This window comes from Orbicella faveolata, unplaced genomic scaffold (assembly GCF_042242905.1).
Source record: "Orbicella faveolata isolate gen_17 unplaced genomic scaffold, um_ofav_v1 contig_2, whole genome shotgun sequence".
NCBI classification, from domain to species: domain Eukaryota; kingdom Metazoa; phylum Cnidaria; class Anthozoa; order Scleractinia; family Merulinidae; genus Orbicella; species Orbicella faveolata.
The window spans coordinates 1,354,574-1,426,662 of NW_028301547.1; the positions used below are offsets into that span (position 1 = coordinate 1,354,574).

Below are 72,089 nucleotides of genomic sequence, written 5' to 3' on the forward strand. Positions count from 1 at the left end.
TTCCCGAGAGAATTTGGAATGTTCCTTTCGTCATTCGAAAGTAGTGTTTGAACTCGTAAGGCAAATATCTGGGAACGGTCTGCTCAAAATAACCCGTTATACTGGTTAAATTACTACGCATGAAACAGCTCACACAATATCATTGATATCACCGTCGAAATCGTCATCTAGCTCTTATACGAGCAACAGTGATCCAACATCCTCCATTTTAAATGAGCGCGAAACTCGTTTTGCGAGTGGAACAGAACGAGACCGTCCGGACCCGTCGCGATCCATTCGACACCAAGAAATTTTCGAACCTCAACCCCGGAAATTTCGGTTGAATGGATCGCTCCCTGGATCTCTCTCCTCACTCTCTTATGACGTAACTAAGTTATGGAGTGAAACCATCAGTTGGTGGGCCGAACCATTCTTGTTCGTGGTTTAATTAGCTCGCGAAAGGGACTAGAATGGTCCAATAAGTCGGGAGCGAGTTACAACAGGAAAAGTTCCTTGCAAGACTTACCGGGTGAGCAAGTTAGGGAACTGGGTAACATTCTGCGAAATTAATGCTGGTGTCATGAAAACTAGAAAATAGGAATGAAAAAATAATCATTTAAGAGTTTATTTAAGAGTTTATTCTACACTTTCTGTCCTGTTCGTTTCGTTAAGTTGCAAGAACTTTGCGAAAAGTTTGGTTGAAGTTAAAACCGAGACATGGAAATTCTCAATTATATATATTTTTTCAAACTGAGATAATAAGATCTTTCAGGTTTCCTTTCATTTCCACGAACGCTTTTCGACTGACTCGTAATTATCCAAAATATATTCAGCTTGTAATTAAATGAGAACATCTTGCATGCTTTGACGCAAACGTCATTGCAATTCAGCTCACTTCAATTCCGCTTAGATAATGAGGTTGTGTTTCCATTCCTCTCCACAAATTCATATTTTTTGAACAGTTGTCAGCCTATAAAACTGTTTTCCACATTCAATTAATGCGTAGGCGAAAACAAAGATATGAGTGTCCAGTTTCAGGCATAAATTATATGGGAAGACGATAATCGAGGCTTGTTGTGTCTCCAACGGTTTTTGTAACAAACAGATCTTCCGGTCTCCGAATTTGGTAAGTTACTCTCACTTGTTTGTTTGTTTCTTCCCCGGGTTTCATGCGAAAAAGTCAGGTGTGTAGACAGTTTGACGAAGTTCATTAAGTACTCCTGAATAACTGTTATGCAAAACCGAAGTCGGACATAGTTAATATTCGGAGAACCACAAAGCAAAGGACAGAAAGTAAAACATTTCTATCGAAGGTTTACTTGAAAGGAAGGTTTATGAAGGATTTTCGCCACAATGGCTCTCTTTTAGATGTTTTTTAGGCCTAGTTTTATTCTTGCATGCGGCATCGTGAATTTATGCGTTATGTCTTATGGTATGAAATTTATTTAAATCCACGCAGGTGGTTAAAAGTGTCGCGATCATTGCTTCTACGGAGCTCTTGCAGATGATAGTCGCTAAGAAACCGTTATTGACGGAATAGACTGCAAGAACTATTTTGTGGTTTACTGTGTTCTAGCTCGCAGAAATAAAAAAGTTCATTTCATTCCATGACTGGTTTCTGAAAGACTAGGTGAGATTTTACTATGTGAAAGAGTCAATTTGAACTGAATTGGCGACGTGTTTAAACAGGCTTTAATTGTGGGATAAACTAAACGCTCACTCACTCACAGCACACAGTCTTTGCGCGAAAGTCCTTCTTTTGACCACCAACAAACGTCGAGAGGTTAATACGAAGGGATTGAATTTTTTTTTTTTTTTTTTTTTTTGAGAACCGCTAGATTATGAGTTAAGGCAGAGTTTTCAAGCAAGAGAGTTGGTGATTAATGAACTATTTCGCGGTCTTTGAAATTAAGACAGCTCCTCACCAGAAATAAACGGTATGGAAGTGACAGTAGTTCTCAGCAGACTACAGTGATTAAAGTATTGGGCGATCTGAATATATACTAGCCTGACAGAATGTGGCTAAATATAGCCGTAAAACTGACAATCTTATCTTCCAGTTTTCTAATGCACTCCATCTTTAAAATGTCGGTCCTGTTTCACTTCTTCAAAAAAGTGTTATTTTCATTGTTTCGTCTCGAATTTGTAACGGGATGTTTCTCAATTGCTGGCTAATGTCAAACGGCTTTCTGTGCGGAAAAAATAATTAACATGCGGTACTCTTTAAGTCATATGTCAGTCCAGAGTGAGACTAAATTTTCTTTAATCTCGCCAAGCAGAAAATTCAAGAAGGATTTGATCTGCTTCCTGCAGTTACAGACTTAAAGCAAACAGAGTTGTCAACGAAATTTGCATTTCTTGAACAAATTTCCAAGAAACTGTGTTGAAAATCAACTTAAAAACACCTGCAAGTTTACAAAGTCTTCAACTGTGCTCATCAATGTTTTCACAAATATCCCAAGCGTCGTTATTTATCTTTTCTAGGAAATGACTTTTCATTGACAATTTCCATATCTCGCTCAAAGAGCGAAATTTTCACTGATTATTTTTCAGGGGCCGCTCCCATGTAGATGAGATTTCCCTTTATAACACAGAGTGGTAAGTACTGATATCCAGTTTCTAAATCAGTAAAAAATATGATAATTCGGCTTAACTTTTGGCAATTTTTTTGGATTTCGAGGTGAGATCCTTATCATACCTCGAATGATACCATACTCAAGTTAGCCACATGTTGCTGACGTTTCAGGCCGTATTGTCTGGCGGTCGATCTGTGTCTTCTTTGGAACATTTTCAATTGCAGTACCAAATATGATTTTTTTCCATTGAATGGGAATCTTTGACTAAAAATTAGAATTCTATTCAGCTTGAGGAGAAACGTTTATACCGTGATCAGAGTAACGAGCTCTGGTTTTAGTTTAAAGAGATTTCATTTGTAAATGAACCGTAGTCAAGATTGTTTTGCTAAAGGTCTTGATAGTACATTTCAAAACGAGCGTTAGGTATCAAACAAACTACAGTCAGATATATCGGGATGATTGAACTAAGTAATTTGCCAAACACGATGTGGGGTTTGTGCCAAATTCATTCTCGTTGTCACTTTTTAGCGGGGCACATTGGCGTATCCAAGAATCTACAAGCATTTCTGTATGGTTTGCGATCAATGAAAGAGGACTAAGAATTAAACCGTTCACCAATATGTTTAGACTCTAGCGCAAATAGCTGCAAATCAAATCTGAAAAGAATAGTTTCGTCAGATGAAGACGGCGTCATCTACGAAGATAAACCTTACTGTACATGAAAGTTTGATGAAAGTTTGATGAAAGTTTGATGAAAGTTCTCGCAACACAACGGGTCATTATAACTCGAAAAGCAAATTCCACCCATCTTTCAAAGAATTTGCGATGATTTTTATGATGTAAACTGCAGTGTTTAACAAGATTTCCAGCCCTGAGAAAAGCCGCAAGTGAACACGTGTAAAATTGCGATAATATCACTGCGATGGTATCGATGACGCGAGTATGTTTGATGTGATGTTTGACCCTTTCACTCCCTTTCAGTGTCCTTTAATTTGTTGGCGCATGAACGAATCTTCTTCGGACATCGTACGTCTTCGGTAATCTTCGGAAACCTTCGGAAAGTACAACAACACACCCTTTATTACCAAACCAGAAAAACTCTTAGTTACAAAAAAGATGGTTGAAACAGGAAATGAGGCAAATTCGCCCAGAATAACTTAAAACGGAGCTAATCGAGCTTAGTGAAATTAAATTATTAAAGAAATTGGTTGGCAGTATTAAAGACTTAAAAGAGGGAGGGGGGCAGTAAGGAGACAAAATGAGGGGAAAAAAAAAAAAACTATGAATAAGTGAACAGAATAAAGCAGTAAATGGTGTCACGATGTCATCGAAACGTTGCTCCGTCTTATCGCTAATTTTATTGTTATTAATTTATGAATCACTAAATACCTAGAAATAAAGTAATAAATCTGATCAGCCAAAAATAGAAACATAACAATGAAGCAACGCTGATTAAACGTAGAAAGCTTAAAGCGACAACTACAGGCTACATGATAGAGTCAAACTGAAAGCCAAGAATTGCAACCGTAGACAGCTGTTTCAGCCTGGTTGGGTCTCGTCAGCACGGTGTAGCTGCAGCTAGAAGTAAAGCAACCGACTTGCTGATAGATCGTCTACTAAATACACATGGTAATGATCTCAGATGAAACTCAAATCCAAATGTTTGCGGATTGGCCGATGTCACATGCTCAACGCGTGACAACGGACAATAAGCAAAATCCAGAATATATAATATAACATGTAATTTTAGACAGTACTCCAAAACCTCTTGAATCTTTTTACTCAATTCGTGTAGATGTGCTTTCTAGTTCAGATTACTATCAAAAAATAAGTCCCAAATATTTAATATGAGTATCAGTTTGGTTTTAGATCAAGACATTCATCTACCCGATCTCTTCTTCTTTTGACTAATAAAGTTCAAAGATCGATATTATACGGTCATGGAAGAAAGCGTTTCCCACGGTCTTAATCTTTCGCTCTAAGCACGTCCGACTACTTAACCAGAAATCTGTTCGCATAAAATGCGAGTAGAGAAGGTAAGATGGTTCATTTGGAATCTCGTCCGTGAGGAAATTTGTATAGTGGTAGAGACGAACAGCAAACAACAAGCACTTTTGTCCGAATAGAGTCCACTTGTGTGATTAAGTCTGGTCTCTTTTCTTCGATTAGCAGCCACTCATAGATCAGGCAGTACACTCTATTCGAGCAAAAAAGTTTAATTAGCTGACATTGTTCTTGACAATTTTCTTGACATTTTGCTTGACTCCTTAACACCTAAGCTAGTATATATCTGAACTGAATGACATTTGAAATCTGTATTTCATAATGGCGACAGGATGACGTCGAAACGTCATCATGTTATAGCGTTAATATTTCTTTTAAACTGTATCTTCTTCTTCTTCTTCTTCTTCTTCTTCTTCTTCAATTATTATGCCTCATGGGATGTAAATATTACTTGACTAGATTTTACACTTATGAACAAACTGTTTGTGTTTTTTGTAATTCCATTGTCTTTAAGTCGCATTTCAGCCCGTTCATGACGAGGTTTAACTCGCCCTTAAAAGGTGCATACCATTCACTGAAATCATTGGTTTCGGTTAACTGAGTGTTTGGCAGGCCAACAGACAACAAATGAAACACATTAAATGAGCAAACTAGTTTTTGCTGTTAATAAACATTTCGACTAATTATTCTAGAAATAAAATTCCCTAAAATTCCACTCTTTTGCCGTCGCCTGTAGTTTAGCTGTTAAGAGTGTGGATTCCATGTAAACTTTTACGTATTGTTTTCTTGTATCAGCATGTTACACAGGTATTCTACTGAAAGTTATTGACCAACGATGAGATTCACATACGAAGTATTGACCTACTTCCCCTCAGGATCCACTAAATGAACAAACGAATAAACGAATTTAATATCGCTATAATATTATTTTGATTAAACAATAATTTCTTTAGGTCATAGAGATTTTTTAACAACTTTTCAAAGATAGATGAAATAATCTGGACCGTCCGTTTAACCAATTTTATTATCCAACTGCAGCGTACACCGTCCAAATATCGCGCAAAACGAGTACAGATATACAGCGATATTATACAGTTATTTGTACAGTAGAAATTAAACCTGTGAAGGTGAATTAATCAACATGACACGAACGTGGGACAAAGGAAAATTCTGAGTCCCCGACAGGAATCGAACCCATGACCTCCCGAACACCGGGCGGGCGCTCTATCCACTGAGCTACGAGTTCTCGTAGCTCAGTGGATAGAGCGCCCGCCCGGTGTTCGGGAGGTCATGGGTTCGATTCCTGTCGGGGACTCAGAATTTTCCTTTGTCCCACGTTCGTGTCATGTTGATTAATTCACCTTCACATTTAATTACCGAGCTTAAAATTCACCATCTTTATTAAGTTATCAGAAATTAAAGCTGTTTGCGGGACAGGTAGACACGTGCATGCAAAACTGTCACACTCTCCCTCTTTCACTGATAAATTTATTGACTACAGTTGTTGGATAATAAATCACTTATTAGATGTTTTGGCGTGTAGTATCACTGTATATATTTACTCGTTGTTTGTATTTTGACTCGCCCTACACGCTCGTAAAAATACGGCACAACTCGAAAAAATATACAACGATACTACACACCAAAACATCTAATAGATGGTTTTCACGTGACGTCATCAAATTCCAAAATCCAAAACAAAAGAGCCACGAAAGTTTTTATCCTCATCAGGCATAAGGGAATCTAAATCTATATCTGTTTGCAACCTCTGAGCTGAAAAGCGTTCTTGGTTTGAAAACCAGCGTAGTTTAAAGTTATGGCGGTGCGTGACATACCGCTCCAATCGCATTTGTGGAAAAATATACACTTATGTAACGATGTTTAGCCTTTTAAGGATTCAAAGTGTTAGGAAAAGTGCTTGTGTAAATGTTTGTTGGTTCAGTTCATACAATCAGTCGCCTAGATGGCCAAAGTAAGTTCCAGATGTTCGGCCGCCATGTTGGTGGAGCACAGAGCTCCACCAACATGGCGGCTCCATACTGGGCTCTGTAAATTTGCGCAAAACATTTCGACGAATATCTGAAGTTTGGGAAAACGCAGAGGCCTCAAACTTGGAGAAGTGTCTTCTTTATCTATTTTCTATAACACTACAATTTCTTGACTTTATCCCCTGAATAGTTCTTGATTGATTTTTTTGTTTCGTGACAGTGAAAACCATCTATAAGATATATATTTATATTGCGCAATTCATCGGACCCCCTCACGGTGAAAAGGTAAATCGAAATTCCGGCACTGATTTCAAAGCTATTGACATTATACAATAGCTTTGAAATCAGTGCCGGAATTTCGATTTACCTTTTCACCGTGAGGGGTCCGATCAATTGTCCCTACAACGCTTGCAGGACTTACAGTATATGCGAGGTACTGAATCAACACTGGATTTTTACTGATACGGGCTGGAATAAATATCTTTGTTTGCTTAAAACGGGTAGTTATTTTTCGGCTTCGATACATAAAACTAGTGAGACAATCTCAGATAGTGCAGAGCGCAATTGATAGCTCTGGTACAGTAGTCCCATAAGTACTCACCCCTGCTCGGTTCACTTCCGGTTTGTGTCTACCTTGGCAGTCTGCTACGGCTTTTCCCCTTTGCAGTGTGTATGTTTCAAGGTTGTATTTTCATTCAAGGTCCAAACATTACGCACAAATTAATTACTACTGGTGCTTTAAGTTGATTTTCGTTCATTTTAAATTCAACAATACGCTGAAGCAGCAAACGTGACAATTTAGCTCTTCACGCCAACTTTGTAACTTGATACTCTTGTTTTCCTCGCAAAGCCATGTAATATGAAACCCCTGTTTTCTCCAAAACATACGGAAGATGTGCTTGTTTTTTGGAGATAAATGACAGAAAGTTAAATATCTGATGTAGTGATGAAGAAACGGAACAGAGACGATGTTTTACTAAAAATGCAAATTTTTACCGATGAACAAGAACTAATTTAATTATCAGATAGTCACGAAATACCACTTTCTTTTTCTGTTGCCACCTTTGTTGTTAACAATAAAACAATTCAAAATTAACACACAACGATATTGATGGCTGAGAAGCGTTTCAACGAAAAGTATTGAAGATAAACAGCGCTACTTGGCCGATATGAATGAGTCTCCTCAAAGACTGATTAAATTAATTTGCGCTTTCATTAGGTGCCACGGCGTCTGCAGCAATATTTGAGCATTTTCCTGGTTTCTTTTGTTACAAATTTACAATTTGCGGAGTATTAAAGCCTTTAACTTGAGAACTTTTTGGTCTCTCTTACAGACACAATTAAGGCAAGAAATAAACAAGTCGCTAAGGAGAAGCAATATATTTGAACCCTGACAAGCACACTATTGTAGATTGAAAACAGCAGATGATATTTGTTGAACCGACCTGTTTGTAATTCTAAAAGCTACGCAGCCACAGTAACGTTTCACTTTTGCAATAAAAAGGGACAATTGGCGCTACCTGAAAAATAACTGCCGTCCTTGGTCACATGACACGATATATAAAATACTGCGTGTAAAGATAGTGTATAACACTATCAATGCTAGAACGCATGCGTCTTACATGTTGAGCTCTACCATAAGGAAAACCACTCAACATTTGTGCGTGATTCCGTATCCAATGTATCCTTCACCTAATATAGAAGCCACGAACCCTAACTAATCTACACATGCGTTTAGGGCAAATTAGTTTTGTTCTAAGGAGAATGGTACCACAAGGAGAGCAAGGGGTTACCTGAAACAAATATATAGCTTTGCGATGTTCAAAGTTAAGCGACGGCGATGGAATATGTTTTACGTAGAGTACACATGTACCTTTCCCACCCTACTCCCACTACTTCCTTGCCTCTAGACTAATTAATTAATTGAAATTAATTAATTAAACAAACATTAAAGTTTACACCTTAGCGCCATAGGGCCATAGTGCCATAGTGCCATAGCGCCATAGCGCCATAGCGCCATAGCGCCTTAGTTCCTTAGCGGCAGGCAACCCCCATAACCATCCCAATAGTGCACTCTGCACTAACTAGTGAGACAATCTCAGATAGTGCAGAGCGCAATTGATAGCTCTGGTACAGTAGTCCCATAAGTACTCACCCCTACTCGGTTCACTTCCGGTTTGTGTCTACCTTGGTAGTCTGCTACGGCTTTTCCCCTTTGCAGTGTGTATGTTTCAAGGTTGTATTTTCATTCAAGGTCCAAACATTACGCACAAATTAATTACTACTGGTGCTTTAAGTTGATTTTCGTTCATTTTAAATTCAACAATACGCTGAAGCAGCAAACGTGACAATTTAGCTCTTCACGCCAACTTTGTAACTTGATACTTTTGTTTTCCTCGCAAAGCCATGTAATATGAAACCCCTGTTTTCTCCAAAACATACGGAAGATGTCCTTGTTTTTTGGAGATAAATGAAAGAAAGTTAAATATCTAATGTAGTGATGAAGAAACGGAACAGAGACGATGTTTTACTAAAAATGCAAATCTTTACCGATGAACAAGAACTAATTTAATTATCAGATAGTCACGAAATACCACTTTCTTTTTCTGTTGCCACCTTTGTTGTTAACAATAAAACAATTCAAAATTAACACACAACGATATTGATGGCTGAGAAGCTTTTCAACGAAAAGTATTGAAGATAAACAGCGCTACTTGGCCGATATGAATGAGTCTCCTCAAAGACTGATTAAATTAATTTGCGCTTTCATTAGGTGCCACGGCGTCTGCAGCAATATTTGAGCATTTTCCTGGTCTCTTTTGTTACAAATTCACAATTTGCGGAGTATTAACGCCACTAACTTGAGAACTTTTTGGTCTCTCTTACAGACACAATTAAGGCAAGAAATAAACAAGTCGCTAAGGAGAAGCAATATATTTGAACTCTGACAAGCACACTATTGTAGATTGAAAACAGCAGATGATATTTGTTGAACCGACCTGTTTGTAACTCTAAAAGCTACGCAGCCACAGTAACGTTTCACTTTTGCAATAAAAAGGGACAACTGGCGCTACCTGAAAAAATAACTGCCGTCTTTGGTCACATGACACGATATATAAAATACTGCGTGTAAAGATAGTGTATAACACTAACAATGCTAGAACGCATGCGTCTTACATGTTGAGCTCTACCATAAGGAAAACCACTCAACATTTGTGCGTGATTCCGTATGCAATGTATCCTTCACCTAATATAGAAGCCACGAACCCTAACTAATCTACGCATGCGTTTAGGGCAAATTAGTTTTGTTCTAAGGAGAATGGTACCACAAGGAGAGCAAGGGGTTACCTGAAACAAATATATAGCTTTTCGATGTTCAAAGTTAAGCGATGGCGATGGAATGTGTTTTACGTAGAGTACATATGTACCTTTCCCACCCTACTCCCATTACTTCCTTGCCTCTAGACTAATTAATTAATTGAAATTAATTAATTAAACAAACATTAAAGTTTACACCTTAGCGCCATAGGGCCATAGTGCCATAGCGCCTTAGTTCCTTAGCGGCAGGCAACCCCCATAACCATCCCAATAGTGCACTCTGCACTAAAAAGAGACAAGGTACAAAATAATTTTGGTCTATGATATTTGACTGATTCCATTGTTGCAAGCTTATATCATAAAAGAAAAAAGCATAACTACTCAATATAATGACATAACCACCCAATATAATAAAAAAAAGTATCATAAGACAGTTCTGGCGTTCCATACCCGTACCACTAGAACGAGCTTCATATGTGATAACAATAATGCATGGTCTCACATTATCCGTCAGTATTATCATCTCGAAAAGCTTTCAGAAAAATACTATGGTCGAGGAATTTAAGAAGGCTCGACAATTGAGTAATCCCAATTGATATCACTAAAAACTTTTATTTTTTAGAGAATTCCCTACCGTCTTCTTTAGGAGCATGATATCTTCGTTTCCTTCTGCGATTATCGTTTCGCCTCCCTCTTGCTTCTTCAGAGTTGTCACGATAAGACAGCGAAACATTCTTTCCTGCTGCTACAACTTTGGCTGCCTGCACTCTGTCTTCCCGATATATGTTCTCCAGCAAGGGTGCGAGACTGTTTCCTTTTTCTGGAATTGATTGCTTATTAATACTTTCTACCGGGTTGTTTGTGTTTGGTCCTTTCTCCCAGGTTTCCTCAGAGAGTAAGGTGTAGGCTTTTGTGAACATTCCTAGACACAGTAGTAATGACGTAAACGAAAATGCACAAATCGTTTTTAAAATTTCCTAATAATCCGAATTAATTTCATTACATTTTTAGTCGTGTGGTAAATTCATTGTACTCGCGACCACTGAACATCGGCGAGATTTTGGTTCCTTATTATACAGACAAAATTAGCTCGCCGCTGAACATCGGCGAGATTTTGGTTCCTTATTATACAGACAGAATTACCTCGCCGCTGAACATCGGCGAGATTTTGGTTCCTTTAATATACAGACAGAACTACCTCGCCGCTGAACATCGGCGAAATTTTGGTTCCTTTATTATACAGACAGAACTACCTCGCCGCTGAACATCGGCGAGATTTTGGTTCCTTTATTATACAGACAGAACTACCTCGCCGCTGAACATCGGCGAGATTTTGGTTCCTTTATTATACAGACAGAACTACCTCGCCGCTGAACATCGGCGAGATTTTGGTTCCCCTATTATACAGACAGAATTACCTCGCCGCTGAACATCGGCGAGATTTTGGTTCCTTTATTATACAGACAGAACTACCTCGCCGCTGAACATCGGCGAGATTTTGGTTCCCCTATTATACAGACAGAATTACCTCGCCGCTGAACATCGGCGAGATTTTGGTTCCTTTATTATACAGACAGAACTACCTCGCCGCTGATCATCGGCGAGATTTTGGTTCCTTTATTATACAGACAGAACTACCTCGCCGCTGATCATCGGCGAGATTTTGGTTCCTTTAATATACAGACAGAACTACCTCGCCGCTGATCATCGGCGAGATTTTGGTTCCTTTATTATACAGACAGAATTACCTCGCCGCTGATCATCGGCGAGATTTTGGTTCCTTTAATATACAGACAGAACTACCTCGCCGCTGAACATCGGCGAGATTTTGGTTCCTTTATTATACAGACAGAACTACCTCGCCGCTGAACATCGGCGAGATTTTGGTTCCTTTATTATACAGACAGAACTACCTCGCCGCTGAACATCGGCGAGATTTTGGTTCCTTTATTATACAGACAGAACTACGTCGCCGCTGAACATCGGCGAGATTTTGGTTCCTTTATTATACAGACAGAACTACCTCGCCGCTGAACATCGGCGAGATTTTGGTTCCTTTATTATACAGACAGAGCTACCTCGCCGCTGAACATCGGCGAGATTTTGGTTCCTTATTATACAGACAGAATTAGCTCGCCGCTGAACATCGGCGAGATTTTGGTTCCTTATTATACAGACAGAATTACCTCGCCGCTGAACATCGGCGAGATTTTGGTTCCTTTATTATACAGACAGAACTACCTCGCCGCTGAACATCGGCGAGATTTTGGTTCCTTTATTATACAGACAGAACTACCTCGCCGCTGAACATCGGCGAGATTTTGGTTCCTTTATTATACAGACAGAATTACCTCGCCGCTGAACATCGGCGAGATTTTGGTTCCTTTATTATACAGACAGAACTACCTCGCCGCTGAACATCGGCGAGATTTTGGTTCCCCTATTATACAGACAGAATTACCTCGCCGCTGAACATCGGCGAGATTTTGGTTCCTTTATTATACAGACAGAACTACCTCGCCGCTGAACATCGGCGAGATTTTGGTTCCTTTATTATACAGACAGAATTACCTCGCCGCTGAACATCGGCGAGATTTTGGTTCCTTTATTATACAGACAGAACTACCTCGCCGCTGAACATTGGCGAGATTTTGGTTCCTTTATTATACAGACAGAACTACCTCGCCGCTGAACATCGGCGAGATTTTGGTTCCTTTATTATACAGACAGAATTACCTCGCCGCTGATCATCGGCGAGATTTTGGTTCCTTACTATACAGACAGAATTACCTCGCCGCTGATCATCGGCGAGATTTTGGTTCCTTTATTATACAGACAGAATTAGCTCGCCGCTGAACATCGGCGAGATTTTGGTTCCTTTAATATACAGACAGAACTACCTCGCCGCTGAACATCGGCGAGATTTTGCTTCCTTTATTATACAGACAGAATTACCTCGCCGCTGAACATCGGCGAGATTTTGGTTCCTTTATTATACAGACAGAACTACCTCGCCGCTGAACATTGGCGAGATTTTGGTTCCTTTATTATACAGACAGAACTACCTCGCCGCTGATCATCGGCGAGATTTTGGTTCCTTTATTATACAGACAGAATTACCTCGCCGCTGATCATCGGCGAGATTTTGGTTCCTTACTATACAGACAGAATTACCTCGCCGCTGAACATCGGCGAGATTTTGGTTCCTTTATTATACAGACAGAATTACCTCGCCGCTGAACATCGGCGAGATTTTGGTTCCTTTAATATACAGACAGAACTACCTCGCCGCTGAACATCGGCGAGATTTTGGTTCCTTTATTATACAGACAGAATTACCTCGCCGCTGAACATCGGCGAGATTTTGGTTCCTTTATTATACAGACAGAACTACCTCGCCGCTGAACATTGGCGAGATTTTGGTTCCTTTAATATACAGACAGAACTACCTCGCCGCTGATCATCGGCGAGATTTTGGTTCCTTTATTATACAGACAGAACTACCTCGCCGCTGATCATCGGCGAGATTTTGGTTCCTTACTATACAGACAGAATTACCTCGCCGCTGATCATCGGCGAGATTTTGGTTCCTTACTATACAGACAGAATTACCTCGCCGCTGATCATCGGCGAGATTTTGGTTCCTTATTATACAGACAGAATTACCTCGCCGCTGATCATCGGCGAGATTTTGGTCCCTTTATTATACAGACAGAATTACCTCGCCGCTGATCATCGGCGAGATTTTCGTTCGGTATATAAGAGAAATTAAATTATCACATATTCCAACATTTACATAAAATAGTTTCAATATATATATTTAAACATTCACATAATATGTGAATATATGTAAACCCTGAGCAATCGGTTTTCATCCTTTTACGCATGGGTTCCGATGTCATACAAATGACCTCTTGCCAGAGTGAAAGCATTCCGCGGCGTCCGTTTAAAAAAAAATGAATGATTGTCATTAGACGAATGTATAATTTTCCGGGGTAATGCCACTCGTAGACAACTGGGAAACCGTACCTCAGCGCCACCCATTGCATCAGCGTACGCAGCTTTGTTCAGCGTCCATCTAAAGGTACTCACTATATCTACTTGCTGTAAATAAAATGTACGAAGTAAATTACTTTTCAGAAAAGCCTCGAAGGTAAACAAAAGTCAAAGATCAACTCGCAGCAATTTGTTTTGTTTGGTAATGTGATGGAATTTGCTAGGCCTTAGTTTTAAACACGTAAATGCTCATAACCTAAATGTTTTGCCAATGAGTTGTCAGCTTTTAAATTGTTTCCCGGAAAATAATTTGTTTTCCTTGTTGCATGTGAATTCACAAAATTTCAGCGTTTGTTAGTTGGACATTCTATACTTGTCGCTTACTTGGGGAGCACTTTTTGAGGTAAGCCGTGATATATTTTCCTCCAAGTTTTAATGTTACAGAGCGATATAGATCGTCGACTTGAGGTTACCGTATACCTTTAGGGGTGTCTCGCGTCCAAACAATTTAGCTCGCTGTAGATACCCAAACCCCTATATAAAAATTAACACCTATAGAGCTGGCTATCAAACTAGATCAAGAATTTTGAAATAATATCAGTTGTCGAATTTTTTAAGGCGTCTAAACGCGACTGTCCGAATCATAAGTCAACAGGAGTTGTTTGTTTGCCAGAATATTTGGAAAATAACTTCATGAAGTTAAACATACAACAGAAAATTGTCCGCGAATTTTTTTATTGGAAAGATTTTTTTCCTCCGAGAGCGATTTTTGTTCGATCGCTCCACATTTTTTTAATGAAGGCAAAACCTACATTTTGACACCGGATATAACTGATATGTACATATATTTTCATCGCTCCGAGTTAAGAACGTGATTTTTTTTTTCCTGCTACTCATACGTATTGACCGAACCTCTGAAGCAATCGTAAGTGGTCACTCTCTTCAGACTTCGACCGTGACTTGTAGCTCAAATAAGCGATATTATCTGGCTGAATCCGGCCTCTTAATTTTCTTCGGCTTCTTCTAATTAATGCAGTAGATCTCGCCTTTTAAGACGTTATTCGCTTTCTTTCTTTTCGCTTTTTCTCTTGATGTAATATATTGAAATACTAGTCAGTGAAAATGGAGGATAAACAAGTTTATATCATATTCAGTGAGTTTTGCACGAGTTTCAATTTTTCGCACACATTACGTACATACTGAAGCGATTTAGAAATATATGCTTCTGCGACTGCAAAACATTAATTTTCTAGGAGATGTTCAACTTCGCTGCTTAGAAGAAAACAGAAGGAAAAGGCTATTAAAAACCTGGCATCTGCGCAAGGAAAACTTGGTATAATCAATCGGTCTTTATAATAAGAGAAATCGAGAGAATTAGTAAGTAACAGTTTGGTTGATCAAACTCTTTAAGTTGAGGGTTAGTGTGTATTTAGATGCGCTATTTATTAACTGTTTTGAAGCTAATTATGCAAAAGACCACGTTAACAAAGCAACGTGTATTTTTGGCCGACCAGCCAATTATACTTTATAAATGGTTAATCTAAATGATGAATTAAAGCTATAATTACTTTTCGACAAAAATGAACAATTAAGACACGGGTTTAGTACTTTTAGGGGTTTATTTCTTTAAAATATAAAATAAAAAAAGCAAGTTTAGCTCAGATCTCCAAAGCCATGACAACCGTCTGTTTAGATGTGCCTAAAGCAAAACTAGTCATAGTAATAATCATAACAAATAATTATCTAGAATGAACTATGAATGCTATTTATAATTGTGAAATTAATGACTTTGGAAGGTCGTTTATGACGTTCATATCAAACGAAAATAATTAATTTTGTTTTTCGGAACGATCGATATTTTAGCCTTTAGATCGAGCACAAAAAGTCCAGGTTCAAGTGGAGCCGCGCGTATGCAAAGATAAAGCAATTCGACCGGTGATTTTATTCTAAAATGGGTTTCTACACAACTTTCGAAAGACATTAACGCGTCAGAAATTTTTCTCAACCACAGGCCTGACCACAAAAGAGTTTAAATCACTAATACGAAGGGCCCGGAAAATTCTCCTGGTTTGTTCGAGTCTAATCGCTTTTATCTGTCTTACCATGGTGACCCCAACTGTTCCCTTGGCTACAAATGGTATCGGATAATTTCGATTTGCTTTGCGAGCGCGTGACGGTGGAGAGAGGCTGCCTGCATGTTTCCATTTATATTTAATATAATCATTAATAGCAACCCAGGCAATCTTCTTCCACGAAGGTGCCTTGCATCTCAATCTCTTAACACCAATTAAGAAATCAAAAACATGTACCGTGTTTCTATCGAGTTTTAGTATAAATCTACTATTTTGAATGCCGTTCTCTGATTGGCTACGCTACTCACTATCTATTCTGTTGTAGATAGCTCAACAGTGTGGGGCTGTTACCAAAATGACGACCGCTTCTTTGCGTTTTCGAAGTGTCTGTGAAGAGAATTTGGATAAAGTTTTGAACGAGTAGTAGATTTATACTAAAACAATTAAATTATTCGCTCTAGATTTCTATTCGTGATAGTTGACTCTGGCTGCGCCCTCGTAAACTATCACGCGATACAAATCTCGCACTTATTATCTTATTGTTAATTAGAAACACAATTTTCAACCAATCAGCGTGCGTATTTTATTTGAATCAAGCGATCTTTATTTATAGAAAGTAATACCTAATATTTACATAACTAAAACACTTGTGGCCGTCTTAAGGTGGCTTAAAACAGTTTCCAGCACTTAGATTTTGATGGGTCGTTATAACCACTCTTTATCACTTGATGCTACAATCATGGTATCAAAAAACTGCCCAATCATTGGTGAACACGTTATCATTTTTGCGACGCAGTAGGTTACCATAGCAACAGTATAACCTGCTAAAAGCAATCTTAATTACAGCTTTAGGGGCTTATAATTAATAAAGGGTGCGATGAAATCAGTTTTATGTCATCAAATTTTAATAAGCAGGACAATATGCAACTTTTGACAAAGTTTACGTAGGGTTAAATTTTAAAAACTTCTAAGTGGCTCTAAACCCTATGGTTCCAGCCGGTTATTATGCTGAAGTCAATGGTAAATCTCTTCTTGAGACTGTTACGAAAGCAAACAAGATTATGTGCGTATAAACTGTGAGTGATTCAGTAAAACCTCTCTTCTTTTTCACTTTTTCTCTGTACACAGTCCTTCAAACAGCTTAAAAAGATCACTTTGGAAAAAAAACACGATCCAACCATTCCTGCAGTAATTGTAAGAGAGCTCGAGTGTAAACTCATTAATGATGTTGCCGTCTTCCAAGCAACAAGCTATGGTATACTTCTTCGCGACATTCACTCTGCTTGTCATATCAAGAGGTAAGTCTGCAGCTCATGCAGCATATTACTGATAGCGTGTAGTGAACATTTACAATAAATACATGGAAAGTAACTGGATTATTTTCAAGTAAGTTACGAGCTATGCACAATAGTTAGTCATTGTCCCAGAGACGGGCTTCAAACGACGAGAAATGCATGCAATGGAACATAAAACTATTTTATTTGGAACTTGATGTTAATGCACCACAAAAATACCAGAAAAGAGTACACTACTGATACAATGTGTATGCACAACACGAGACCACTAATAAAGCTTCTGGGATATTTTATGACATTACGCTTTACAACCTAGATAGTGTAGAACACACAGAACGCGAACACATTTTAAAAACACCGTCATCTTCTCTTTGTAGAATCAATGGCAACATCTGTAACTACGTCAATTATGCTGTCTCCATCGATAGCTGCTAGTTTAACAGCTACTCAGTCCCAATCTACATTTCCTAGTATACCAGCTACTCTGTCTTCATCGACATCCGCTAGTATACCAACTAATCAGTCTCCATCGAAATCTGCTAGTACACCAACTAATCAGTCCCCATCGACATCTGCTAGTGTACATGCTACTCAGTCTCCATCGACATCTTCCAGTTTATCAGACGCTCAGTTCCTGTCACCATCTGCCAATATACAAGCCACTCATTCTCCATCAACATCCGCTAGTCTACCAGCTACTCAGTCTCCAAAGACACCCGCTAGTGTAGCACCTACTGAGTCAACATCAGGATCTCCTAGTGTACCAGCAACTCAGTCTCCATCGACGTCTTCCAGTGTACGAGATAATCAGTCCCTATCACCATCTGCTATTATACAAGCCACTCAGTCTTCATCAGCATCACTTAGCGTACAAGCTACTCACTCTCCATCAAAATCCACTAGCGTAGAGGCCACTCAGTCTCCATTGACATCAGCTAGTGTTCAGGCTACTCAGTCACTATCACCATCTACTACATTACTAGCTACTCAGTCTGCATCGACATCTGCCGGTATACCAGCTACTCAGTCTCAAAAAGCATCTGCTAGTGTACCAACGGCTCAGTCCCCATCGACATCTACCAGTGTACAAGCTACTCAGTCCTCTTCGACGACATCTGCTAGTATACCAGCTACTGAGTCACCATCATCATCTGCTAGTGTACATGCTACCCAGTCTCCATTGACATCCGCTAGTGTATCAGCAACTCCGTCTACATCCACATCACCTAGGGTCCCAGCTATCCAATCTCCATCGACATCTTCCAGTGTACCAGACACTCCGTCCCTATCATCATCTGCCAGCATACCAACTACTCAGTCTTCATTAGCATCACTTAGCACACAAGCTACTCATTCTCCATCAACATCCGCTGGTGTACCATCTACTCAGTTTCCAACGACATCTTCTAGTGTACCAGCTACTGAGTCACTATCAGTATCTGCTAGTTTAAAAGCTACTCAGTCTCCATTGACAGCCGCTAGTGTATCAGAAACTCAGTCTACATCGACATCAGCTAGTTTACCAGCTACTCAGTCACCATCGACATCTGAAAGTGTACCGGCTACTCAGTTTCCAACGACATCTTCTAGTGTATCACCTACTGAGTCGCTATCATCATCTGCTAGAGTTTCAGAAACTCAGTCTACATCGACATTCGCTAGTGTATCAGCAACTCAGTCTACATCGACATCAGCTATTGTCCCAGGAAGTCAGCCCCCATCCACATCTGACAGTGTACCAGGTACTCCGTCTCCAATGACATCTGCTAGTGTATCACCTACTAAGTCACTATCACCATCTGTTAGAGAATCAGAAAATCAGTCTACATCGACATTCGCTAGTGTATCAGCAACTCAGTCTACATCGACATCAGCTAGTGTACCAGCAACTCAGCCCCCATCCACATCGGACAGTGTAGCAGGTACTCCGTCTCCAACGAAATCTTCTAGTGTATTACCTACTGAGTCACTATCATCATCTGCTAGAGTATCAGAAACTCAGTCTACATCGACATCAGCTAGTTTACCAGCTACTCAGTCACCATCGACATCGGAAAGTGTACCGGCTACTCAGTTTCCAACGACATCTTCTAGTGTATCACCTACTGAGTCGCTATCATCATCTGCTAGAGTTTCAGAAACTCAGTCTACATCGACATTCGCTAGTGTATCAGCAACTCAGTCTACATCGACATCAGCTATTGTCCCAGGAAGTCAGCCCCCATCCACATCTGACAGTGTACCAGGTACTCCGTCTCCAATGACATCTGCTAGTGTATCACCTACTAAGTCACTATCACCATCTGTTAGAGAATCAGAAACTCAGTCTACATTGACATTCGCTAGTGTATCAGCAACTCAGTCTACATCGACATCAGCTAGTGTACCAGCAACTCAGCCCCCATCCACATCGGACAGTGTAGCAGGTACTCCGTCTCCAACGAAACCTTCTAGTGTATTACCTACTGAGTCACTATCATCATCTGCTAGAGTATCAGAAACTCAGTCTACATCGACATCAGCTAGTTTACCAGCTACTCAGTCACCGTCGACATCGGAAAGTATACCGGCTACTCAGTCTTCAACGACATCTGCTAATGTACTACCTACTGAGTCGCTATCAGCAACTGCTAGAGTATCAGAAACTCAGTCTACATCGACATCAGCTAGTGTACCAGCGACTCAGCCCCCATCAACATCTGACAGTGTACCAGGTACTCTGTCTACAACGACATCTGCTAGTGTATCACCTACTGAGTCACTATCATCATCCGCTAGAGTATCAGAAACTCAGTCTACATCGACATTCGTTAGTGTATCAGCAACTCAGTCTACATCGACATCAGCTACTGTACCAGCACCTCAGCCCCCATCCACATCAGACAGTGTAGCAGGTACTCCGTCTCCAACGACATCTGCTAGTGTATCACCTACTGAGTCACTATCATCATCTGTTAGAGTATCAGAAACTCAGTCTACATCAACATTCGCTAGTGTATCAGCAACTCAGTCTACATCGACATCAGCTAGTGTACCAGCAACTCAGCCCCCATCCACATCGGACAGTGTACCAGGTACTCCGCCTCCAACGACATCTGCTAGTGTATCACCTACTGAGTCACTAACATCATCTGCTAGAGTATCAAAAACTCAGTCTACATCGACATTCGCTAGTGTATCAGCAACTCAGTCTACATCGACATCAGCTATTGTCCCAGGAAGTCAGCCCCCATCCACATCTGACAGTGTACCAGGTACTCCGTCTCCAATGACATCTGCTAGTGTATCACCTACTAAGTCACTATCACCATCTGTTAGAGAATCAGAAACTCAGTCTACATTGACATTCGCTAGTGTATCAGCAACTCAGTCTACATCGACATCAGCTAGTGTACCAGCAACTCAGCCCCCATCCACATCGGACAGTGTAGCAGGTACTCCGTCTCCAACGAAATCTTCTAGTGTATTACCTACTGAGTCACTATCATCATCTGCTAGAGTATCAGAAACTCAGTCTACATCGACATCAGCTAGTTTACCAGCTACTCAGTCACCATCGACATCTGAAAGTGTACCGGCTACTCAGTTTCCAACGACATCTTCTAGTGTATCACCTACTGAGTCGCTATCATCATCTGCTAGAGTTTCAGAAACTCAGTCTACATCGACATTCGCTAGTGTATCAGCAACTCAGTCTACATCGACATCAGCTATTGTCCCAGGAAGTCAGCCCCCATCCACATCTGACAGTGTACCAGGTACTCCGTCTCCAATGACATCTGCTAGTGTATCACCTACTAAGTCACTATCACCATCTGTTAGAGAATCAGAAAATCAGTCTACATCGACATTCGCTAGTGTATCAGCAACTCAGTCTACATCGACATCAGCTAGTGTACCAGCAACTCAGCCCCCATCCACATCGGACAGTGTAGCAGGTACTCCGTCTCCAACGAAATCTTCTAGTGTATTACCTACTGAGTCACTATCATCATCTGCTAGAGTATCAGAAACTCAGTCTACATCGACATCAGCTAGTTTACCAGCTACTCAGTCACCATCGACATCGGAAAGTGTACCGGCTACTCAGTTTCCAACGACATCTTCTAGTGTATCACCTACTGAGTCGCTATCATCATCTGCTAGAGTTTCAGAAACTCAGTCTACATCGACATTCGCTAGTGTATCAGCAACTCAGTCTACATCGACATCAGCTATTGTCCCAGGAAGTCAGCCCCCATCCACATCTGACAGTGTACCAGGTACTCCGTCTCCAATGACATCTGCTAGTGTATCACCTACTAAGTCACTATCACCATCTGTTAGAGAATCAGAAACTCAGTCTACATTGACATTCGCTAGTGTATCAGCAACTCAGTCTACATCGACATCAGCTAGTGTACCAGCAACTCAGCCCCCATCCACATCGGACAGTGTAGCAGGTACTCCGTCTCCAACGAAACCTTCTAGTGTATTACCTACTGAGTCACTATCATCATCTGCTAGAGTATCAGAAACTCAGTCTACATCGACATCAGCTAGTTTACCAGCTACTCAGTCACCGTCGACATCGGAAAGTATACCGGCTACTCAGTCTTCAACGACATCTGCTAATGTACTACCTACTGAGTCGCTATCAGCAACTGCTAGAGTATCAGAAACTCAGTCTACATCGACATCAGCTAGTGTACCAGCGACTCAGCCCCCATCAACATCTGACAGTGTACCAGGTACTCTGTCTACAACGACATCTGCTAGTGTATCACCTACTGAGTCACTATCATCATCCGCTAGAGTATCAGAAACTCAGTCTACATCGACATTCGTTAGTGTATCAGCAACTCAGTCTACATCGACATCAGCTACTGTACCAGCACCTCAGCCCCCATCCACATCAGACAGTGTAGCAGGTACTCCGTCTCCAACGACATCTGCTAGTGTATCACCTACTGAGTCACTATCATCATCTGTTAGAGTATCAGAAACTCAGTCTACATCAACATTCGCTAGTGTATCAGCAACTCAGTCTACATCGACATCAGCTAGTGTACCAGCAACTCAGCCCCCATCCACATCGGACAGTGTACCAGGTACTCCGCCTCCAACGACATCTGCTAGTGTATCACCTACTGAGTCACTAACATCATCTGCTAGAGTATCAAAAACTCAGTCTACATCGACATTCGCTAGTGTATCAGCAACTCAGTCTACATCGACATCAGCTATTGTCCCAGGAAGTCAGCCCCCATCCACATCTGACAGTGTACCAGGTACTCCGTCTCCAATGACATCTGCTAGTGTATCACCTACTAAGTCACTATCACCATCTGTTAGAGAATCAGAAACTCAGTCTACATTGACATTCGCTAGTGTATCAGCAACTCAGTCTACATCGACATCAGCTAGTGTACCAGCAACTCAGCCCCCATCCACATCGGACAGTGTAGCAGGTACTCCGTCTCCAACGAAATCTTCTAGTGTATTACCTACTGAGTCACTATCATCATCTGCTAGAGTATCAGAAACTCAGTCTACATCGACATCAGCTAGTTTACCAGCTACTCAGTCACCATCGACATCTGAAAGTGTACCGGCTACTCAGTTTCCAACGACATCTTCTAGTGTATCACCTACTGAGTCGCTATCATCATCTGCTAGAGTTTCAGAAACTCAGTCTACATCGACATTCGCTAGTGTATCAGCAACTCAGTCTACATCGACATCAGCTATTGTCCCAGGAAGTCAGCCCCCATCCACATCTGACAGTGTACCAGGTACTCCGTCTCCAATGACATCTGCTAGTGTATCACCTACTAAGTCACTATCACCATCTGTTAGAGAATCAGAAAATCAGTCTACATCGACATTCGCTAGTGTATCAGCAACTCAGTCTACATCGACATCAGCTAGTGTACCAGCAACTCAGCCCCCATCCACATCGGACAGTGTAGCAGGTACTCCGTCTCCAACGAAATCTTCTAGTGTATTACCTACTGAGTCACTATCATCATCTGCTAGAGTATCAGAAACTCAGTCTACATCGACATCAGCTAGTTTACCAGCGACTCGGTCACCGTCGACATCGGAAAGTGTACCGGCTACTCAGTCTTCAACGACATCTGCTAATGTACTACCTACTGAGTCGCTATCAGCAACTGCTAGAGTATCAGAAACTCAGTCTACATCGACATCAGCTAGTGTACCAGCGACTCAGCCCCCATCAACATCTGACAGTGTACCAGGTACTCTGTCTACAACGACATCTGCTAGTGTATCACCTACTGAGTCACTATCATCATCCGCTAGAGTATCAGAAACTCAGTCTACATCGACATTCGTTAGTGTATCAGCAACTCAGTCTACATCGACATCAGCTACTGTACCAGCACCTCAGCCCCCATCCACATCAGACAGTGTAGCAGGTACTCCGTCTCCAACGACATCTGCTAGTGTATCACCTACTGAGTCACTATCATCATCTGTTAGAGTATCAGAAACTCAGTCTACATCAACATTCGCTAGTGTATCAGCAACTCAGTCTACATCGACATCAGCTAGTGTACCAGCAACTCAGCCCCCATCCACATCGGACAGTGTACCAGGTACTCCGCCTCCAACGACATCTGCTAGTGTATCACCTACTGAGTCACTAACATCATCTGCTAGAGTATCAAAAACTCAGTCTACATCGACATTCGCTAGTGTATCAGCAACTCAGTCTACATCGACATCAGCTAGTGTACCAGCAACTCAGCCCCCATCCACATCTGACAGTGTACCGGGTACTCCGTCTCCAATGACATCTGCTAATGTACTATCTACTGAGTCACTATCAGCATCTGCTAGAGTATCAGAAACTCAGTCTACATCGACATTCGCTAGTGTATCAGCAACTCAGTCTACATCGTCATCAGCTATTGTCCCAGGAAGTCAGCGCCCATCCACATCTGATAGTGCACCAGGTACTCCACCTCCAACGAAATCTCCTAGTGTATCACCTACTGAGTCACTATCATCATCTGCTAGAGTATCAGAAACTCAGTCTACATCGACATCAGCTAGTTTACCAGCTATTCAGTCACCATCGACATCGGAAAGTGTACCGGCTACTCAGTCTCCAACGACATCTGCTAATGTACTATCTACTGAGTCGCTATCAGCATCTGATGGAGTATCAGAAACTCAGTCTACATCGACATTCACTAGTGTATCAGTAACTCAGTGTACATCGTCATCAGCTAGTGTACCAGAGACTCAGCCCCCATCCACATCGGACAGTGTACCAGGTACTCCGCCTCCAACGACATCTGCTAGTGTATCACCTACTGAGTCACTAACATCATCTGCTAGAGTATCAAAAACTCAGTCTACATCGACATTCGCTAGTGTATCAGCAACTCAGTCTACATCGACATCAGCTAGTCTACCAGCAACTCAGCCCCCATCCACATCGGACAGTGTAGCAGGTACTCCGTCTCCAACGAAATCTTCTAGTGTATTACCTACTGAGTCACTATCATCATCTGCTAGAGTATCAGAAACTCAGTCTACATCGACATCAGCTAGTTTACCAGCGACTCGGTCACCATCGACATCGGAAAGTGTACCGGCTACTCAGTCTCCAACGACATCTGCTAATGTACTATCTACTGAGTCACTATCATCATCTGCTAGAGTATCAGAAACTCAGTCTATATCGACATCAGCTAGTTTACCAGCTATTCAGTCACCATCGACATCGGAAAGTATACCGGCTACTCAGTCTCCAACGACATCTGCTAATGTACTACCTACTGAGTCGCTATCAGCATCTGATGGAGTATCAGAAACTCAGTCTACATCGACAGTCACTAGTGTATCAGTAACTCAGTCTACATCGTCATCAGGTACTGTACCAGTAACTCAGCCGACATCCACATCGGACAGTGTACCGGGTACTCCGTCACGAACGAAATTTTCTAGTGTATCACCTACTGATTCACTATCATCATCTGCCAGAGTATTAGAAACTCAGTCTGCATCGACATCAGCTAGTTTACCAGCTACTCAGTCATCATCGACACCGGAAAGTGTGCCGGCTACTCAGTCTCCAACGACATCTGCTAATGTACTACCTCCTGAGTCGCTATCAGCATCTGCTAGAGTATCAGAAACTCAGTCTACATCGACATTCACTAGTGTATCAGTAACTCAGTCTACATCGTCATCAGGTACTGTACCAGCAACTCAGCACCCATCCACATCGGACAGTGTACCGGGTACTCCGTCACGAACGAAATTTTCTAGTGTATCACCTACTGATTCACTATCATCATCTGCCAGAGTATCAGAAACTCAGTCTGCATCGACATCAGCTAGTTTACCAGCTACTCAGTCATCATCGACACCGGAGAGTGTGCCGGCTACTCAGTCTCCAACGACATCTGCTAATGTACTACCTCCTGAGTCGCTATCAGCATCTGCTAGAGTATCAGAAACCCAGTCTACATCGACATTCGCTAGTGTATCAGCAACTCAGTCTATATCGTCATCAGCTAGTGTACCAGCAACTCAGCCCCCATCAACATCTGACAGTGTATCAGGTACTCCGTCTCCAATGACATCTGCTAGTGTATCACCTACTGAGTCACTATCAGCATCTGCTAGAGTATCAGAAACTCAGTGTACATCGACATTGGCTAGTGTATCAGCAATTCAATCTACATCGACATTAGGTAGTGTACCAGCAACTCAGCCCCCATCAACATCTGACAGTGTACCAGGTACTCCGTCTCCAATGACATCTGCTAGTGTATCACCTACTGAGTCACTATCATCATCTGCTAGTGTACCAGCAACTCAGCCCCCATCCACATCGGATAATGTAGGACGTACTCCATCTCCAACGACATCTGCTAGTGCATCACCTACTGAGTCGCTAACATCATCTGCTAGAGTATCAGAAATTCAGTCTACATCGACATTCGCTAGTGTATCAGCAACTCAGTCTACATCGACATCAGCTAGTCTACCAGCAACTCAGCCCCCATCCACATCGGACAGTGTAGCAGGTACTCCGTCTCCAACGACATCTGCTAGTGTATCACCTACTGAGTCACTATCATCATCTGCTAGAGTATCAGAAACTCAGTCTACATCGACATCAGCTAGTTTACCAGCTACTCAGTCACCATCGACATCGGAAAGTGTGCCGGCTACTCAGTCTTCAACGACATCTGCTAATGTACTATCTACTGAGTTGCTATCAGCAACTACTAGAGTATCAGAAACTCAGTCTACATCGTCATCAGCTAGTGTACCAGCAACTCAGCCCCCATCAACATCTCGCAGTGTACCAGGTACTCCGTCTCCAATGACATCTGCTAGTGTATCACCTACTGAGTCACTATCATCATCTGCTAGAGTATCAGAAACTCAGTCTACATCGACATTCGTTAGTGTATCAGCAACTCAGTCTACATCGTCATCAAGTAGTGTACTAGCAACTCAGCTCGCATCAACATCTGAGAGTGTAGCAGGTACTCCGTCTCCAATGACATCTGCTAGTGTATCACCTACTGAGTCTCTTTTATCATCTTTTAGAGTATCAGAAACTCAGTCTACATCGACATTCGCTAGTGTATCAGCAACTCAGTCTACATCGTCATCAGCTAGTGTACCAGTTACTCAGCCCCCATCAACATCTGACAGTGTAACAGGTACTCCGTCACCAATGACATCTGCTAGTGTATCACCTACTGAGTCTCTATCATCATCTGCTAGAGTATCAGAAACTCAGTCTACATCGACATTCGTTAGTGTATCAGCAACTCAGTCTACATCGGCATCAGCTAGTGTACCAGCAACTCAGCCCCCATCCACATCGGACAGTGTACCGGGTACTCCGTCTCCAACGACATCTTCCAGTGTATTACCTACTGATTCACTATCATCATCTGCTAGAGTATCAGAAACTCAGTCTACATCGACATCAGCTAGTTTACCAGCTACTCAGTCACCATCGACATCGGAAAGTTTACCGGCTACTCAGTCTCCAACGACATCTGCTAATGTAGTACCTACTGAGTCGCTATCAGCATCTGCCAGAGTATCAGAAACTCAGTCTACATCGACATTCGCTAGTGTATCAGCGACTCAGTCTACATCGACATCAGCTATTGTCCCAGGAAGTCAGCCCCCATCCACATCTGACAGTGTACCAGGTACTCCGCCTCCAATGACATCTGCTAGTGTATCACCTACTGAGTCACTATCATCATCTGCTAGTGTACCAGCAACTCAGCCCCCATCCACATCGGATAATGTAGGACGTACTCCATCTCCAACGACATCTGCTAGTGCATCACCTACTGAGTCGCTAACATCATCTGCTAGAGTATCAGAAATTCAGTCTACATCGACATTCGCTAGTGTATCAGCAACTCAGTCTACATCGACATCAGCTAGTCTACCAGCAACTCAGCCCCCATCCACATCGGACAGTGTAGCAGGTACTCCGTCTCCAACGACATCTGCTAGTGTATCACCTACTGAGTCACTATCATCATCTGCTAGAGTATCAGAAACTCAGTCTACATCGACATCAGCTAGTTTACCAGCTACTCAGTCACCATCGACATCGGAAAGTGTGCCGGCTACTCAGTCTTCAACGACATCTGCTAATGTACTACCTACTGAGTTGCTATCAGCAACTACTAGAGTATCAGAAACTCAGTCTACATCGTCATCAGCTAGTGTACCAGCAACTCAGCCCCCATCAACATCTCGCAGTGTACCAGGTACTCCGTCTCCAATGACATCTGCTAGTGTATCACCTACTGAGTCACTATCATCATCTGCTAGAGTATCAGAAACTCAGTCTACATCGACATCAGCTAGTTTACCAGCTACTCAGTCACCATCGACATCGGAAAGTGTACCGGCTACTCAGTCTCCAACGACATCTGCTAATGTAGTACCTACTGAGTCGCTATCAGCATCTGCCAGAGTATCAGAAACTCAGTCTACATCGACATTCGCTAGTGTATCAGCAACTCAGTCTACATCGTCATCAGCTATTGTCCCAGGAAGTCAGCCCCCATCCACATCTGATAATGTACCAGGTACCCCGTCTCCAACGACATCTGCTAGTGTATCACCTACTGAGTCACTATCATCATCTGCTAGAGTATCAGAAACTCAGTCTACATCGACATTCGCTAGTGTATCAGCAACTCAGTCTGTATCGACATCAGATAGTGTACCAGCAACTCAGCCCCCATCCACATCTGATAGTGTACCAGGTACTCCGTCTCTAACGACATTTGCTAGTGTGTTACCTACTGAGTCGCTATCAGCATCTGCTAGAGTATCAGAAACTCAGTCTACATCGACATTCGCTAGTGTATCAGCAACTCAGTCTACATCGACATCAGCTAGTCTACCAGCAACTCAGCCCCCATCCACATCTGATAGTGTACCAGGTACTCCGCCTCCAACGACATCTCCTAGTGTATCACCTACTGAGTCACTATCATCATCTGCTAGAGTATCAGAAACTCAGTCTACATCGACATCAGCTAGTTTATCAGCTATTCAGTCACCATCGACATCGAAAAGTGTACCTGCTACTCAGTCTCCAACGACATCTGCTAATGTAGTACCTACTGAGTCGCTATCAGCATCTGATGGAGTATCAGAAACTCAGTCTACATCGACATCAGCTAGTTTATCAGCTATTCAGTCACCATCGACATCGGAACGTGTACCGGCTACTCAGTCTCTAACGACATCTGCTAATGTAGTACCTACTGCGTCGCTCCCATCATCTGCTAGAGTATCAGCAACTCAGTCTACATCGACATCAGCTAGATTACCAGCTACTCAGTCCCCATCGACATCTGCAAGTGTACCACCTACTCGGCTTCCAACGACATCTGCTAATGTATCACCTACTGAGTCACTATCAGCATCTCCTGAAGGAGCAGCAACTCAGTCTTCTTTGACTTCCTCCAGTGTACTAGACACTCAGTTCCTGTCACTATCTGCTAGTGTACAAGCTACTCAGTCTCCATTGACGCCTGTTAGTGTATCAGCAACTCAGTCTACATCGACTTCATCTAGTGTACCAGCTATTCAGTCCCCATCGACATCTTCCAGTTTACCAGATACTCAGTCTGCAACGACATCTGTTAGTGTACCGCCTACTGAGTCATTATCAGTATCTGCTAGGGTATCAGTAACTCAGTCTACATCGATATCGTCTAGTGTATCATCAACTCAGTCTCGATCGACATTTTCCAGTGTAGCAGATACCCAGTCCCTATTACTATCTGCCAGTGTACAAGCTACTCCGTCTCCATCAACGCCTGTTGGTGTACCAGGCTCTCAGTCTTCCGCGACTTCTTCTAGTGTACCAGCCAGTGAGTCATCATCGACGTCTACAAGTGTATCAGCTACTCAGTATCCAACGACATCTGCTAGTGTACCACCTACTGAGTCACTCTTGGCATCTGCTAGAGTATCAGCAACTCAGTCTACATCGACATCAGCTAGTGTACCAGTAACTCAGTCTTCATCGATATCATCTAATGTAGCAGGTACTCAGTCACCATCACTCTCTCCTAGTGTTCCAGCTACTCCTTCTCTCTCGCCATCTGCTAGTGTACCAGCAACTCAGTTTTCATCGACAGCAGGCAGTGTGCTAGGTACTCAGTCTCTATCGAGATCTGCTATTTCGACAAGAATTCGTCCGACGGCTTCAATGTCGGCACCATTGGCATCCTGCTCTCCTGGATTCACTGGGATTGATTGTTCTACTGGTAAGTTCTGTTTTGGACAATAGTTTAATGTCTTCGGCATGAGATAATTCAAATGTTATGAGAAAAATACACAAGACGCAAGAATTTCTTTGTAGGTATTTTTTATCCCCAGGAACTGGTTTATCGTACTTAACTCTCTCTTCGATTGAGCTTTCTATTGTTCTTTACGACTTATTTTTGTTAGATATCAACGAATGTGAGGGGGTTAACTGTTCTGGCAATGGTGCTTGTAAAGATCTTGTTAACGGATTTTTCTGTGATTGCGACGCTGGATTCGTCGGGGATTTTTGTGAAGCAGGTATGTTTTGTCCTTCTGATGCTTACATTCAATCTAGTAACTGGCTGTTTTTTTACTTGTGCCTTCAGCACGAACAGTATGTTATTGCGTTGTGTGTCGATTAGTTCTTGTCTAGTGCACTACTCATAGATTGGAGATTTCATAATCATCGAAAAGTATGTCAGGAAGAGCTAGGAAGAATTTCGGGGTATCTTAAGATTAATTGGGAACTGAGTGGATGTGATTTTAATTATCATGTAGGTAGGTATTATGGATGACATGGCATGACATGAAATGACATAACATGGCATGACATGACGTGACATAATAGATGGGATTACATGAAATGGCATGAAATGGCATGAAATGGGATGAAATGGGATGACGTGAAATGACATGACATGACATATTGTATTTCTGGTGGTTCTTTCAGAAATCGATCAATGTAGCCCCAACCCGTGTAAAAATGGTGGCACATGCGAAAAACAAGGAAGTACGTTCAAATGCGAATGTACCGCAGAGTTTCAAGGAAGTGACTGTGCAGTAGGTAAGAAATGTTTAAACTTCATTTTACTAGTGGTTTAATCAATGGGAGTGTTCAGTGTGACCCTTTTGACAGCGAAAAAGCTGTGGGACGATTGCTCACAACCGCTATATTGTTGAAGTATGATGTACATTATATTTTCATGGCATTGAAATTATACATAAGACTCTTCTGTGCGACCATTCAAACAAGAGCTAATGAGGAATACTCTCATGTGATTCTATTTCTTTCAGTTTGACTATTTTGCTAAACGAACTCTGTCTATTTTCCACTTCAAATCACTCAGGAAGTCAAGTTTTGCAACATAGAACTCTTCAAGATCCAGACACAAACAGCATGTCAGGCACAGTTGCAGTGTTCACATTGGAGCCCGTCATGGCAAACTTCACCCCCGTCTTCTTTATCAGTAACAAAGTTAATTTGTTCTTTTTTTTTACTTTCAGCGAAACCACCTCGTCAATTTTCCTGCCAAATAAGACTGGACATCGATTTTAAAGGCCTGTTTATTTTTATTCATGTTGCCATGGCAACGGCACATATGTCAGCTTAACCATCAAAAAACCAAAGTTTGTGTTGTTAACTTGCTTGCTGCCATTTGTGGTGACCGAGAGATCAAGGGTTTTAGAGAAAAAGGTGAATGGAACACAGGTATCAAAAACTGTGTTCAGCCACCTTAAGTCATAAAAATAGACAAGGATCAGAGCCCCTAAATCATAGCTGAATTGCTTTGACTGTTTGATGAAAAGGAGTTGTATGGTCATTAGTGAAGGTTTGAGCGTATTTACAGGGTTCAAAGAAGGGGGATCTGAGGGCATACTCCCACATGAAAAATGGAATATTCAGGACTTCAGGAATTTTATTTCAGGCATTATAGCAGGCCTTTTGCACTTAAAGATGCTGTCATCACAACACCCACATTCAAATAGAAATACACAAAACCTGAAAAAAGCTGACATTGCCTCTTTTTAAGTTACTTAAGGAGGTTCAGCTATATTTAGCAACCAAATTCTTACAAGGAGTTTAATTCCTACTGCAGGGTACCTAGCATAGCAGGGAGGGGGGGGGGGGGGGTGTCTGGGAAGATTTTAAAGCTTCAGACAGGGTTCGTACCCTTTCCAGAAAAAAATTTCCAGGACTTTTCCAGGACTCAGATTGATTTTTCCAGGACTCTAAAATTCACATTATTCCTTTCACTCCTGAGATCTCAATGTTAATTCTCCTTACTGTCTGCCATACATTTCATATTTTGTACTTGAGTTTAACAGATTTCCAGAACTTTCCGGGACCAGTAGCCTTTTTCCAGGACTTTCCAGTCCTGGAAAATGCCACAATAACATTTCAGGACTTTCCAGATTTTCCAGGACCCGTACAGACCCTGTTCAGAACCCGAGGAATGCTATTTAGGTATTCTGGCATAAACTTTGCACTATATAGATGCTATCATGAAATACCTGTAAAAAAAAAAAACGACGGAACAAAATTAAATACGGTCGAACCTCCCGTAAGCAACCACCCAAAATGTCAAGCCTAAGTGGCTGGTTACAGGAGGCGGTTGCTTACGAGAGCTTAGACCATATAAGGTCAAAATTTCGCCTCATTAGCATACATAACTGCAGAGACTTACCCCATGTTTTAAATGTTTTATTCATGCCAAAAGTCAATTTTGGGAAAGAATCCGGTATTTTCCAATGAGAAATTTCAGTCTCTTGTACTACACAGAAATGCAATAATGATACAACATCAGATTATCGAATTTAGGCTCTATTATTTGTGAAGTGGTCGCGGTTGCTTAAGAGGTGGTTGCTTACAAGAGGTTCCAAATATAGTGTTTTGACTTTGAAACTTTTTGTAATCTGGAGAACTGGTTGCCGAGGACAGTAGGTCACGCCCGAAGGTTCAACTAGACCTGTATTCAAGTTAAAAGAGACAAAAGCTGACATTTCTCTGTTTTATGAAAAAGAAGTTATTTGTGTAAGTTGAGCTATATTTAGCAACCAACGCTATAATCTTTCTGGTTACCACTTCTCTGGGTTCCCCTTTTTGATGTTTCTGTTCTCCACTCCCACTGTTTGAGCAAAAGCAGGATATAATTTCCATCCCCACAAGAAGGTGCATAAATTATAAAAATACTTACAAATGAATTAAAATCTCAGTCATTTCCAGGAATTGTCTTATTTTTGGAGTCACAACACAAAGTTCAAGTTGCTATTCAGATTGGCAATTATTCTCAGCACCTTGAATTGCTAAGTGTTGCATTTAATTTACACAAGTCACACAATGTAAATTATCTACACACACCAAAAAAGTTTTTCATTCAGTTTGATTGGCTTATATCTTTCCTTAACACAATCGTGATCGTCTCTTTGCCACCCTAGTAGACACTTAACAGAATAGCCATAATTTTTAAGATCAAAAAAAAAAAAAAATCTGGTATTTTCCCTGAAGCATGGATCTGCTGTTGCCCTGGATACAATAATTTGCCAACTTGAAACATAAAGGAACAACTCTGAACAAGTAAGTACATCAAGTAAACCGTACGACTATAAAGCTAGAAAATGACGTAAATGTGATAAATGAAAGGTTTTAAACTGACCTTGACGAAATGATGGCTCTTTACCAAACAAGTTGTAGCCCACTTGGTTTACCACCTAGCTCTGAAAAAACTTTCGAGAATGAATCGGCGAGAAAGGAAATTAAATCTTACTTTAACACGAACAAGTTCTCTTCCTTCAAACACATTTATTTTTACTACTTATAACCAGGCATACTTTTTTTCTTGTCCTCCGCAACATCGACCGCTGTGATCTGCTTCGCAATCCAACAGGTGGCTGGACGTTCGACTACATATGGAGATCTAGAACTTTACGAAGCCGTTTTCGAAGACTAAGAGCCGCAGCAGACCCAAACTTTAACAAAGAAAACCTTATCCTCTGGCGTATATGGATGATACTTAACCTCCGACAATTTTGCCTTGCCATTTCTCTGAACTTCCATGACATACTTCAAACTGTAGCGCTTATTAAATTCCAGATAACACGAAACGATCGACCGTACAATATCACCATCTTTGCAACTGTCCTGAACAATGTTCCTAACTTCCTCACTTTTTCATACGTCCTGACATATTCATACCACCTAACCTAAGTACCGCGTATTTGTCGCGAAAGAACTTCGCCTGTTCACTAAATAAATCAAAAACTCTCTCACTTGATCTCTTTATTTATATTACGGACAGACTGCTACAATGTTTTACCGATCCGAACTCGCTGGCACAAGAGTCCAGTTAAACCTTGAATGTTTCTGCCAACTCACCAGAAACTCTTTCGAGTACAACCTCCTCTCTTAATGCTTTTCCCTTGACGCAAATGTTCTTTTTCATCATGCCCGAGAACTTCTTCCCTTTAGACGCCATTTTGAACAGGTTTGTTTTGCAAGAGATTCACGCAAGGAGTTCGCGAAGAGCGCGCTATGCAGAATTTCCTTATATGGGCAAAAATTAGAAGAGTGATTTTCATTGGTCGGGAATAATCAGCAGCATAGTTTAAAACAGATAAGGGAAGTTAAACGCTTCTAGGTAATATGCTTCTGATGTTTTGGTGTGTAGTATCACTGTATATATTTACTCGTTGTTTGTATTTTGACTCGCCCTACATGCTCGTAAAAATACGGCACAACTCGCCAAAACACACCAAAACATCTAATAGATGGTTTCACGTGACGTCATCAAATTCCAAAATCCAAAACTAAAGAGCCACGAAAGTTTTTATTCTCATCAGGCATAAGGGAATCTAAATCTATGTCTGTTTGCAACCTCTCAGCTCAAAAGCGTTCTTGGTTTGGAAACCAGCGTAGTTTAAAGTTATGGCGGTGCGTGACATACCGCTCCAATCGCATTTGTGGAAAAATAGACACTTATGTAACGATGTTTAGCCTTTTAAGGATTCAAAGTGTTAGGAAAAGTGCTTGTGTAAATGTTAGTTGGTTCAGTTCATACAATCAGTCGCCTAGATGGCCAAAGTAAGTTCCAGATGTTCACATTGTTTTTCGGCCGCCATATTGGTGGAGCACAGAGCTCCACCAACATGGCGGCTCCATACTGGGCTCTGTAAATTTGCGCAAAACATTTCGACGAATATCTGAAGTTTGGGAAAACGCAGAGGCCTCAAACTTGGAGAAGTGTCTTCTATGGCAAGCCGTTTGTAGCAAAATTAAATCCTTGCAACATATGTTTAATCCTTTAAATAACGGTTTTATTTAAAGATAGTAAAAGGCATTCAATCCAATGGTAAATAAAATTTTGGTTCAATTCAATCTTTTAATTTTCACGATTCAATCCAATACCTGGAATATTGATTCAATCCAATACCTAAAATATTGATTCGATCCAATACCTAAAATATTGATTCGATCCAATACCTGGAATATTGATTGAATCCAATACCTAAAATATTGACTCAATTCAATACCTGGAATATTGATTCAATCCAATACATCGAATATTGATGCAATCCAATACCTGAAATATTGATTCAATCCAATACCTCAAATATTGATTCAATCCAATACCTCAAATATTGATTCAATCCAATACCTCAAATATTGATGCAATCTTCCTGGGCCGAGCGCGGCCAACAGAAACGAGAGTAACTGAGCACTAGAGAGCACTGAAAACATGGCGGGCGAAGGAGAACTAGATTTAGAAGTTGAGTTTCCTAAGTTTCTTGCAGACATCTTGGATAAAACGGAAATAATAATCTGGACCGTCCGCTTAACCAATTTTATTATCCAACTGCAGCGTACACCGTCCAAATATCGCGCGAAACGAGTACAAATATAGAGCGGGCGTTAAGATGAGAGACCCTGGGAACGAGGTTGTACATCGGTCGGGATAGAGTTTCATTATTTCATTCATCAATCAAGTTTAATCATGTCTTTAAAGAAAGAAAGCTGTTGTTAATAGTGTTATTATCGTGTGGTTCATATCGTTCATGACCATACATATCCCGAAGAAAGTTCTAGATTAGGACCATTACGTCATCGGAGATTTGTCAACGGCTACCACTGATGGTGCAATAATACAGTTTGTGTTGATCAAGTGATGTGATGTCTACAGTAAGAAAAGAATCATCAATGACTGCTTTGAAATGTGCACTACATTCCGACGGTAGTGCTCAGCAAACAGTTATATTTTTAAAGCGCGGTTATAAGATCTAAAAGATCTTCTTGTTTCATCTATCTTTGAAAAGTTGTTAAAAAATCTCTATGACCTAAAGAAATTATTGTTTGATCAAAATAATATTATAGCGATGTTAAATTCGTTTATTCTTTTGTTCATTCAGTGGATCCTGAGGGGAAGTAGGTCAATACTTCGTATGTGAATCTCATCGTTGGTCAATAACTCTGTGATCAGTAGAATACCTGTGTAACATGCTGTTACAAGAAAACAATACGTAAAAGTTTACATGGAATCCACACTCTCTTAACAGCTAAACTACAGGCGACGGCAAAAGAGTGGAATTTTAGGGAATTTTATTGCTAGAATAATCAGTCGAAATGTTTATTAACAGCAAAAAATAGTTTGCTCATTTAATGTGTTTCATTTGTTGTCTGTTGGCCTGCCAAACACTCAGTTAACCGAAACCAATGATTTCAGTGAATGGTATGCACCTTTTAAGGGCGAGTTAAACCTCGTCATGAACGGGCTGAAATGCGACTTAAAGACACTGGAATTATCAGGACAAAACCGTGAGCAAAACACAAACAGTTTGTTCATAAGTGTAAAATCTAGTCAAGTAATATTTACATCCCATAAGGCATAATAATTGAAGAAGAAGAAGAAGAAGAAGAAGAAGAAGATACAGTTTAAAAGAAATATTAACACTATAACATGATGACGTTTCGACGTCATCCTGTCGCCATCATGAAATACAGATTTCAAATGTCATTCAGTTCAGATATATACTAGCTTAGGTGTTAAGGAGTCAAGCAAAATGTCAAGAAAATTGTCAAGAACAATGTCAGCTAATTAAACTTTTTTGCTCGAATAGAGTGTACTGCCTGATCTATGAGTGGCTGCTAATCGAAGAAAAGAGACCAAACTTAATCACACAAGTGGACTCTATTCGGACAAAAGTGCTTGTTGTTTGCTGTTCGTCTCTACCACTATACAAATTTCCTCACGAACGAGATTCCAAATGAACCATCTTACCTTCTCTACTCGCATTTTATGCGAACAGATTTCTGGTTAAGTAGTCGGACGTGCTTAGAGCGAAAGATTAAGACCGTGGGAAACGCTTTCTTCCATGACCGTATAATATCGATCTTTGAACTTTATTAGTCAAAAGAAGAAGAGATTGGGTAGATGAATGTCTTGATCTAAAACCAAACTGATACTCAAATCAAATATTTGGGACTTATTTTTTGATAGTAATCTGAACTAGAAAGCACATCTACACGAATTGAGTAAAAAGATTCAAGAGGTTTTGGAGTACTGTCTAAAATTACATGCTATATTATATATTCTGGATTTTGCTTAGTGTCCGTTGTCACGCGCTGTGCATGTGACATCGGCCAATCCGCAAACATTTGGATTTGAGTTTCATCTGAGATCATTACCATGTGCATTTAGTAGACGATCTATCAGCAAGTCGGTTGCTTTACTTCTAGCTGCAGCTACACCGTGCTGACGAGACCCAACCAGGCTGAAACAGCTGTCTACGGTTGCAATTCTTGGCTTTCAGTTTGCATTTTTTTTTTACTCTATCATGTAGCAATGTAGTTGTCGCGTTAAGCTTTCTACGTTTAATCAGCGATGCTTCATTGTTATGTTTCTATTTTTGGCTGATCAGATCTCTTACAGATCCTACGTATACCAGCAGCATTTTCGTTTGCGGTCTCTTGCATCAATGTATACTTTGCAGCAATTATATTATTTCCTTATTTATCCATTTTTTATCTATGCCTTATCAGTTTGGGGCCTAGACCTTTAATAATTTTACAGAAGAGAGCCATACGCATTATAAACCAGATGAACACTCCGAGCTCCTCTTCAAAGAACTAGAGATTCCAACATTAAGTGACCTTGTTACCCTTCGCAATACACTTCTTATGTACCAATATCATAATAACCGCCAGCCATCTTCCTTTGATAATTTCTGTCAAACAGTGTAATCGATCCATCAGCACAATACTAGGCTTGCTTCCAAATCAACTTATTATATCAACAGAAACTATGGTAAATTTAACGCTCGGTTTGCAGCTGTAAAAGTGTGAAATAATTTGAATGAAAATTTGAAACACCTCCCATTTAAAATTTTCAAAAACAAACCATAATATTGCGAACATCCATGAGTTCTCCGGCATCTGGTACTTTCGGCGACTTTGATTTATTACTTTATTTCTAGGTATTTAGTGATTCATAAATTAATAACAATAAAATTAGCGATAAGACGGAGCAACGTTTCGATGACATCGTGACACCATTTACTGCTTTATTCTGTTCACCTATTCATAGTTTTTTTCTTTTTTCCCCTCATTTTGTCTCCTTACTGCCCCCCTCCCCCTTTTAAGTCTTACTGCCAACCAATTTCTTTAATAATTTAATTTCACTAAGCTCGATTAGCTCCGTTTTAAGTTATTCTGGGCGAATTTGCCTCATTTCCTGTTTCAACCATCTTTTTTGTAACTAAGAGTTTTTCTGGTTTGGTAATAAAGGGTGTGTTGTTGTACGTTCCGAAGGTTTCCGAAGATTACCGAAGACGTACGATGTCCGAAGAAGATTCGTTCATGCACCAACAAATTAAAGGACACTGAAAGGGAGTGAAAGGGTCAAACATCATATCAAACATACTCGCGTCATCGATATCATCGCAGTGATATTATCGCAATTTTACACGTGTTCACTTGCCGCTTTTCTCAGGGCTGGAAATCTTGTTAAACACTGCAGTTTACATCATAAAAATCATCGCAAATTCTTTGAAAGATGGGTGGAATTTGCTTTTCGAGTTATAATGACCCGTTGTGTTGCGAGAACTTTCATCAAACTTTCATCAAACTTTCATCAAACTTTCATGTACAGTAAGGTTTATCTTCGTAGATGACGCCGTCTTCATCTGACGAAACTATTCTTTTCAGATTTGATTTGCAGCTATTTGCGCTAGAGTCTAAACATATTGGTGAACGGTTTAATTCTTAGTCCTCTTTCATTGATCGCAAACCATACAGAAATGCTTGTAGATTCTTGGATACGCCAATGTGCCCCGCTATATATTTTCTTTCGAGAAATCTATGAAAAAGTATTGATGAATGCATGACAAGAGCTTAGGCACTTGTAAACACATAACATACTTTATTTCCTCACAATTTACATTTACAGATATAAAATGAAAGCTTTTTTATGTTTACAGTGTACATTTTCGGTTAATAAATGTTCAAGTTAGAGTATATATGATGGGGATCAAATAAACCATTCAGTTTTCTAGTTGGCCCTCACATCTACAAAGTTAGTTAACTTTCGGTGCAGGTGAGGAACCAGAAAGAAGCGGAGAAAATAATAAAAATAATAGACATATATAATTAACCTACAAATGAGCAGACCAATTTCAATCATAGTGAAATAAGATAAAGTAAAGTAAAACGGTCAAATTTTAGGATCTAGAGAGCGAGTTTAAACAGAGCAAATGATAGTGGCTACAAGAAGTCAGTTTTTGGGCATTGTTTAGACAGTAAAGTTTTCTTTTCACCGTTTGTTTAGTTATTGAGCTATCTGACGTCAAATCAATGCCAGAAAACTAGTGACAATAAAGTCAAGATTTCTAAGAATATTTTCATCTGTCCGAAATAATAAAAGCTCAAACGCACCCAGAGCCACTAGTGCTAATGATACTGAAAGAATGGCGACTCAAGTTCTTTTCCTTTAAGTTGATTATACTCTTTTATGTCTGGAATGTGCACCAAATCCATTTCTTGATGAATTGTATGTTTGTCTACATTTTTAAACTATCAAGTGTAAAGTAGAAAGTTTTTGTTGGACAATGTAAAACTGTTCAATCCACAGGTGCTGGTTTGATGAGATGCGCTCCGTTTGAAAATCAAAGTTATATTAACTTGCGTTACACCCGAAACAGCAACTTGAGAGGGAAGTCTTTATAAAGCAATTCGCTACTTATATTAAAGCGGATGTAAATTGCATAATTTAAAGTTCCTGCTGATAGTTTCGAGGAAACATTAAACAAGCGCATGAGAAATCTTTCGTTAGCTTTTCAACAGTAATTACACAGAAAATTACTTTTTTCAAATTAAAACGGTCTAAGTCGTTGAGTTATTCAAACTCACTAACTAAATGAGATCAGACTGGTGGAACTCGAAATTTTCTCGGAGCCATGCTGACTTCTTTTTTCGTGACAAGGCATATTTCGCTCTTTTCTTTCATACTGTTGCCACTCGAATCACAATTATCTCACTAATGCGGAAAATACCGATAACACGCCTAAGCAAGTTTATGTTGCATATAAGCAGCTTATGAACACAATCGCAAGCAGGCCTCTGAAGTATTTCTTCCGACAGGACAGAAATACAAGTCAAAGCACAGGGAAGCAGTCAAGGATCGCTAAAATTAAACCCAGCTAACATGGCGGCATCATCACGTACATGTCCCGCTCTTCCGGCGTCCTTTTACAAAGACTTTGGAATTAGTGAAGAAGTTTTCCAGAAAGCTTTTGACTATCTTAATGACGGAACCTTTCAATTGAAACCGGAATGGTCGCTAGCCTTCACTCATGCGGTTTTAACTACCGGCGATCGTGCAACGAATATCGCGATACCACGACAAACTGGAAGTGCTGGTGAACTGTGGAACAAGTGCACCGGACATTCTGTCACCGAAGAGGAATGCTGTGTTTACAACTGCCCCAACGAAAACTGTCGTCCCGGTCCAGAATGTAAACCTCAACAGGCGCGCGCTACAGCACATGTTTACTGCCGGTCACAGACGCCACATCATGACATTCGCTTTATGATACTAATCCCAACGTGCGGTTGCTGCAATCACGCGAAACAAGCTGCGAAAAGCGAAACCAACTTTCCGCCAACTGATCAAGACGCGCATATATTGTACACAATTACTGGCGCCCGGATGATCTTCATCGAAGTCAGCGGCCAAACAGTTGCAAAGAAAGGTGCCGGGAAGGGGACTGGACAAGGTGGAGGATACAAAGGTGCCTATCTCCCCGGGCCACCCGAAGGAGCAAGTATAGTCGGCGAACAAGAGGCAACCAAAGGCGCAGAGAAGGGGACCGGAAAAGGCGGAGGGCCATACTGAGAAGGAGCGAGTAACATGCCCGACTAAAACAACTGGCTGCACAAGGTGTTTTGTGTTGTGTGTAACCTATGCGGACAGAATGCGTGTGAAATATTTTGCCAGAATGCTGAGCCATATAAATATTTAGTGGTACAGCAAGCGTGATGGCTGTTATAGTTATAATAGTCAAGAGAGTGAAACATCCTATTCAATGTAATGTTTGTTAGTAAAGGAATAAAATACGATGTGAGATGTCAAGGTTGTTGCTATTACGCGTATGTACACTCAAGTATGTATTTCTTTACGTAGCAACCCATTTAACATACAGACACGGTTCAGGGAAGCCCGACAAAGTTCCAATTTCAAACCTCGCTTGAACCGCAGTGCCTCCCTGGCCTGTGTTTATATAAATCGAAAACATTGTCCTCAGGGGGTGTGGGGACTAGTTTAGCTAAGGAAATGGCTAAGTCGGGATATTTTCTCGTTCTTTGGTCAAAATGTTCGTCCTAATATATATGCCGCTTCAGGGCTTTTTTTGTGCATCACTAAAATAACTCTATTGTTTTCAATTCTTTGTTAGACTGCCATTAAAACTTGACAAGTGCTCTCTTCTTTATGTCAGCAGTGATTGTTTTCATTTCTGCCCGCGGACGCCAGTAACGGGTTACAGGCATAGTTTCTGTTAGGGGCTTGCACTGCGGGTTCAAGGTACGTTACCTAGCGCCTCTGTAATGCTGATCGTGTGGCATGGTGTACATCATGGTTTATCCCGTCGTTTATCACTACACTCATTATTGTCACGGTGTGTAGGTCCGAATACTATCGTTAAATAAATAAACAAATAAACAAATAAATAAATAAATAAATAAATAAATGTACTACAATTTTAGAAAGGAAGCCACATCAGGCTTAGCTGGTTTTCATGCAAGTGCCCTATCCTGGTCGAATTGGAATTTGGAGATGTTGGTTTTTAAGCATGGAGGGAAGAAAACCGGAGCAAGGCTAGAAACAGTAATAAAGTCAACCCATACTGGTGGGAGGCGAGCTCTCTCAACACTGCGCCATCCCTGCTTCCCAAACGTTACGACATGAAAATTAGGGCGTATCGTCACGGGATGTTCTTACAGCGGAAAGTCATTTGTTTCATTTCACAATTTGCACGTCATCTTATTTGAAACTCTTGAGAGTATGATATTGTGACTTTGAGAGGCACATTTGACCACACCCCCACACCCCTTTCCCCCACCCCCCACCCCCACCGCCAAAGTAGGCAAATGAAAACTGTGAAACGAATATAATCCCAGGGCTTCAAAGTTTTCACTAATGCAAAAAATTAGTTTTATTCAGGCATTCTAAAAAATTACCCTAGGTGCATATTTTATGTGAGCTTAGAAAAAATAAGTACTCTTTCCAAAACTATTAGAAAACGATTATACAACTCCCCAACGAATAGGATTTTTCTACAAATTTCGCAAATTGTTTCTTTCGAGTTTCTAACTATTTGAAAATGACTAGAAAGACGCTTTAACGGCAAAATATTTGGCGCATAATAGGCCCTTGAAAGAGATATTAAAATTTATAAGTATTATATTAATACAGTATAAAATAGCCACAGATTCCTGAGGGTTCCTTTTTCATATCTTGCGGCTCGGGTTTAATTCTCTACTAGAAAAATTACGACAAATATTATGAAGTATAAAGAGATAGAAAAGAAGGTTTCATTCCTTAAACGAGAATTTGATAAAACTATCAAGACCTTTAATTAGGTACTATTTTTAAACAAGGAGTAAGAAACGTCTGCAAGCTTCGAGTCAATCGAGCTCTTAGTTCCCTCCTAAACGAGCTATTAGGAAAGACATGTTGCTAGGGAGGAGGGCTGTTGTAAACCTCGTTCCCAGGGTCTCTCTTCTTTCCGCCCCCTGGAAGAAGAGAGACCCTGGGAACGAGGTTGCTGCCGACAGACCAATCGTGGTGAATACCTAATCCTACTGAGCAATTAGAAGGCGCTAATTAGTTTGTGTCCAGAAACGCTAAGTTCTCCTTCTGTATTTTCCATCTTGTATCTCGTCGGACCATTACTGTCAGTTTCACAGACCGACGCATTTATTTATTTATTATTGTTACAATGATTTAGCTGTGCCAGTGACATCTGTAGCTCCTAATTAGTGAAAGATAAAAATAAATACAATTTCTCAGGTCCTTCTTCAAAACAACAACAGAAACACAGCTAAAGATAATCAAGACAAGTGAACAGCAAAAACGAGACAGAAAAATGGCGGGCATCTAAGCAATAGAGCACTTTTCCTGTGTTTACATCGCCTCATCTAAACACGATGGGGGCTCGGGGAATTCGAGACAGTTATGCAAACCAGAGACGCAGTCACATGTTTGCATAACTGTCAGGAATTCTTCCAATCTCGCAAGTGTTAAGTATAGACTATGTATACACGGAAAACGTGCTCTGTTGCTCTGATAAAATATTTCTCTAGAATATGCCCGAATCTAAAACGTCACAATCGTGTTTACATACTCTCATCTTAACACACCTATCAACCAATGAAAGCGTGCGTATTAACTTAGATATTTTATAATCAATGATAGAAATCTGGACAAATCTCGATCAAAATCCTTCCTTTACCATTATGGCATGTATCTCATTAATTAAACCCTCATGAACTACATAGCCAGCATCTCATCAAACCAGTCCTGGATTAAATTATTCAGCCGGTGTTTATGAATTCATTTAAAATCAGGTGGTTTATATTCATCTGTCTTATACTACCGAGAGATACATCTTTCCCAAACCTCTTGTCTTCTTTATTATACATTAAAATGTTGGTCATTGATCTCTTTCTGACGAATATTTAACCCGGGAATTTCCACTGCTTACCAGCTTGCAAGCGGTAGCTCGCATAGTGCCTTGATTATCTTTCATGAATTTCCAATTTCCATTCCTCAGTTTGAGCTCGTCGTTGTTTGCTCTGACAACACGTCTGTATTTTAACTGTGGGTTTATGACATAAATTAACACAATTTAATGGTAATGATAAGGTAAGCTGCGGCCTAAGTTTAGGAACACAACGAGCCGCAGATTGTATACTTTACTGGTGCTGTCGTTTTCAATAATCCTGGTTCTATGGGATGAAGCGACAAGGAATAATGTTCGTTCTCCTGGATTGCATGCTAGGTTACCCTCTTCCCTCATGCACCGCCACCCCGCCCTCGCCCCTGCCCCAAATCGTTATGTCAGGATGCCCTAACAGGTGATCGCGATCCTTGCTCTAGATCAAGCCTGGTTCGCTGGATCCGCCCTTGAAATGAGCTCGAGGCATGGGTGCACGGTACTCAGTACATTTATCCTCCGTTCATGGCCTTGTGTCCCAGTCGAAACGATGAGGATAACTGTGACAGTGAACGGAAGATTCTGGTAGGCCGCGGAAACTTCCCTTAAAGACGTAAATCAGTTTTGTTTGTCAACACCTCGAGGAGATTGATTCTAATTTACAAGACTGATTACCACAATGGAGGGAAATACTTACAGCTAAAATGACAATTATCAGAATGAGAACGGTGACAACTGCTCCAGCTAATATCGTCACGATGATCCATTTCTCGAGTTGATCAGATTCTGTTGAAATAACAGTAAATATATCCCAGTAGCCTCATTGTCAAAACTTTTTGAGGTTCAAACGAAAACCAAGGATGTCAATCTCGGAACGCCTTGTTTACTCTTCTATATATATCAGTATTACTAGTTAATATGGCTGAATATCGCGGCCTTTTGTAATCGTTTCCGTGAAAATGGGATTTGTAGAAAAAAAGTTAAAAGACTTAAAAATGTTGAACAAAAGGCCTCGTTATATCTCTTGCGGTCTTTTGGCCCAAATAAAATGTCACTCAGTTGTTTTCGTTTCTTTGTTATAAGGACCCCTTTGAAATGCCCACCGTATTTCATCGATCCAATTAAATTTGGTGGCCCACAGATGGCTCTGGTAAACAAAGTTCTACTGTACATGTTACAAAGCACCTTTGTTACCTTTTTCTACAGCTCTCGTAGCTGGAATGTCTGTAGTAGACAACTCTATAATTTCCTCTATGTTGATATTCCCAATTAACACCACTCCAAGAGTTCCTGTGCTGTTCCCATCTATCAGAGCGGTAACTATGGCATCCTTTGTCGTATTGGAATTGTGCTCTACTAGAATGATAAACTCCACCACCACACTTCCATTTGATAGCCTTGTCACCTGAATACTTCGGAACCCGGGCAGTCGGGCATCACGGAAGAAAGATTCAACCGTGTCAGAAAAATTCGTAACAAAGACGCGGGATTCAGATGAATCCAGGTTACTGTAAGATGGTCGATAGCTCGCCTGCACTTTAACTGTGCTTTTATACTTTTTTGGAGGTGGTTTCTCTAAAAAGAGAAAAATACGACACAAGATTGTATTGAGGTTTTCATTTTACACAAGCACGTCTCCTTTGAATTGTCCAACAAGAAGTTAAGATTTGATTAAAGTGTTTTATCTACTTCAAAAATCCACATTCGGACATACAAAATTATGAAAGATTAATGAATGCCTAGAAAAATGGAAGCTTGTCTATTTCTTACCGTTTTCGCATTTGTCGCCCTCATATTCCACTGCACATTCACAAGTGAACAAGTTTATTTGTTGCGCGCACGTTCCACCATTCCTGCATGGGTTTGGATGGCATTGGTCAATTTCTAAACGTGTTACAAAAAGCAATATATTGGAAGATTTAAAAATTGTGTTCGGAAGTGGACAATGCAGGGCCCCTTGCAGCTACCGTTCACATGGTATTGGGATATCCGAAACAAAGCAATCTTGACCACCCAAGTTTTACTTCTGTTTGATTACTTCTGTTGCTCTCGCAGCATGGCACTGACATTTTGCATCATGTCAATGTTAGCTGCAAAGGACCCATTTAAGAGCAAATTTCGCTCTTTATGACACAGATACCGTGGCTATTTGTTAAGCTGTTGCTGAAAATTAATCTAAATTTACCTCACTCTTACGCAAAGCCACTTTCTCTTATTGTTCGGTTCTTAAACACCATGACGTGCTATCACATTGGTCGAACGAAAATGAAATGGAAGTCGAATGTAACATGAGGTCAGAAAAATCATTGTAATAAAAGTATCTAGCGGATAGCCTTACCTGTGCAATCTACTCCAATATACCCCTTTGAACAAGACGATGAGGACGGTGTACTTGTAGTTGTCCCAACAGTCCAAGTCTTCATAGGAGAGAATTTCAGGGACGTTGAAAAGACCAAAAGGTAAGAAGATGTTCGTGTTAGTGTCTTCGGAGTCGCACTTCTAAATACGTCCGAAGAGGAACGAAATCCTAGTACCACTGCGGTTGTTCCTGGAGTTGTTGTTGCATAATTGGTTGCGGCATCAGATATTGCACTTGTAGGAGACGATATCGACTTCTCTGTCGATTTTGGTACATCCAATGTTGTCGTTCCGGCTTCACTCCTCGTAGCCTCATTTCTTTGAGTCAAAGAGAGAGCCACTGATGTTACTACTGTCCTCGTTACTGAATCACTTCTAGCAACCTCAGACATGTCACTTACAAAGAAAGACCTTGTTGGTGTCATTGCCCCGGTTGGCTCAATACTTAAAGAGGTTTCAGTAGTTGTTGTCAGTGAATCACTTAAAAAGGTCGCCTTAAATATCACACTTATAAAAGATGGCGTTTTTAGCATCACTGTCGTTGTTGGCTTATCACTTGTTGCAACACCACGTGTCACATCTAGAGAAGATCTTGCTGCTTGCATTGTCGCTGTTGGTTCATCATATGTCGTAATATTAGTTGTCCCGCTGGTAGACGATGTTGGTGTTGTCATTGTTGTTGTTGCCGCAGCACTTGTTTTAACGTTAGTTGTCACAGCGGTAAACGATGTTGATGATGTCATTGTCGCTTTTGTTTTATCACTTGTTGTGGCATTAGTTGTCACACTTGTAGACGATCTTGCTAGTGTTATTGTCGCTTTTGGTTCATCACTTGTTTTAACGCTAGTTGTCGCACTTGTAGACGATGTTTCTTTTCTCATTTTAGTTGTTGGTTCAGCATTTGTTGTAAACTTCGTTGTCACACTTCTAGGCGATGTCGCTGGTGTCATTGTTGTTTTTGGTTCAGTATTTGTTGTAACATTAGTTGTCACAGTGGTAGATGATGCTGCTGGTGTCATTCTCGCTGTTGGTTGAGCATTTGTTGTAACATTAGTTGTTACACTAATAGCCAATGTCGCTGGTGTCATTGTCCTTGTTGGTTCAGCACTTGTTGCAACATTAGTTGTCACACTTGTAGGAGATGTCGCTAGTGTTGTTGTTGTTGTTGGTTCAGCACTTCTTTTAACATTAGTTGTCACACTTGTAGACGATGTTGCTGGTGCCATTGTCGTTGTTGGTTCACAACTTGTTGCAACATTAGTTGTCACACTAGTAGCCGATGTCGCCGGTGTCATTGTTGTTGTTGTTGTTGTTGGTTCAGCAGTTGTTTTAACATTAGTTGTCACACTTGTAGGCGATGCCGGTGGTCTCATTGTTGTTGTTGGTTCAGCACTTCTTTTAATATTAGTTGTCACACTTCCAGACGATGTTGCTGGTGTCCTTGTCGCTGTTGGTTCAGCACTTGTTTTAACATTAGTTATCCCACTTGCAGGCGATGTCGCTGATGTCATTGTTGTTGTTGGTTCATCACTTGTTGTAACATTAGTTGTTTCACTTGTAGATGATGTCGCTTGTGTCATTGTTGTTGTTGGTTCAGCACTTGTTTTAACATTAGTTCTCATACTTGTAGACGATGTCGGTGGTGTCCTTGTTGTTTTTGGTTCAGCATCTGTCGTAACATTAGTTGTCACAGTGGAAGATGATGCTGCTGGTGTCATTATCGCTGTTGGTTGAGCACTTGTTGTAACATTAGTTGTTACACTTGCAGTCAATGTTGCTGGTGTCACTGTCCTTGTTGGTTGAGCACTTGTAGTAACATTAGTTGTCACACTTGCAGGCGATGTCGCTGATGTCATTGTTGCTGTTGGTTCATCACTTAGTGTAACATCATTTGTCACACTTGTAACCAATGTTGCTGGTGTCATTGTCCTTGTTGGTTTAGCACTTGTTGTAACATTAGTTGTCACACTTGTAGCCAATGTTGCTGGTGTCATTGTCCTTGTTGGTTTAGCACTTGTTGTAACATTAGTTGTCACACTTGTAGGCGATGCTGCTTGTGTTATTCTCGTTGTTGGTTCAGGAGTTGTTGTAACACTAGTTGTCCCACTAGTAGACGATTTCGCTGGTGTCACTGTTGTTGTTGGTTCAGCAGCTCTTGTAACATTAGTTGTCACACTTGTAGACGATGTCGCTAGTGTCATTGCTGTTGTTGGTTCATCACTTGTTGTAACATTAGTTGCCACACTTGTAGATGATGTCGCTGGAGTAATTGTTGTTCTTCGTTCAGCACTTATTGTAACATTAGTTGTCACACTGGTAGGCGATGTTGCTGGTGTCATTGTCGTTGTTGGCTCAGCAGTTGCTGTAACATTAGTTGTTACACTTCTAGACGATGTCGCTGGTATCATTGTTGGTGTTGGTTCAGAACTTGTTGTAACATTAGCTGTCACACTTGCAGACGATGTCGCTGGTGTCATTTTCGTTGCTGGCTCAGCAGTTGGTGTAACATTAGTTGTTACATTCCCAGACGATGCCGCTGTTTTCATTGTCGCTGTTGCTCCAGCATTTGTTGAAAAATTAGTTGTTACACTTCTAGACGATGCCCCTGTTTTCATTGTCGCTGTTGCTTCAGAATTTGTTGGAAAATTAGTTGTTACACTTGTAGGAGATGTTGCTGGTGTCATTGTTGTTGCTGGTTCAGCAGTTGTTTTAACAGTAGTTGTCACACTTGTAGGCGATGCCGCTAGAGTTGTTGTTGTTGTTGGTTTGGCAGTTGTTGTAACATAGGTTGTCACACTTGTAGGCGATGCCGCTGGTGTCATTGATGTTGTTGGTTCAGCACGTGTTGTAACATTAGTTTTCACACTTGTAGGAGATGTCGCTGCTGTCATTGTTGTTGCTGGTTCAGCAGTTGGTGTAACATTAGTTGTCACACCTGTAGGCAATGTCACTGTTGTTGTTGTTGTTGTTGTTATTGGTTTGGCACTTGTTGTAACATAGGCTGGCACACTTGTAGGCGATGCTGCTGGTGTCATTGTCGCTTTTGGTTCAGAACTTGTTGTAACCTTAGTTGTTACACTTGCAGACGATGTCGGTGTCATTGTCGTTGTTGCCTCAGCACTTATTGCAACATTAGTTGTCACAGTGGCAGATGATGTCGCTGCTGTCATTGTTGTTCTTCGTTCAGCACTTTTTGTAATATTAGTTGTCAAACTTGTATGCGATGTTGCTGGTGTCATTGTTGTAACATTAGTTTTCACAGTAGCAGATGATGTTGCTGGTATCATTGTTGCTGTTGGTTCAGCACTTGTTGTAATATTAGCTGTCACAGTTGCAGACGATGTCGCTGGTGTCATTCTCGTTGTTGGCTCAGCAGTTGCTGTAACATTAGTTGTTACACTTCTAGACGATGTCGCTGTCTTCATTGTCGCTGTTGCTTAAGCATTTGTTGAAACATTAGTTGTCCCACTTGAAGGCGAGGTCGCTGTTGTTGTTGTTATTGGTTTGGCAGTTGTTGTAACATAGGTTGCCACACTTGTAGGAGATGCCGCTGGTATGATTGTCGCTGTTGGTTCAGCACCTGTTTTAACATTATTTGTTACACTTGCAGACGATGTCACTGGTGTCATTGTCCTTGTTGGTTCAGCACTTGTTGTAACATTAGTTGTCACACTTGTAGGCGATGCCACTGGTGTGATTGTCGCTATTGGTTCAGCACTTGTTGTAACATTATTTGTTACACTTGCAGACAATGTCGCTGGTGTCATTGTCGTTCTTGCCACAGCACTTGTTGTAACATTATTTTTCACAGTAGCAGATGATGTTGCTGGTGTCATTATCACTGTTGGTTCAGCACTTGTTGTAACATCAGTTGCCACACTTGTAGACGATGTCGCTGGTGTCATTGTTGTTGTTGGTTCAGCAATTGGCGAAGTATTAGTTGTTACACTTGTAGACGATGTTCCTTGTGTCATTATTGTTGTTGGTTCAGCAGTTTTTGTAACATTAGTTTTTACACTTGTAGACGATGTTGCTGCTGTCCTTGTTGTTGTTGGTTCAGCACTTGTTGTAACATTAGTTGCCAGTCTTGTAGACGATGTCGTTGGTTTCATTGATGTTGTTTTTCCAACACTTGTTCTAACATTAGTTGTCACACTAGTAGACGGTGGTGTCATTAATGTCGTTTGTTTAGCACTTGTTTTAACGTTAGTTGTCACACTTGTAGACGATGTTGCTGGTGTCATTGTCGCTGTTGGTTCATCACTTGTTGTAACATTAGTTGTCACACTTGTAGATGATGTCGCTGGTGTCATTGTCGCTGTTGGTTTAGCACTTGTTGTAACATTAGTTGCCACACTTGTAGATGATGTCGCTGGTATCATTGTTGTTGGTTCAGCACCTGTTGTAACATTAGTTGCTGCACTTGTATATAATGTTGCTGTTTTCATTGTCGTTATTAGTTCAGCAGTTGTTGTAACATTAGTTGTTACACTCGTAGACGATGTTGCTGGTATCATTCTTGTTGTTCTTTCAGGACTTGTTATAACATTGGTTGTCACTTTTGTAGGGGATGTCGTTGGTGTCATTGTCGTTGTTGATTTAACAGTTGCTGTAACATTAGTTGCTACACTTGTAGACGATGTTGCTGGTCTCATAGTAGTTGTTGGTTCAGGACTTGTTGTAACATTAGTTGTCACACTTGAAGATGATATTGCTGGTGTCATTGTCGCTTTTGATGGACTTTGGATAACCATAATTAGTATGAATGTCTTGTAGAAACGTAGCGCAGGTGTCTGTCTTGGTGCCATGGGAACAGTTTTGCTTGCTTTGCTTGAAATCATTTTGCCATTGTCTGGTAGAAATATGAAGCGAAAGAAACCTGAAAAGCTAATTGAATGTATATTCTTTGAATCAGCTGTGATAGTTCTCTGAGGTTTCTATTTGTCTTATTTTAACTAACACTAATTTGTAGTTTGAGCTTTGCTTGTAATATATATAATTCACAATTGCATGATGTTTTGATAATTCTCGAGGTAGAAGGAGTTAGGTTTTACTGACGAGTTAGGTTTTACTTTCGACCACTTCTTGTAGACACGTACCTCATATATTGATTGACTTCGTGCTCGAGCACGCCCTATAGTGTTTCATTGTTAATCTACTTTTTCTCGGTGCATAAAAGTGACAACGAGAATGGATTTGGCACAAACCCCACATCGTGTTTGGCAAATTACTTAGTTCAATGATCCCGATATATCTGACTGTAGTTTGTTTGATACCTAACGCTCGTTTTGAAATGTACTATCAAGACCTTTAGCAAAACAATCTTGACTACGGTTCATTTACAAATGAAATCTCTTTAAACTAAAACCAGAGCTCGTTACTCTGATCACGGTATAAACGTTTCTCCTTAAGCTGAATAGAATTCTAATTTTTAGTCAAAGATTCCCATTCAATGGAAAAAAAATCATATTTGGTATTGCAATTGAAAATGTTCCAAAGAAGACACAGATCGACCGCCAGACAATACGGCCTGAAACGTCAGCAACATGTGGCTAACTTGAGTATGGTATCATTCGAGGTATGATAATGATCTCACCTCAAAATCCAAAAAAATTGCCAAAAGTTAAGCCGAATTATCATATTTTTTACTGATTTAGAAACTGGATATCAGTACTTACCACTCTGTGTTATAAAGGGAAATCTCATCTACATGGGAGCGGCCCCTGAAAAATAATCAGTGAAAATTTCGCTCTTTGAGCGGGACAACCCATGGCGAGATATGGAAATTGTCAATGAAAAGTCATTTCCTAGAAAAGATAAATAACGACGCTTGGGATATTTGTGAAAACATTGATGAGCACAGTTGAAGACTTTGTGAAATGCAGGTGTTTTTAAGTTGATTTTCAACACAGTTTCTTGGAAATTTGTTCAAGAAATGCAAATTTCGTTGACAACTCTGTTTGCTTTAAGTCTGTAACTGCAGGAAGCAGATCAAATCCTTCTTGAATTTTCTGCTTGGCGAGATTAAAGAAAATTTAGTCTCACTCTGGACTGACATATGACTTAAAGAGTACCGCATGTTAATTATTTTTCCGCACAGAAAGCCGTTTGACATTAGCCAGCAATTGAGAAACATCCCGTTACAAATTCGAGACGAAACAATGAAAATAACACTTTTTTGAAGAAGTGAAACAGGACCGACATTTTAAAGATGGAGTGCATTAGAAAACTGGAAGATAAGATTGTCAGTTTTACGGCTATATTTAGCCACATTCTGTCAGGCTAGTATATATTCAGATTGCCCAATACTTTAATCACTGTAGTCTGCTGAGAACTACTGTGTTCGACAAAAGTACGGCAGAAGCACGGCGTCTGAATCAAACTTTTGAATAGGCCCTTTGCAGCTGGCGTCACGTGACCAAATTTTTTCGAGAAAATTTTCACATTATGGGCTATGACTTGAAGAATGCCAGAAATGGAAAGAGCGCATCGAAAATACCAAAATGGCCAAGTTTGACGCCCCTGGCATTAAAGAGTAAGTTTATATGACAGCTTCAATTTTCGGAAAATTTAAAGGATTTGTAAGGAAAATGTTGTTGGAGAGCAAGACCTTGCTCTCCAACAACTTTTTCCATACAAATCTTCTTATTCTTATAAATATTCAGACCGTCATAAAATCTCATTCCTTAATGATGGGGGCCTCAAACTTGACCATTTTGATATTTTCGACATGCTTTTTCCATTTCTGGCATTTTTAAAGTTACAACCCATAATTTTATGAAAAGTGGGTCACGTGATGGCTTAGCTGCAAAGGGCCTATTAAGTTCGGCAAGCAATTAAGTTAGACAAGCTCTGCCGTGCTACACGACTCTGGCACGGCAGCGATTCAAACGTTGTGCTTCTTTCGCGCCAAACTAAATTCATAAATTATGTCAATGTGTTTTGGCGAGATTTCGTTCCCTCGGGGAGTTAGGAGGAGAATTGTTACGAGGCTTCAGTAAACCCTGGATTTGATTCGACTCTGGCACGACGTCTGAATCAGAGTTGATTTCCTGCCGTGCGACAGTCGAACCAAATTGCAATTTAGTTCGGCACGGCAGAAGCACGGCGTCTGAACTGGGCCTAAGTGAGAACAAACACAAAAACATACGCGTAAGCTTACAACTAGCCAAGACTTACGGTCTCCGTCCCCGATTATGGCTCCTGATCTTATAGATGGTTTTCACTGTCACGAAACAAAAAATTTAATCAAGAACTATTCAGGGGATGAAGTCAAGAAATTGTAGTGTTATTGGAGATAGGTAAAGAAGACTATGGCAAGCCGTTTGTAGCAAAATTAAATCCTTGCAATATATGACTGTTTAATCCTTTAAATAACGGTTTTATTTAAAGATAGAAAAAGGCATTCAATCCAATGGTAAATAAAATTTTGGGTTCAATTCAATCTTTTAATTTTCACGATTCAATCCAATACCTGGAATATTGATTCAAGCCAATACCTAAAATATTGATTCAATCCAATACCTAAAATATTGATGCAATCTTCCTGGGCCAATACCTGGAATATTGATTCAATCCAATACCTGGCATATTGATTCAATCCAATACATCGAATATTGATGCAATCCAATACCTGAAATATTGATTCAATCCAATACCTCAAATATTGATTCAATCCAATACCTCAAATATTGATGCAATCTTCCTGGGCCGAGCACGGCCAACAGAAACGAGAGTAACTGAGCACTAGAGAGCACTGAAAACATGGCGGGCGAAGGAGAACTAGATTTAGAAGTTGAGTTTCCTAAGTTTCTTGCAGACATCTTGGATAAAACGGAAATAATTTTTGAGAATTTTGACTCAGAAGTTGGAATCATGGAAGACCATTGCTTAAAATTCCTGTTGAGGTGCTCGAGGAACTTAGTTAATATTAATACACTTTTTCAACATTTCACGAGAAAAACCCCCTCAAAACACTGTTTTCTGAGGTTTGTCTCCTGGACAACTTGCTTATGGACAGGATGAACTTAATTCCATACTTCTCGAACCATTCATTATCACGTTATCGTGTTTATAATGAACACCACTTTTTAACACTAAGGAGCTAGTTATTCATTAACTATCGTGGCACGTGAGCTGGAAAAGCTCATTTTTGAAGTCAGAGTGCAAAGTCCTTTAACGTGATACCAAAACTGTTCCACAGAGTTGTTTTGCAAAAAAAAAAAAAAATTTTAGGTATAAGACCACCTTAAGGAATGAAACCTTCTTTTCTATCTCTTTATACTTTATAATAATTGTCGTAATTTTTCTAGTAGAGAATTAAACCCGAGCCGCAAGCTAAAGTAGAAACCCTTAGGAATCTGTGGCTATTTTATACTGTATTAAAATAATACTTATAAATTTTAATATCTCTTTCAAGGGCCTATTATGCGTCAAATATTTTGCCATCAAAGCGTCTTTCTAGTCATTTTCAAATAGTTACAAACTCGAAGGAAACAATTTGCGAAATTTGTACTAGAAAAATCCTATTCGTTGAGGAGTCTGTATAATCGTTTTCTAATAGTTTTGGAAAGAGTACTTTTTTCTAAGCTCACATAAAATATGCACCTAGGATAATTTTTTAGAATGCCTGAATAAAAATAATTTTTTGCCTGAATGAGAACTTTGAAGCCCTGGGATTATATTTGTTTCACAGTTTTCTTTTGTCTACTTTGTCGGGGGAGGAGGGAGGGCTGTGGGGGTGTGTTAGGGGAAATCTCTTGTGGTCAAATGTGCCTCTCAAAGGCACAATATCATAATATCAAGAGTTTCAAACACGATGACGTAAAAATTATGAAATGAAACAAATGACTTTCCGCTGTAAGAACATCCCGTGACGACACGCCCTAATTTTTATGCCGTAAAGATTGGGAAGCAGGGAGGGCGTAGTGTTGAGAGCGCTCGCCCCCAACCAGTCTGGGTTGCTCCCGTTTTCCTCCCTCCACAAAAACCAACATCTCCAAATTCCAATTCAACCAGGATAGAGGACCTGCATGAAAACCAGCTAAGGTTGTTGTGGCTTCCTCTCTAAATACTGCAATTTATTTATTTGTTTATTTGTTTATTTATTTAACGATAGTATTCGGACCTACATACCGTGACAATAATGAGTGTAGTGGTAAACGACGGGATAAAGCGTGATGTACACCATACCACATGATCAGCATTACAGAGGCGCTAGGCAACGTACCTTGAACCCGCAATGCGAGTCCCTAACAGAAACCATGCCCGTAACCCTCAACTGGCGTCCGCGGGCAGAAATGAAAACAATCACTACTGACATAAAGAAGAGAGCACTTGTCAAGTTTTAATGGCAGTCTAACAAAGAATTGAAAACAATAGAGTCATTTTACTGATGCACAAAAAAAGCCCCGAAGCGGCATATTTATTAGGACGAACATTTTGACCAAAGAACGAGAAATATCACGACATAGCCATTTCCTAAGGTGAACTAGTCCCCACACCCCCTGAGGACAATGTTTTCGATTTATATAAACACAGGCCAGGGAGGTACTGCAATTCACTTGCTTAGGCGTGTTATTGGTATTTTCCGCATTAGTGAGATAATTGAGATTCGAGTGGCAACAGTATGACAGAAAAGAGCGAAATATGCCTTGTCACGAAAAAAGAAGTCAGCATGGCTCCAAGAAAATTTCGAGTTCCACCAGTCTGATCTCGGTTCCAGCTTTTCTCTGGCAATTCTAACAAAGAAATGGCATCTTGTTTTGATCCATGGACTGATTAAACAGAGTTGGCTCTGTTATATGTTATTCGCAGTGAGGTCAATCTGTACATTAGTGCGTAACTGCCCCTTGTTATTAATCAATATTCCGCATTGTGGTCTCTCCCTTGCCAAGATGTTTCTGTGGAGCGCCAAAATTAGTCTCATTTAGTTAGTGAGTTTGAATAACTCAACGACTTAGACCGTTTTAATTTGAAAAAAGTAACTTTCTGTGTAATTACTGTTGAAAAGCTAACGAAAGATTTCTCATGCGCTTGTTTAATCTTTGCTCGAAACTATCAGCAAGAACTTTAAATTATGGAATTTACATCCGCTTTAATATAAGTAGCGACTTGCTTTATAAAGACTTCCCTCTCAAGTTGCTGTTTCGGGTGTAACGCAAGTTAATATAACTTTGATTTTCAAACGGAGCGCATCTCATCAAACCAGCACCTGTGGATTGAACAGTTTTACATTGTCCAACAAAAACTTTCTACTTTACACTTGATAGTTTCAAAATGTAGACAAACATACAATTCATCAAGAAATGTATTTGGTACACATTCCAGACATAAAAGAGTATAATCAACTTAAAGGAAAAGAACTTGAGTCGCCATTCTTTCAGTATCATTAGCACTAGTGGCTCTGGGTGCGTTTGAGCTTTTATTATTTCGGACAGATGAAAATATTCTTAGAAATCTTGACTTTATTGTCATTAGTTTTCTGGCATTGATTTGACGTCAGATAGCTCAATAACTAAACAAACGAAAAAACAAAGAAAACTTTACTGTCTAAACAATGCCCAAAAACTGACTTCTTGTAGCCACTATCATTTGCTCTGTTTAAACTCGCTCTCTAGATCCTAAAATTTGACCGTTTTACTTTACTTTATCTTATTTCACTATGATTGAAATTGGTCTGCTCATTTGTAGGTTAATTATATATGTCTATTATTTTTATTATTTTCTCCGCTTCTTTCTGGTTCCTCACCTGAACCGAAAGTTAACTAACTTTGTAGATGTGAGGGCCAACTAGAAAACTGAATGGTTTATTTGATCCCCATCATATATACTCTAACTTGAACATTTATTAACCGAAAATGTACACTGTAGACATAAAAAAGCTTTCATTTTATATCTGTAAATGTAAATTGTGAGGAAATAAAGTATGTTATGTGTTTACAAGTGCCTAAGCTCTTGTCATGCATTCATCAATGCTTTTTCATAGATTTCTCGAAAGAAAATATATAGCGGGGCACATTGGCGTATCCAAGAATCTACAAGCATTTCTGTATGGTTTGCGATCAATGAAAGAGGACTAAGAATTAAACCGTTCACCAATATGTTTAGACTCTAGCGCAAATAGCTGCAAATCAAATCTGAAAAGAATAGTTTCGTCAGATGAAGACGGCGTCATCTACGAAGATAAACCTTACTGTACATGAAAGTTTGATGAAAGTTTGATGAAAGTTCTCGCAACAAAACGGGTCATTATAACTCGAAAAGCAAATTCCACCCATCTTTCAAAGAATTTGCGATGATTTTTATGATGTAAACTGCAGTGTTTAACAAGATTTCCAGCCCTGAGAAAAGCCGCAAGTGAACACGTGTAAAATTGCGATAATATCACTGCGATGATATCGATGACGCGAGTATGTTTGATATGATGTTTGACCCTTTCACTCCCTTTCAGTGTCCTTTAATTTGTTGGCGCATGAACGAATCTTCTTCGGACATCGTACGTCTTCGGTAATCTTCGGAAACCTTCGGAAAGTACAACAACACACCCTTTATTACCAAACCAGAAAAACTCGTAGTTACAAAAAAGATGGTTGAAACAGGAAATGAGGCAAATTCGCCCAGAATAACTTAAAACGGAGCTAATCGAGCTTAGTGAAATTAAATTATTAAAGAAATTGGTTGGCAGTAAGATTTAAAAGGGGGAGGGGGGCAGTAAGGAGACAAAATGAAGGGAAAAAAGAAAAAAAACTATGAATAGGTGAACAGAATAAAGCAGTAAATGGTGTCACGATGTCATCGAAACGTTGCTCCGTCTTATCGCTAATTTTATTGTTATTAATTTATGAATCACTAAATACCTAGAAATAAAGTAATAAATCAAAGTCGCCGAAAGTACCAGATGCCGGAGAACTCATGAATGTTCGCAATACTATGGTTTGTTTTTGAAAATTTTAAATGGGAGGTGTTTCATATTTTCATTCAAATTATTACACACTTTTACAGCTGCAAACCGAGCGTTAAATTTACCATAGTTTCTGTTGATATAATAAGCTGATTTGGAAGCAAGCCTAGTATTGTACTGATGGATCGATTACACTGTTTGACAGAAATTATCAAAGGAAGATGGCCGACGGTTATTATGATATTGGTACATAAGAAGTGTATTGCGAAGGGTAACAAGGTCACTTAATGTTGGAATCTCTAGTTCTTTGAAGAGGAGCTCGGAGTGTTCATCTGGTTTATAATGCGTATGGCTCTCTTCTGTAAAATTATTAAAGGTCTAGGCCCCAAACTGATAAGGCATGGATAAAAAATGGATAAATAAAGGAATAATATAATTGCTGCAAAGTATACATTGATGCAAGAGACCGCAAACGAAAATGCTGCTGGTATACGTAGGATCTGTAAGAGATCTGATCAGCCAAAAATAGAAACATAACAATGAAGCAACGCTGATTAAACGTAGAGAGCTTAACGCGACAACTACATTGCTACATGATAGAGTCAAACTGAAAGCCAAGAATTGCAACCGTAGACAGCTGTTTCAGCCTGGTTGGGTCTCGTCAGCACGGTGTAGCTGCAGCTAGAAGTAAAGCAGCCGACTTGCTGATCGATCGTCTACTAAATGCACATGGTAATGATGCATGAAACTCAAATCCAAATGTTTGCGGATTGGCCGATGTCACATGCACAGCGCGTGACAACGGACAATAAGCAAAATCCAGAATATATAATATAACATGTAATTTTAGACAGTACTCCAAAACCTCTTGAATCTTTTTACTCAATTCGTGTAGATGTACTTTCTAGTCCAGATTAGTATCAAAAAATAAGTCCCAAATATTTAATATGAGTATCAGTTTGGTTTTAGATCAAGACATTCATCTACCCAATCTCTTCTTCTTTTGACTAATAAAGTTCAAAGATCGATATTATACGGTCATGGAAGAAAGCGTTTCCCACGGTCTTAATCTTTCGCTCTAAGCACGTCCGACTACTTAACCAGAAATCTGTTCGCATAAAATGCGAGTAGAGAAGGTAAGATGGTTCATTTGGAATCTCGTTCGTGAGGAAATTTGTATAGTGGTAGAGACGAACAGCAAACAACAAGCACTTTTGTCCGAATAGAGTCCACTTGTGTGATTAAGTTTGGTCTCTTTTCTTCGATTAGCAGCCACTCATAGATCAGGCAGTACACTCTATTCGAGCAAAAAAGTTTAATTAGCTGACATTGTTCTTGACAATTTTCTTGACATTTTGCTTGACTCCTTAACACCTAAGCTAGTATATATCTGAACTGAATGACATTTGAAATCTGTATTTCATGATGGCGACAGGATGACGTCGAAACGTCATCATGTTATAGCGTCAATATTTCTTTTAAACTGTATCTTCTTCTTCTTCTTCTTCTTCTTTTTCTTCTTCAATTATTATGCCTCATGGGATGTAAATATTACTTGACTAGATTTTACACTTATGAACAAACTGTTTGTGTTTTGCTCACGGTTTTGTCCTGATTAATTCCAGTGTCTTTAAGTCGCATTTCAGCCCGTTCATGACGAGGTTTAACTCGCCCTTAAAAGGTGCATACCATTCACTGAAATCATTGGTTTCGGTTAACTGAGTGTTTGGCAGGCCAACAGACAACAAATGAAACACATTAAATGAGCAAACTAGTTTTTGCTGTTAATAAACATTTCGACTAATTATTCTAGAAATAAAATTCCCTAAAATTCCACTCTTTTGCCGTCGCCTGTAGTTTAGCTGTTAAGAGTGTGGATTCCATGTAACCTTTTACGTATTGTTTTCTTGTATCAGCATGTTACACAGGTATTCTACTGAAAGTTATTGACCAACGATGAGATTCACATACGAAGTATTGACCTACTTCCCCTCAGGATCCACTAAATGAACAAAAGAATAAACGAATTTAATATCGCTATAATATTATTTTGATTAAACAATAATTTCTTTAGGTCATAGAGATTTTTTAACAACTTTTCAAAGATAGATGAAATAATCTGGACCGTCCGTTTAACCAATTTTATTATCCAACTGCAGCGTACACCGTCCAAATATCGCGCAAAACGAGTACAAATATATAGCGATATTATACAGTTATTTGTACAGTAGAAATTAAACCTGTGAAGGTGAATTAATCAACATGACACGAACGTGGGACAAAGAAAAATTTTGAGTCCCCGACAGGAATCGAACCCATGACCTCCCGAACACCGGGCGGGCGCTCTATCCACTGAGCTAGGAGTTCTCGTAGCTCAGTGGATAGAGCGCCCGCCCGGTGTTCGGGAGGTCATGGGTTCGATTCCTGTCGGGGATTCAGAATTTTCCTTTGTCCCACGCTCATGTCATGTTGATTAATTCACCTTCACATTTAATTACCGAGCTTAAAATTCACCATCTTTATTAACTTATCAGAAATTAAAGCTGTTTGCCGGACAGGTAGACACGCGCATGCAAAACTGTCACACTCTCCCTCTTTCACTGATAAATTTATTGACTACAGCTGTTGGATAATAAATCACTTATTAGATGTTTTGGTGTGTAGTATCACTGTATATATTTACTCGTTGTTTGTATTTTGACTCGCCCTACACGCTCGTAAAAATACGGCACAACTCGAAAAAATATACAACGATACTACACACCAAAACATCTAATAGATGGTTTTCACGTGACGTCATCAAATTCCAAAATCCAAAACAAAAGAGCCACGAAAGTTTTTATCCTCATCAGGCATAAGGGAATCTAAATCTATATCTGTTTACAACCTCTCAGCTCAAAAGCGTTCTTGGTTTGGAAACCAGCGTAGTTTAAAGTTATGGCGGTGCGTGACATACCACTCCAATCGCATTTGTGGAAAAATATACACTTATGTAACGATGTTTAGCCTTTTAAGGATTCAAAGTGTTAGGAAAAGTGCTTGTGTAAATGTTTGTTGGTTCAGTTCATACAATCAGTCGCCTAGATGGCCAAAGTAAGTTCCAGATGTTCGGCCGCCATGTTGGTGGAGCACAGAGCTCCACCAACATGGCGGCTCCATACTGGGCTCTGTAAATTTGCGCAAAACATTTCGACGAATATCTGAAGTTTGGGAAAACGCAGAGGCCTCAAACTTGGAGAAGTGTCTTCTTTATCTATTTCCTATAACACTACAATTTCTTGACTTTATCCCCTGAATAGTTCTTGATTAATTTTTTTGTTTCGTGACAGTGAAAACCATCTATAAGATATATATTTATATTGCGCAATTCATCGGACCCCCTCACGGTGAAAAGGTAAATCGAAATTCCGGCACTGATTTCAAAGCTATTGACATTATACAATAGCTTTGAAATCAGTGCCGGAATTTCGATTTACCTTTTCACCGTGAGGGGTCCGATCAATTGTCCCTACAACGCTTGCAGGACTTACAGTATATGCGAGGTACTGAATCAACACTGGATTTTTACTGATACGGGCTGGAATAAATATCTTTGTTTGCTTAAAACGGGTAGTTATTTTTCGGCTTCGATACATAAAATGAAACGTGATATCATTGACTCTCGCTCACAGCATCAAGGACTGCATGGCCGCTTGCGCCAGGTTTGTTCATTTTTATTCCAGAACAGCGCATTTTAAAGATGACATTTCTCTGGTCGTAAACATCTGAGGCAGGTTCTATAGTCAGTATTGCATTCTTAGATTATTATAAAATTATCCTATACTCTCAGAAAAAGCGTTTGCGTCAGGCGAATTCCGAGAAACGGTATGAGCAATCGGTTTTCATCCTTTTACGCATGGGTTCCGATGTCATACAAATGACCTCTTGCCAGAGTGAAAGCATTCCGCGGCGTCCGTTTAAAAAAAAAAATGAATGATTGTCATTAGACGAATGTATAATTTTCCGGGGTAATGCCACTCGTAGACAACTGGGAAACCGTACCTCAGCACCACCCATTGTATCAGCGTACGCAGCTTTGTTCAGCGTCCATCTAAAGGTACTCACTATATCTACTTGCTGTAAATAAAATGTACGAAGTAAACTACTTTTCAGAAAAGCCTCGAAGGTAAACAAAAGTCAAAGATCAACTCGCAGCAATTTGTTTTGTTTGGTAACGTGATGGAATTTGCTAGGCCTTAGTTTTAAACACGTAAATGCTCATAACCTAAATGTTTTGCCAATGAGTTGTCAGCTTTTAAATTGTTTCCCGGAAAATAATTTGTTTTCCTTGTTGCATGTGAATTCACAAAATTTCAGCGTTTGTTAGTTGGACATTCTATGCTTGTCGCTTACTTGGGGAACACTTTTTGAGGTAAGCCGTAATATATTTTCCTCCAAGTTTTAATGTTACAGAGCGATATAGATCGTCGACTTGAGGTTACCGTATACCTTTAGGGGTGTCTCGCGTCCAAACAATTTAGCTCGCTGTAGATACCCAAACCCCTATATAAAAATTAACACCTATAGAGCTGGCTATCAAACTAGATCAAGAATTTTGAAATAATATCAGTTGTCGAATTTTTTAAAGCGTCTAAACGCGACTGTCCGAATCATAAGTCAACAGGAGTTGTTTGTTTGCCAGAATATTTGGAAAATAACTTCATGAAGTTAAACATACAACAGAAAATTGTCCGCGAATTTTTTTATTGGAAAGATTTTTTTTCTCCGAGGGCGATTTTTGTTCGATCGCTCCACATTTTTTTAATGAAGGCAAAACCTACATTTTGACACCGGATATAACTGATATGTGCATATATTTTCATCGCTCCGAGTTAAGAACGTGACCTTTTTTTTTTCCTGCTACTCTACGTATTGACCACGTATTGGCCTACGTATTGGTCACTACGTATTGGAGACTTCAACTGTGACTTGTAGCTCAAATAAGCGATATTATCTGGCTGAATCCGGCCTCTTAATTTTCTTCGGCTTCTTCTAATTAATGCAGTAGATCTCGCCTATTTAAGACGTTATTCGCTTTCTTTCTTTTCGCTTTTTCTCTTGATGTAATATATTGAAATACTAGTCAGTGAAAATGGAGGATAAACAAGTTTATATCATATTCAGTGAGTTTTGCACGAGTTTCAATTTTTCGCACACATTACGTACACGCTAAAGCGATTTAGAAATATATGCTTCTGCGACTACAAAACATTGATTTTCTAGGAGATGTTCAACTTCGCTGCTTAGAAGACAATAGAAGGAAAAGGCTATTAAAAACCTGGCATCTACGCAAGGAAAACTTGGTATAATCAATCGGTCTTTATAATAAGAGAAATCGAGAGAATTAGTAAGTAACAGTTTGGTTGATCAAACTCTTTAAGTTGAGGGTTAGTGTGTATTTAGATGCGCTATTTATTAACTGTTATGAAGCTAATTATGCAAAATACCGCGTTAACAAAGCAACGTGTATTTTCGACCGACTAGCTAATTATCCGATACCATTTGTAGCCAAGGGAACAGTTGGGGTCACCATGGTAAGACAGATAAAAGCGATTAGACTCGAACAAACCAGGAGAATTTTCCGGGCCCTTCGTATTAGTGATTTAAACTCTTTTATGGTCAGGTCTGTGGTTGAGAAAAAATTTCTGACGCGTTAATGTCTTTCGAAAGTTGTGTAGAAACCCATTTTAGAATAAAATCACCGGTCGAACTGTTTTATCTTTGCATACGCGCGGCTCCACTTGAACCTGGACTTTTTGCGCTCGATCTAAAGGCTAAAATATCGATCATTCCGAAAAGCAAAATTAATTATCTTCGTTTGATATGAACGTCATGAACGACCTTCCAAAGTCATTAATTTCACAATTATAAATAGCATTCATAGTTCATTCTAGATAATTATTTGTTATGACTATTACTATGACTAGTTTTGCTTTAGGCACATCTAAACAGACGGTTGTCATGGCTTTGGAGATCTGAGCTAAACTTGCTTTTTTTATTTTATATCTTAAAGAAATAAACCCCTAGAAGTACTAAACCCGTGTCCTAATTGTTCATTTTTCTCGAAAAGTAATTATAGCTTTCATTCATCATTTAGATTAACCATTTATAAAGTATAATTACGATTTGCTTTGCGAGCGCGTGACGGTGGAGAGAGGCTGCCTGCATGTTTCCATTTATATTTAATATAATCATTAATAGCATCCCAGGCAATCTTCTTCCACGAAGGTGCCTTGCATTTCAATCTCTTAACACCAATTAAGAAATCAAAAACACGTACCTTGTTTCTATCGAGTTTTAGTATGAATCTACTATCTTGAATGCCGTTCTCTGATTGGCTACGCTACTCACTATCTATTCTGTTGTAGATAGCTCAACAGTGTGGGGCTGTTACCAAAATGACGACCGCTTCTTTGCGTTTTCGAAGTGTCTGTGAAGAGAATTTGGATAAAGCTTTGAACCAGTAGTAGATTTATACTAAAACAATTAAATTATTCGCTCTAGATTTCTATTCGTGATAGTTGACTCGGGCTGCGCCCTCGTAAACTATCACGCGATACAAATCTCGCACTAATGATCTTATTGTTAATTAGAAACACAATTTTCAACCAATCAGCGTGCGTATTTTATTTGAATCAAGCGATCTTTATTTATAGAAAGTAATACCTAATATTTACATAACTAAAACACTTGTGGCCGTCTTAAGGTGGCTTAAAACAGTTTCCAGCACTTAGATTTTGATGGGTCGTTATAACCACTCTTTATCACTCGATGCTACAATCATGGTATCAAAAAACTGCCCAATCATTGGTGAACACGTTATCATTTTTGCGACGCAGTAGGTTACCATAGCAACAGTATAACCTGCTAAAAGCAATCTTAATTACAGCTTTAGGGGCTTATAATTAATAAAGGGTGCGGTGAAATCAGTTTTATGTCATCAAATTTTAATAAGCAGGACAATATGCAACTTTTGACAAAGTTTACGTAGGGTTAAATTTTAAAAATTTCTAAGTGGCTCTAAACCCTATGGTTCCAGCCGGTTATTATGCTGAAGTCAATGGTAAATCTCTTCTTGAGACTGTTACGAAAGCAAACAAGATTATGTGCGTATAAACTGTGAGTGATTCAGTACAACCTCTCTTCTTTTTCACTTTTTCTCTGTACACAGTCCTTCAAACAGCTTAAAAAGACCACTTTGGAAAAAAAAAAAACACGATCCGACCATTCCTGCAGTAATTGTAAGAGAGCTCGAGTGTAAACTCATTAATGATGTTGCCGTCTTCCAAGCAACAAGCTATGGTATACTTCTTCGCGACATTCACTCTGCTTGTCATATCAAGAGGTAAGTCTGCAGCTTATGCAGCATATTACTGATAGCGTGTAGTGAACATTTACAATAAATACATGGAAAGTAACTGGATTATCTTCAAGTAAGTTACGAGCTATGCACAATAGTTAGTCATTGTCCCAGAGACGGGCTTCAAACGACGAGAAATGCATGCAATGGAACATAAAACTATTTTATTCGGAACTTGATGTTAATGCACCACAAAAATACCAGAAAAAGAGAACACTACTGATACATTGTATATGCACAACACGAGACCACTGATGAAGCTTCTGGGATATTTTATGACATTACGCTTTACAACCTAGATAGTGTAGAACACACAGAACGCGAACACATTTTAAAAACACCGTCATCTTCTCTTTGTAGAATCAATGGCAACATCTGTAGCTACGCCAATTATGCTGTCTCCACCGATAGCTGCTAGTTTAACAGCTACTCAGTCCCAATCTACATTTCCTAGTATACCAGCTACTCTGTCTTCATCGACATCCGCTAGTATACCAACTAATCAGTCTCCATCGAAATCTGCTAGTACACCAACTAATCAGTCCCCATCGACATCTACTAGTGTACACGCTACTCAGTCTCCATCGACATCTTCCAGTTTATCAGACACTCAGTTCCTATCACCATCTGCCAGTATACAAGCCACTCATTCTCCATCAACATCCGCTAGTCTACCAGCTACTCAGTCTCCAAAGACACCCACTAGTGTAGCACCTACTGAGTCAACATCAGGATCTCCTAGTGTACCAGCAACTCAGTCTCCATCGACGTCTTCCAGTGTACGAGATAATCAGTCCCTATCACCATCTGCTATTATACAAGCCACTCAGTCTTCGTCAGCATCACTTAGCATACAAGCTACTCACTCTCCATCAAAATCCACTGGCGTAGAGGCCACTCAGTCTCCATTGACATCAGCTAGTGTTCAGGCTACTCAGTCACTATCACCATCTGCTACATTACTAGTTACTCAGTCTGCATCGACATCTGCCAGTATACCAGCTACTCAGTCTCAAAAAGCATCTGCTAGTGTACAAACGTCTCAGTCCCCATCGACATCTACCAGTGTACAAGCTACTCAGTCCTCTTCGACGACATCTGCTGGTATACCAGCTACTGAGTCACCATCATCATCTGCTAGTGTACATGCTACCCAGTCTCCATTGACATCCGCTAGTGTATCAGCAACTCCGTCTACATCCACATCAGCTAGTGTCCCAGCTATCCAGTCTCCATCGACATCTTCCAGTGTACCAGACACTCCGTCCCTATCACCATCTGCCAGTATACCAACTACTCAGTCTTCAATAGCATCACTTAGCACACAAGCTACTCATTCTCCATCAACATCCGCTGGTGTACCATCTACTCAGTTTCCAACGACATCTTCTAGTGTACCAGCTACTGAGTCACTATCAGTATCTGCTAGTTTAAAAGCTACTCAGTCTCCATTGACAGCCGCTAATGTATCAGAAACTCAGTCTACATCGACATCAGCTAGTTTACCAGCTACTCAGTCACCATCGACATCGGAAAGTGTACCGGCTACTCAGTCTCCAACGACATCTGCTAATGTACTACCTACTGAGTCGCTATCAGCATCTGCTAGAGTATCAGAAACTCAGTCTACATCGACATTCGCTAGTGTATCAGCAACTCAGTCTACACCGACATCAGATAGTGTACCAGCAACTCAGCCCCCATCAACATCTGACAGTGTAGCAGGTACTCCCTCTCCAACGACATCTGCTAGTGTATCACCTACTGAGTCACTATCAGCATCTGCTAGAGTATCAGAAACTCAGTCTACATCGACATTCGCTAGTCTATCAGCAACTCAGTCTACATCGACATCAGCTAGTGTACCAGCGACTCAGCCCCCATCAACATCTGACAGTGTAGCAGGTACTCCGTCTCCAACGACATCTGCTAGTATATCACCTAATGAGTCACTATCATCATCTGCTAGAGTGTCAGAAACTCAGTCTACATCGACATCAGCTAGTTTACCAGCAACTCAGCCCCCATCAATATCTGACAGTGTACCAGGTACTCCCTCTCCAACGACATCTTCTAGTGTATTACCTACTGAGTCACTATCATCATCTTCTAGAGTATCAGAAACTCAGTCTACATCGACATCAGCTAGTTTACCAGCTACTCAGTCACCATCGACACCGGAAAGTGTACCGGCTACTCAGTCTCCAACGACATCTGCTAATGTACTACCTACTGAGTCGCTATCAGCATCTGCTAGAGTATCAGAAACTCATTCTACATCGACATTCGCTAGTGTATCAGCAACTCAGTCTACATCGTCATCAGCTAGTGTACCAGCAACTCAGCCCCCATCAATATCTGACAGTGTAGCAGGTACTCCGTCTCCAACGACATCTGCTAGTGTATCACCTATTGAGTCACTATCATCATCTGCTAGAGTATCAGAAACTCAGTCTACATCGACATCAGCTAGTTTACCAGCTACTCAGTCACCATCGACATCTGAAAGTGTGCTGGCTACTCAGTCTCCAACGACATCTGCTAATGTACTACATACTGAGTCGCTATCAGCATCTGCTAGAGTATCAGAAACTCAGTCTACATCGACATCAGCTAGTTTACCAGTTACTCAGTCACCATCGATATCTGCTAGTGTACTACCTACTGAGTCATTATCAGCATCTGCTAGAGTGTCAGAAACTCAGTCTACATCGACATTCGCTAGTGTATCAGCAACTCAGTCTACATCGTCATCAGCTAGTGTGCCAGCAACTCAGCCCCCATCAACATCTCACAGTGTACCAGTTACTCCGTCTCCAACGACATCTGCTAGTGTATCACCTATTGAGTCACTATCATCATCTGCTAGAGTATCAGAAACTCAGTCTACATCGACGTCAGCTAGTTTACCAGCTACTCAGTCACCATCGACATCGGAAAGTGTACCGGCTACTCAGTCTCCAACGACATCTGCTAATGTACTGCCTACTGAGTCACTATCAGCATCTGCTAGAGTATCAGAAACTCAGTCTACATCGACATCAACTAGTTTACCAGCTACTCAGTCCCCATCGACATCTGCAAGTGTACCACCTACTCGGTCTCCAACGACATTTACTAATGTATCACCTACTGAGTCACTATCAGCATCTCCTGGAGTAGCAGCAACTCAGTCTTCTTTGACTTCCTCCAGTGTACTAGATACTCAGTTCCTGTCACCATCTGCTAGTGTACAAGCTACTCAGTCTCCATCGACGCCTGTTAGTGTATCAGTAACTCAGTCTACATCGACTTCATCTAGTGTACCAGCTATTCAGTCCCCATCGACATCTTCCAGTTTACCAGATACTCAGTCTGCAACGACATCTGTTAGTGTACCGCCTACTGAGTCATTATCAGTATCTGCTAGGGTATCAGTAACTCAGTCTACATCGACATCTTCTAGTGTATCATCAACTCAGTCTCCATCGATATCTTCCAGTGTAGCAGATACTCAGTCCCTATTACTATCTGCCAGTGTACAAGCTACTCCGTCTCCATCGACGCCTGCTAGTGTACCAGGCTCTCAGTCTTCCGCGACTTCTTCTAGTGTACCAGCTAGTGAGTCATCATCGACGTCTGCAAGTGTACCAGCTACTCAGTCTCCAACGACATCTGCTAGTGTACCACCTACTGAGTCACTCTTGGCATCTGCTAGAGTATCAGCAACTCAGTCTACATCGACATCAGCTAGTGTACCAGTAACTCAGTCTTCATCGATATCATCTGATGTAGCAGGTACTCAGTCACCATCACCCTCTCCTAGTGTTCCAGCTACTCCTTCTCTCTCGCCATCTGCTAGTGTACCAGCTACTCAGTTTTCATCGACAACAGCTAGTGTGCCAGGTACTCAGTCTCTATCGAGATCTGCTATTTCGACAAGAATTCGTTCGACGGCTTCAATGTCTGCACCATTGGCATCCTGCTCTCCTGGATTCACTGGGATTGATTGTTCTACTGGTAAGTTCTGTTTTAGACAATAGTTTAATGTCTTCGGCATGAGATAATTCAAATGTTATGAGAAAAATACACAAGACGCAATAATTTCTTTGTAGGTATTTTTTATCCCCAGGAACTGGTTTATCGTACTTAACTCTCTCTTCGATTGAGCTTTCTATTGTTCTTTACGACTTATTTTTGTTAGATATCAACGAATGTGAGGGGGTTAACTGTTCTGGCAATGGTGCTTGTAAAGATCTTGTTAATGGATTTTTCTGTGATTGCGACGCTGGATTCGTCGGGGATTTTTGTGAAGCAGGTATGTTTTGTCCTTCTGATACTTACATTCAATCTAGTAACTGGCTGTTTTTTCCTTGTGCCTTCAGCACGAACAGTATGTTATTGCGTTGTGTGTCGATTAGTTCTTGTCTAGTGTATTACTCATAGATTGGAGATTTCATAATCATCGAAAAGTATGTCAGGAAGAGCTAGGAAGAATTTCGGGGTATCTTAAGATTAATTGGGAACTGAGTGAATGTGATTTTAATTATCATGTAGGTAGGTATTATGGATGACATGGCATGACATGAAATGACATAACGTGGCATGACATGACTTGACATAATAGATGGGATTACATGAAATGGCATGAAATGGGATGACGTGAAATGAGATGACATGACATATTGTATTTCTGGTGGTTCTTTCAGAAATCGATCAATGTAGCCCCAACCCGTGTAAAAATGGTGGCACATGCGAAAAACAAGGAAGCACGTTCAAATGCGAATGTACCGCAGAGTTTCAAGGAAGTGACTGTGCAGTAGGTAAGAACTGTTTAAACTTCATTTTACTAGTGGTTTAATCAATGGGAGTGTTCAGTGTGACCCTTTTGACAGCGAAAAAGCTGTGGGACGATTGCTCACAACCGCTATATTGTTGAAGTATGATGTACCTTATCTTTTCATGGCATTGAAACTATACATAAGACTCTTCGGTGCGACCATTCAAACAAGAGCTAATGAGGAATACTCTCATGTGATTCTATTTCTTTCAGTTTGACTATTTTGCTAAACGAACTCTGTCTATTTTCCACTTCAAATCTCTCAGGAAGTCAAGTTTTGCAACATAGAACTCTTCAAGATCCAGACACAAACAGCATGTCAGGCACAGTTGCAGTGTTCACATTAGAGCCCGTCATGGCAAGCTTCACCCCCGTCTTCTTTATCAGTAACAAAGTTAATTTGTTCTTTATTTTACTTTCAGCGAAACCACCTCGTCAATTTTCCTGCCAAATAAGACTGGACAATGAATTTAATCCTTCCTACAATGAAATCTCGTCACCGGAATCTCTTGCCCTCATTTCAGAGCTAAACAGAGTCTTTGTACCCTTCTTCCAGAAGAGATTTCAAAACTTTCTTGAAATCATTTTCAAACGATTTTTCCAAGGAAGTATTGGAATGGATTTTGATATTTTATTTCGACCAACGTCGAATGTCTCAAACACAAGTATCGTTGAAGCCTTTGTAGAGGGCAATAGAACGAAAGAGCTGGCATCTTTAACCATACTAGGAGGCATTACTGTAACAGAACAACTTCCCGCTACACAGTCTACAGTTCAAAGCCCATCTGCAGTACCAGCAGGTATTTCGCCTTCGTTTGTTGTCGCTATTTCTGTTTATTGTTTTAAAGCGTTTCTAGGGAGACAAGCCTGCATATTATCATGTTTCTCTTAGCCTTTACCATACGTAATAAGTCTTGATAGTCTATTGTCTTGTTGTTCTGTTCGGACCTAAAGGTAAACACCTTCTAAAAACAAACGGGATATTCTAAAATGCCGATTTTTTGGTAATAATCAGCCACTTTAATGAAATTTTTACCAAGGGCGGTCAAAAGCGAATTAAGGGTTGTAAGATATTTAATAAAGAAGTTATATTTTACCAAAAAGTCACTTCATGAGGTACAAGGAAATTTCCATGTACCTTGCAATGGAACATATGGCAAGGTACACGGAAATTTCCATGTACCTTTTCAATGGTATTGCGAAAAGTACATGGAAATTTCCATGTGTCAGTGTATCCGTGCTGCCCAAAGAAACATGGAAATTTCCGTACACCTGCATTGTTGTATAAAAGTACATGGAAGAGATTTAATGAGAACATATTACTGTGAAGTACCCTTTTTAATATATTGCCTAATTTACGACAGTGTATACAGCTGACTGGCAAGCTTATCCAAAATTTGAACAGTTAATCTTGCCACAAAAAAGCTACGGTATTCATTTACATGCAGCGTAAAAAAGTTCTAGAAATAAAAATTGCTGATTGCATTTAACTCAGTCATTGGAGACTTCTTCGCCATCTGCCGAAGGTTTCCGTTTCGTCTCGTATTGATAGACTTGATGTTCCGAAGAAATTTTTGTAGTATTTTCTCGTCCCAGTCCTGAAAAACATCAAAAGAAACATCC

General features: G+C 40.2%; 2 protein-coding genes and 1 pseudogene across 3 annotated transcripts in view; 2 read left to right on the forward strand and 1 right to left on the reverse strand.

The window, feature by feature from the left end:
* The first annotated feature begins 851 nt into the window (after nucleotides 1-851).
* On the forward strand, nucleotides 852-31,802 carry LOC149111565 (uncharacterized). The gene is made up of 7 exons (XM_089288824.1): nucleotides 852-1,105; nucleotides 2,533-2,577; nucleotides 17,062-17,231; nucleotides 17,606-30,028; nucleotides 30,213-30,326; nucleotides 30,739-30,852; nucleotides 31,293-31,802. Exons 3-7 carry the CDS (start codon nucleotides 17,159-17,161, stop codon nucleotides 31,397-31,399), a joined length of 12,831 nt encoding a protein of 4,276 aa, XP_089144950.1. The 5' UTR covers nucleotides 852-1,105; nucleotides 2,533-2,577; nucleotides 17,062-17,158; the 3' UTR covers nucleotides 31,400-31,802.
* Nucleotides 31,803-42,460: 10,658 nt separating this feature from the next.
* On the reverse strand, nucleotides 42,461-52,182 carry LOC110058505 (uncharacterized; annotated as a pseudogene). Its single transcript, XR_016207066.1, has 6 exons — nucleotides 52,025-52,182; nucleotides 46,327-51,198; nucleotides 45,183-45,563; nucleotides 44,686-44,774; nucleotides 44,037-44,150; nucleotides 42,461-43,304 (listed from the first exon to the last, which is right to left on the reverse strand). The product of XR_016207066.1 is annotated as an uncharacterized LOC110058505 (transcript).
* Nucleotides 52,183-62,352: 10,170 nt separating this feature from the next.
* Nucleotides 62,353-72,089, forward strand: part of LOC110058178 (uncharacterized) — a 23,553-nt gene continuing 13,816 nt past the window's right edge. The window contains exons 1-7 of the mRNA XM_089288825.1: nucleotides 62,353-62,659; nucleotides 63,511-63,634; nucleotides 65,459-65,632; nucleotides 66,008-69,646; nucleotides 69,831-69,944; nucleotides 70,336-70,449; nucleotides 70,889-71,266. Coding sequence (XP_089144951.1) covers nucleotides 65,557-65,632; nucleotides 66,008-69,646; nucleotides 69,831-69,944; nucleotides 70,336-70,449; nucleotides 70,889-71,266 — 4,321 coding nt within the window. The 5' untranslated portion in view covers nucleotides 62,353-62,659; nucleotides 63,511-63,634; nucleotides 65,459-65,556. The remainder of the gene's footprint in view (nucleotides 62,660-63,510; nucleotides 63,635-65,458; nucleotides 65,633-66,007; nucleotides 69,647-69,830; nucleotides 69,945-70,335; nucleotides 70,450-70,888; nucleotides 71,267-72,089) is intronic.

Excerpts from the sequence above, each read along its gene's own strand:
- LOC149111565 (XM_089288824.1), top strand. The coding sequence starts at position 17,159 with ATGTTGCCGTCTTCCAAGCAACAAGCTATGGTATACTTCTTCGCGACA. Across the intron at positions 17,232-17,605 it reads TCTGCTTGTCATATCAAGAG|AATCAATGGCAACATCTGTA; the intron begins GTAAGTCTGCAG and ends TTCTCTTTGTAG. Across the intron at positions 30,029-30,212 it reads TGGGATTGATTGTTCTACTG|ATATCAACGAATGTGAGGGG; the intron begins GTAAGTTCTGTT and ends TATTTTTGTTAG.